This window comes from Muscardinus avellanarius, assembly GCF_963383645.1.
Source record: "Muscardinus avellanarius genome assembly, chromosome: 18".
NCBI classification, from domain to species: Eukaryota; Metazoa; Chordata; class Mammalia; order Rodentia; family Gliridae; genus Muscardinus; species Muscardinus avellanarius.
The window spans coordinates 6,087,486-6,156,723 of record NC_137804.1 but is presented as its reverse complement, the minus strand read 5'-3'; the positions used below and the strand labels follow the sequence as shown (position 1 = coordinate 6,156,723).

The 69,238-nt window shown below is 55.6% G+C and overlaps 3 protein-coding genes across 3 annotated transcripts; 2 read left to right on the top strand and 1 right to left on the bottom strand.

Annotated features, from left to right (window-relative positions):
• Positions 1 to 9,554: 9,554 nt before the first annotated feature.
• CCDC13 (coiled-coil domain containing 13) lies at positions 9,555 to 43,161 on the top strand (the record flags this gene model as incomplete). The annotated part of the gene is made up of 15 exons (XM_080715222.1): positions 9,555 to 9,787; positions 10,644 to 10,792; positions 13,341 to 13,483; positions 15,055 to 15,144; positions 15,862 to 15,978; positions 17,026 to 17,130; positions 23,898 to 24,059; positions 26,115 to 26,291; positions 27,760 to 27,966; positions 30,357 to 30,496; positions 31,275 to 31,358; positions 33,896 to 34,018; positions 40,857 to 41,011; positions 42,325 to 42,439; positions 43,002 to 43,161. The coding sequence occupies 15 exons, from the start codon at positions 9,555 to 9,557 to the stop codon at positions 43,159 to 43,161; spliced, it is 2,160 nt and encodes a 719-aa protein (XP_080571348.1).
• A 5,840-nt stretch (positions 43,162 to 49,001) lies between these two features.
• Positions 49,002 to 54,968, top strand: HHATL (hedgehog acyltransferase like; the record flags this gene model as incomplete). Its single annotated transcript, XM_080715003.1, has 11 exons — positions 49,002 to 49,107; positions 49,514 to 49,581; positions 49,994 to 50,107; positions 50,182 to 50,376; positions 50,649 to 50,858; positions 51,205 to 51,376; positions 51,636 to 51,780; positions 51,884 to 51,919; positions 53,985 to 54,186; positions 54,526 to 54,667; positions 54,844 to 54,968. 11 exons carry the CDS (start codon positions 49,002 to 49,004, stop codon positions 54,966 to 54,968), a joined length of 1,515 nt encoding a protein of 504 aa, XP_080571129.1.
• A 669-nt stretch (positions 54,969 to 55,637) lies between these two features.
• KLHL40 (kelch like family member 40) lies at positions 55,638 to 61,232 on the bottom strand (the record flags this gene model as incomplete). Its single annotated transcript, XM_080714913.1, has 6 exons — positions 55,638 to 55,749; positions 57,100 to 57,246; positions 58,021 to 58,206; positions 58,314 to 58,421; positions 58,542 to 58,702; positions 60,093 to 61,232. The coding sequence occupies 6 exons, from the start codon at positions 61,230 to 61,232 to the stop codon at positions 55,638 to 55,640; spliced, it is 1,854 nt and encodes a 617-aa protein (XP_080571039.1).
• Between the last annotated feature and the right edge of the window lie 8,006 nt (positions 61,233 to 69,238).

Sequence of the window (69,238 nt, the reverse complement as noted above, 5' to 3'; positions counted from 1 at the left end):
ATTTCATTATGTGCAATATTTAAAACCAGCATATTTCCTCTTTTCTTTTTTTTTTTTTTTTTTGGTGGTACTGGGGTTCCTGGAAACCCTTCTACCTCCGGGCTACACTCCCACGGGCTACACTCCCAGACACCTATTTTTTAACTTTTTTATGTGGAAACGGTCTCCTAAGCCAGCACGATCCTCCTGACTCTGCCTCCCAAGTGTGGGGATTAAAAGCGTGTACCACCACGCCCAGCGAGCATATTTCCTCTTTCTGCCTTCTAGAATCCAATCACTAATATTAAGAATTTCTTGCGGGGCGTGGTGGCGCACACTTGTAATCCCCACACTTGGGAGGCAGAGACAGGAGGATTGCGTAGGTTCAAAGCCAGCCTTGCTGGCTTAAGACCCTGTTTCCAAATAAAAATATAAAGTAGGTCTGGGAGAGTAGCCTGGAGGTAGAAGGGTTCCATTCCCAGTACCACCAAAACACCAAAAACAAACAAAAAAAGGAATTTCTTATACTGTTTGAAATACGCTTCTGACTTTTCAGTGTTGACTGACGGACTTTGACCACCAACTGTAAATGCTCTGTGACCAGTGACTGACTCTGCCTCCCGCCTTTCGTCAGTGTTTGCTATACCATTTCTACATTGTGAGCCTATGTGACGCTTATACTCTGTTCCCCCACATACATACTTCTGCACTGTAAATATATTGAGAATGCTCTTTGTTAGCAGCCATGAATGGTTTAATCTTTCCCTCAAGAAAGACTTAAGGAACAATTCCTCTAAATTTTTGCATGTGTATCTGTAGCCTTTATACAGTTGAAACCATTTATATGTAGAATTCTTAGTTTACAGTTTCCTTGGAGTGCTGAAAATACTGCTGTAGAGAACAAGTCATGATTTTCCCCCTAAAGAAGTGACTTTATTTCTTGGTTGCTCAAGAAATTAAATCCACAAACGTCAACGATGTTACCCTTTGTGTTGATCTGAGTTAATGTTTTCTGTGTTTTCAGACAGAAAAAAAGTCATTTTAGGTTGGCCCCACGGGCATTCTGTCTCCAAGCTATACCCCAGCCCTTTTTGGTTTTCATTCTGAACCGGCCTCAGCAGCTTGTGGTAAGTGATCACCATTCCTGAGACTAGCCTCAAGCCTGCGCTTTTCCTGTTTCAGCCAAGTGCTGGGTGGGATTCCAGGCACACGCCTGACTAGAAATATTGTCATTTAATAGATGAGTACACTCTTTTACTAATTTGAGAGCCTTTGATCCAGACGTTTGGTAGAGAAAAGTTTAAGTAAACAGAGAAGAGCGAATCTGTGTTAAGATGGAAAGGAGCGCTGTGTGGACAAGAGGAGACCCTGGACGAACCTACCTGAAGAGAATGGTAGTGGGGTGGCTGCCGGGGATGGAGGGCAGCAGGCTCGGAGTGCTGGCTGGCCTCCACGTGACCCCTTCATCCCAGAAGCCTGGCTGCGCAGCTCCGCCGCTCCCAGCCATAGCCGTGGTGGTCTCATCTGCAAAATGACAGTATGGGTGGCTTAGGTGTGTTAGGATTACAATTGTGAGCACAGATAGAGGGTGTAATGTAGCATAGCGATGCACTGATAAACTCCATAGGTGGATCTATTACCATGGTTACCGGGTGGAGCTTAGGAAGGCTCAGCACTGAGTCAGTGATCACAAAGCATCCTGGAGGAGGCGACAGCGACCTGGGGCTGGGAACACCCTGGGTTGGGCTGAGAAGGCCCCCCAAGGAAGCAAGTTCTACTCTAAGGAGACGGGCTGTTGATTTTCACAGTTAAGTTTCCTGCCTTAACGTTGGCCGGTATTGGAGTGCTGGCGTGCATGACTGCTCCGGGCTTCCCACCCCCAGCTGCCTGAGACCCTGGTGGTCTTTTTGTTTTTTTGTGTATGGTACTAGGGATGGAACCCAGAGGAATTCTTCCTTCAAGCTACACCTCCAGCCTGATTTTACTTATTTGGAAACAGGGTCTCACTAGGTTGATTGTAATGCACTCACAATTCTACACACACACACACACACACAATCGTGTTTGTACCAAACACTATATACTTTGTGTGTGTGAGTGTGGTCCTGGGGATTGAACCCAGGGGCTTCCTACCTCTGAGCTACTCCCTCAGCTCTTTTTAAAACTTTTACTAAGTTATGGAGGAGCTCACTGAGTAGCTAAGGCTGGCTGCAAACTCCCAGCCTCCCAAGTACTCGAATTACAAGCATGCGCCACTGAGCCCGGCTATACTTTTTCTTGTCATCCCTAAATATAGCAGTTATTTACATAGCGTTTACATTGTATTATGTATTATAAGTAATCTAGAGATGGCTTGAAATGCATGGGAGGGCACGCATAGGCTATGTGCAGATACGCCATCTTACATAAGAGACAAGCATCCGAGGACTTTGGTGCCCCCTGGTGGGTCCCGGGACCGCTGCTGCAGTCACCCAGGGGTGACTGGATTTCTAGTTCCTGGTCAACAGTGACATCTGGTGGTGAGGGCAGGAATTTGTTCCACGTTCATAACCACCTTAAGTACAGTTTCTCTATAGCAGAGCTTCCCAGGCTGCTGGGTGAGGACTGAGGTGGGCCAGACCACCTGCCTCGCAGACGGGAAGTTGCTCCGTGGTTTCAGGGCCTTGAAATTTAGGCTGATGCCCTCCCATCATTGCTGTGAGGCCGTCAGGGGTCAGCACCCTGGTCCCGTGGAGAGTCCTGAGGAGTTCCCCACTTTGAGAAAGGCAAACTCAGCCAACACGGCTTTTATGGAGAAAATAATTCCAGCACACGCCAGTGAGAGATAAAGGCAGGGGCTTATTAAGAAAAGTTGAGGAGCCGGGTGTGGCGGCGCACACTTGTTTTGTAATCCCAGCATTTGGGAGGCTGGGACAGGATTGTGGACAGCCTCAGCTATTTAGGCCCTTCACAACTCAGTGAGGCCCTATTTCAAAATAAAGAATAAAAAATAGAGTGAGGGTGTAGCTTGGGGATAGAATGCCCCTGGGTTCCATCCCCAGTACCAAAACAAAAAACAAAAACCAGGATATACATTCAAGGGAGAGCGCAGGCCAGCTCAGATAGACTACTGGTTAAGCAGGATGGGAGATGATGAATCTTTAAAAACTGCTCTATGTTCAAAAACTCCAGTGTCTTATTTTCCAAGCACTCCACTGCGTCCCTCTGGTGCAGTGCGTTATCATTCTATCCCTTCTCTCTACCTTTGTAATAATTAAAATTGCTTAAGTTTACAGCTGTATAGTTCTGGCTATTTTTTCTAAAGTAGCTAAGAACAAAAACCCACGTCGACATCTCACACCGTTAAGGATTTTGCGCCCAACATGGGGCTCCATTACAGAGGGGCCATTGTGACTAAGGGGGTTGGCTCACAGAGGCTTCCGACTGAACAGACCCTACAGAGTGGAGTTAGAGATTATGAACTTTTCCGGATTGTGAAACTATATTTTTCTCTTCTTCCCAATTCATCTCCTTTCTACCTATTATTTCATTTCTTCTATCCTACCTCAAGGCTAGGATACGGCTGAGTGAACATCTGGAATTTTAAAGTTAGTGTCAAATAGTGGGACTGCCGGTAATTATCGACATGCTCATTCTTTTTGGAAGCTCTTCAAGTTGGAGAGAGGGTAGAGAATGTGCACCAGCCTTGACTGGACCACCGCTTTGCCAGCCCAGCCAGCGCTTTACCCGCTTCCGCCATGAAGAGCCGCCCTGCTCCAGGAGTTCCATTCTTAGCTAGAGGCTCACTTCCCTTCTGCCAGGGAACTGAATGTGCTTTCAGAAGACCCCCGGATGGCCCTGAATAGAGCAGTATCTTAAACTAGGAAGTGCCTTTTTTACAAAACATACAAGTGTTTCCCTCTGTGAAGATAAACCGTGTTCATTATTTTCAAAACCCTCTGAAGTGTGGAAACAAATGCACTGCGATGCCACCACACAAATATAACTGCTTTAATTAGCCCTGTTTCAGTCTTGGTTTTGTGTGTAGTTGGGGAAAAAAGCAACTTTATTTAGCACGACTGTTTTGCCTTCTTTTTTTTCTCTTTTCTATCACAACTCACCTTGTTTTACGTTTTTCAAAGATATTTTGAGTAGCTACTGAGGTAGAAAGAAGAAACAAAATATTGGGCAGAAAGGGGATGGGTTGAGAAGGAAAGGCAAATACAGTTTTAAAGTCTGGAAAGGTCATAGTCTATATTAGGCATTAGTCTCCCTGAGCCCACACCCTTAATCACAGGGCCTGTAAACAAAGGATCCAGGAGAAGGGACAAGGTCAGGCGCCACCCAGCCAGCACCCGGATCGATCAATTCTGGGAGGCAAAAGTCCAGATCTCCTCCCCAGGCTGTGCCCTGGGCACACCCCACACACAGACGCAGGACCTATAAAGGACGATCCCAGAGACCCCGGGGCCTCGCTCTCTCCAGCTGGCCCGCACCCTCCTTTGAGCATGTATCTTCACTTTTTCTGAATATACCTCCCCCTTTGTCTGACTGGTGCGTGCTGAAATTCTTTTCCTCACAAAAGCCAAGGACCCCTCGGGGCCTGGGCCTTTTCCCAAGCCAGGGAAACTCTCCAGGACTCTCCACAGGATCACCGTGTTGGCCTGTGACAGCGACATTTTAAAAAGCCACTTTCCAATCCCTCGGTGGACAGCAGGATGCACCTCTGTGCCGAACGTCTTATCCAGAAACCTGTGTCTTTTTTATTTACTTATTTGGGTACTAGGAAGCGAACCCGACTACATTCTACCTCTGAGGTACGCCCCCAGTCATTTGTTGTTTTGACACTATCTAAATTGCTAAGAATCTCCCTACATGGCTGAGGACCATCAAACCTGCCATCCTCCTGTCTCAGCCTCCCAAGTACTGGGATGACAAGCGTGTGCCACCAATCCTGGCAGAAACCTCTTTTTTTTTTTTTTTTTTTTTTACCCTCAGCTTCACGCAGACCCAAAGTATCAACACTCACTAGGTGCAGAAACCTTTTTAAAAGCACACTTCAGAACCTGTCTCCGGGCCCGCCGCCTCCACCTGGGCTCGCAGCGCCTGGGTCGCGTTGGGAGCTTTCTGACCTCCCTCGGCCCCCGTAGAGACGGGATGATGACAAGGCGTCGTTGCCGGTTTCCCTAGCGACGGTTGCCGGGCAGCGCTGGCGGCGTCCGGAAGAGGTGACAGGCGCCGGCGGCGCGGGCCAAGGGAACCCGGCCTGCAGTGAGTGCGGAGGCGCGGCAGGGGGAGGGGGGGGGTCGCGCAGCCCCTCCCTCGAGCTCCGCGGGCTAGCGGGGCGCAGAGGGGTCGCCGCCACAGTCACGGAGCAGGTGGAGGGGAGGATGCCGACTCGGGGCGCTGCCACGCGGGCCGGGGAGGGAACCCGCGACATGTCCACCCCTGGCCCTTCCCGAGCGGGGTCCAGCCCGCCCGCTCCCACGGGCACCACGGGGCCTCGCCCGGTCTCCCCTGCGACCTCGGGCTGCTGCCGGGAATTTCAAAGAGAACCCCATCTTCCAAAGAACAAAAGATCCCGGCGTGCCGGCCCTCGCCTGTAATCTAAGTAATCTCAGGAGGCTGAGATCAAAAGATGGCCGGTTCGAGGCAAACCTCAGCAATGTAGAAATAAAACTAAAATAGGGCTGTGGGTGTAGCTAGAGGTAAAATGCTCCTGAGCTCAACCCGCAGTACAGAAGAGGTAGAAAAAGAGAGGGAAAGGGAGGGAGGAGGGAGAGCAGCACATGCCTGCCAGAAACCCCTGCACGCCCTGCGCTCAACAACCCCTGGGACCCTGCGTCTCCACCCTCCAAGACCCCCCACACACACACACACACACACACGCACGCACGCACGCAAGCGCTTAAGAGGCTGAGACAGGAGGGTCACAGGTTCATGGCCAGCCCCAGCTACTTAGTGAGACCCTGTTTCAAAATAAAGAATAGGACAAAGGGCTGAGGGTGTAGCATGCCCCTGGGTTCAATCCCCAGGACCGGAAAAAAAATCGATTTTATATCTGAAAGCAGTTTACAGTTACAAAAAATATTGAGCAGAAAATGTAGTTTTCATGTATGTTCCCGGCCCTATTTCTTTTCTTGGTAACAACCCCTTGTATTGGCGTGGTATGTTTGTTAATCCTGCATTGATAATCCTGTATTGACATTACTAACTAGCGTGTTAGGGTTCTCTCTCTATGCTGTGCAGGTCTGTGGGTTTTGGTAAGTACATATCACCGTGTACCCGCCATTAAAGTGTTATGCAAAGTACTTTCGCTGCCCTAGAATCTCTTGAGCCTCACTGTCCACTCCTCCTCCCACTCCAGCCCTGGCCGTGGCGACCACTGATCTCTATTTCTCTAGAATTTGGCCTTTTCTGGAGTGTCATACAGTTTAAACTCATAGCACATGGACTTCTCAGACTGGCTTCTTGGCCTCGCAGTATGCATTTAAATCCCCTTCATGTCTTGCCATGACTTGGGAGCTCGTGTTATCACTGAGTAAATATTCCTTTGTGGGAGTGGGTCCATTTACACATATTTAAGTACATTTTGGCTCTTTCTTCTTTCCTTCCTTCCTTTCTTTCATTCTTTGCAGTGCTGGAGCGGAACCCAGGAGCATTCTACTTCCGAGCTATACCCCCAGCCCTATTTTTTATTCTTTATTTTGAAAGAGGGTCTCACTAGGTTGTGGAGGGCCTCACTCAGTAGCTGAGGCTGGTGCTGAACCTGCGATCCTCCTGTCTCAGCCTCCTAAGTGCTGGGATTACAAGCGGGAGCCACCACGCCAAACTCCTTTGTAGTTTCTGATTTTTGGTAATGATGACTAAAGCCATATACATCTCATGTGCAGGGGTTTGTGTGGACATAGTATTCTTTGGGGTAAATATCATATGGTAGGTCTGTGTTTTGCTTTAGCTAGAACTTCCAGTATGCTGTTGAAAAGAGTGGAGAGGAGGGGACATCTTTGTCTTGTTTCTGATGTTAAGGCGAAGTATCTAGTTTCTCATCATTACATATCATTTTTTATATAATTTTTGTGTGTGTATTACTGGGGATGGAGCCCAGGGGCATTCTGCCTCCAAGATACGCACGCCCCCAGCCCAATATTTTATTCCTTATTTTGAAACAAAGTCTAACTGAGTTGCAAAGGGCCTCACTAAGTAGCTGAGGCTGTCCCCGAAACACTATCCTTCTGTCTCAGCCTCCTGAATGCTGGGATTATAAGTGTGCTCCACCACGCCCAGTTCAGGTTTTTTTTTTTTTTTTAATCAAATTGAAAAGTTCTTGTCTTAGTTTTCTTTGAGTTTTTATCATAAACAGGTACTGGATTTTTGCCATATACCTTTAAACATCTATGAATATGATTGTGTGGTTTTTCTTCTAAACCTGTTGATATGATGACTTATAATAATTGATTTTATAATGTTAAACCAGCCTTGCAAACCTAGAATAACTCCTACTTTGTCACAATGTATAATTCTTTTTATATCTTTTTTTTTTTTGCATTACTGGGGGTTGAATTCAGGGCCATTCTACCTCCAAGCTATACCCCCAGCTTTATTTTTTATTCTTTCTTTTGAAACAGGATCTCACTAAATTGCAGAGGGCCTAAGTAGCTGAGGCTGGCCATGAACTCACAATCTTCCTGTCTCATTCAAGTACTGGGATTACAAGCATGCACACCATGCCTGGCTTCTTTTTATAGCTCATTGTACTCAACTTGCTAACATTTTATCAAAGGCTTTTGCATCCATATTCATGAGAGCTATTGGTTTATAGTTCTTTTTTTTTTAATAATGTCTTTGTTTGGGTATTAAGCTAATGTGACCTCACAGAATAAATAAGAAAATATTCCCTCTGCTTCTATTTTCTGGAACAGGTTGTACAGAATTGGTATCATTTGTTCCTGAGATGTTTTAGTAGAATTTGCCAGTGAAACCATCTCTGCTGGTTTCCCCAGTGCTTTTGCTGCCACCTTCCCACAAGAGCCCCGCACAGTCCCCAGAGTTCCCTTGTACCCCGGCCGGCCAGGCCATGGGCTCTCATATCTGACTTTGGTTTTGATGCTTTTTGTCTCTTTAGACCATTTGCGTTTTAGCATGTTTTGACTTTTTTTGTGTGTGTGCGGTACTGGGGAGGGAACCCAGGGGCATTCCCATGGCGATAGCCAGGGAGGTGCAGGTGTGTGGGTCTCTTCTGGTCCTTCTCCATCTTGTAAAGCCACTGGGATTTATTTATTTATTTTGTTTGTTTGTTTATTTATTTATTTATTTATTTTGTGGGTCTGGGGATGGAACCCAGGAGCATTCAACCTCCAGGTGGCACCTCCTGTCCTATTTTTTATTCTTTATTTTTATTTTATTATTATTATTATTATTATTATTATTATTATTATTGGTGGTGGTACTGGGGTTCCTGGAAGCCCATCTACTTCCGGGCTACACTCCCAGGCCTATTTTATAGGTTTTATTTGGAAACAGGGTCTCTTAAGCCAGAGCAGCTGGCTTTCGAACCTGCGCGATCCTCCTGTCTCTGCTTCCCAAGCGCGGGGATTACAAGCGTGCGCCACCACGCCCGGCTTATTCTTTATTTTGAAACAGGGTCTCACTGAGTTGCAGAGGGCCTCACTAAGTAGCTGAGGCTGGCCGCGAACCGCAATCCTCTGGTCTCAGCCTCCCGAATGCTGGGATTACAAGCGTGCGCCACCATGCCCGGCTAAGCCACTGGGATTTAAGCATGGGGCCTCCGCTCTGACCAATCTCCAAAGGTTCTGCCTCTGTATACCACATTCATATTACGTTTCCAACCTCCTGGTACTTCACAAAAGATAAAACTTCAGCAAGAGTTTCAAGGGAACTCGCCATATCTGAACCACAGCAGGTGGACAATATGGCTTGAGACGAAGTGCTTAACACTGGCTACGCATTAAGTAACAGAGTGGCATGGAGAAGTTCTAAGGGTTGTGCACGTCCGTCCATGGGAGACTCAGACAGAACACCAGGGATGTATGAGGAGCTCTGACCAGTGCAGTTTTAAAATGAGCGTGAAAAGTGAATAGACACTGCACACAAGAAGTAAACAGATGCAATCCCACAATTTGAGAAGCTGAGACAGGAGGCTCGCGGTTCACAGACAGCCTCAGCTACTTAGTGAGGCCCTGTGTAACTCAGTGAGACCCTGCTTCAAGATAAAGAATAAAGACTGGGGCTGGGGAGAGTAGAATGCCCCTGGGCTACATCCCTACTACCACACGGAGAAAGTAAACAGATGAAAAGATGTTGAAGCTGGCTGGTCATCAAAGAGACACAAACCTAAGTCACAGCAAGGCGTCCTCATACAGCGGGAAAGGCTGAAGTCTAGGCTGACCACACTCAATGTTGAGAGAAGGCAGAGCTGCTGGGACCCGCATGCTCTGCAGGAAGGAAGCAGAAGGGCAGACCCCCGTGCAGGCGGGCGTATCCTGATGCCACGCGCACTCTGGTGGCGTGCTCGGGCGGGAGGGGCCGCGGGCAGGGCTGCCTGAGTCAGCCTTCTGACCTGGCTCCTAGGCACCATGGCAGCCGACGAGGGCTCGCAGGACACGCTGCGCCTCCAGTTCCAGGCGATGCAGGAGCTGCAGCACCGAAGGCTGCAGCAGCAGATGGAGAAGCGGAGGCAAAAGGAGCTGAGCCTCAAAAACGAGGCCGAGGAGCAGAAGGAGCCCCCGGAAATCCCCCTGGAGATCCCCGACGGCCTCGCCTTCCTGCAGACAGACCAGCAGAACCTGAGGAACATCTTTGAGCAGCGGTAAATGCAAGTGGGACCTCTGCAGGGGGCCGAGGAGAGAGTGCAGACAGGTACAGGGTCGCCGCCACGCACGGTGCACACCCAGCTTGAGAGGCTGAGACAGCAGGTTGCAGGCTGGAGAGGGGACTGGGCAATTAGCAAGACCCTGGTTCAAACCAAAAAAATGAAAGGGGCTGGGAGTGTGGCTTGCAGGTAAAACATCAAAATTAAGTAAGTAACAGTCACTCTTGGTCACTCAGATCTGAGAGTTGTGTTAAAGTCCGCTCATCTAAGCTGGGCGTGGTGGCCACACTTGCAATCCCAGGATGATCGCAGGTTCCTGGCCAGCCTCAGCTACTTAGGGAGGCCCTCTGCAACTTAGTGAGACTCTATTTCAAAATAAAGAATAAGCCGGGCGTGGTGGCGCACACTTGTGATCTCAGCATTCAGGAGGCTGAAACCTGAGGATCGCGGTTCGCGGACAGCCTCGGCTACTTAGTGAGGCCCTCTGCAACTCAGTGAGACCCGGTTTCAAAATAAAGAATAAAAAGTAGGGCAGAGGGTATATCTTGGAGGTCGAATGCCCCTGGGTTCCATCCCCAGACCTGCAAAATAAATAAATAAGAAAGAAAGAAAGAAAGAAAGAAGAAAGAAAGAAAACAAAATCGGGCTGGGGTATTGCTCAGAGGTGTAGAATGCTTCTAGGTTCCATCCTCAGTACTGAAAAAAAAAAGTCTGTTCTTTAACATCCGCTTCCTATTTGCTAAAATCTAGTTCTTATTGCCACCTAGTGCCCCATCCAGGAGCTACAAGCGGGGACCAGGGAGGGACCCGGCTCCCGGCCCCTGAGGAGTGGTAACTCTCCCTTGCCTCGCAGGGTGCTTGAGGACGAGATCCAGCAGCTTCGGGACGAGCTCAGGGAGACGGCCGACGAGAACGGGCGCCTGTACAAGCTGCTGAAGGAAAGGGACTTTGAAATCAAGCACCTCAGGAAGAAAATAGAAGACGACAGGCTTGCCTTCACAGGTAGCCCTCTCCTCCGCAGTGCCCGTCCCCAAGGCCCGCGGTGTGGCTGGCCGCAGACCGGTCAGTCGGTTAAAGAGCAAGAGGGTCCGGGCGCGGTGGCGCACGCTTGTCATCCCAGCACTCGGGAGGCTGAGACAGGAGGATCGTGGTTCACAGCCAGCCTCAGCTGCTGAGTGAGGCCCTTCGCAACTCAGTGAGACCCTGTTTCAAAATAAAGAATAAAAAAATAGGGCTGGGGGGTGTTGCTCGGAGAGAGAATGCCCCTGCGCTCCATCCCCAGTACCACAAATAAATAAATAAATATTTAAAAATCAAGAAGAGCATGGTGTCCTAAAGGCCCTTGCTAGCCTGGTGCACCTCCCTCTGTTCTTCAAGCCTCTCTCTCTCTCTGAAGACAGGCTGTGTGTGCTGAGGGCAGACACAGGAGTCAGGCCCTAATGGCAGCCTGCACTTTTGCAGCACTGTAGAGAAGCAGATGGGCTCCAGGGGGCGCAGGAGACCCACCTGCATCCTATGGCCCGAGAGGTGGGACCTGCCTGCCCCCAGTGCGCCCTCTGCCACACAGGCCAGTTCTGAGATTACAAACCTGTTCTGGCCTCCTCTGATGGCAGCCAGGCGCCTCCTGAAGACCACGTGAATCCAGCCTAGTCCTCGGAAGTCACCGTTGCTGACGTCCAGCCTCAGGTTTGGGGGAGAAAAGCCCAGCCGGCTAGCGGTGTTCATGTTTTTAACCAAGCCACAAACCGCAGGCTGCTGACAGCTGTTTTCCTTGGCCTGGATTTTTAGGGATCGCTTTAGTGGTTACAGAATACATACTCACCTCTTTACAGTCTACTTGCAATTCATGTTTTACCACTTCCAGGGGAAGGTAGAAAGTTCACCCACTGTATAGGTCCCTCTCCCCTCCCTGCTTACATATCGCAGCTTTTGCCCGTGTTATCTCTCTTTTTACTGGAAATCCCATCAATGTTACAGTTTTTGTTTGCAACCATCATACATATTTTAAAGAACTTAAGGAGACAGGAGGAGCCTCCTCCTAATAGACATTAGCATTCGCGAGTTTGCCCGATTATCAGGAGGGCACAGCTCCGAGAGGAGGACTGGCGTGGAGACGGGAGCGGGAGGCAGTAGTGAGAGGAGGATTCCCCTTCCTGGGCCCTCCCTCCTGCTCTTGGGGCTAACGGGGGCTCCCCCGGCCTCTTTCTAAGGGCTACTTCCCAGGACTTGTGCTGCTTCTGAGCCTGGGCAGGACACTCACCCTGGGTCATGTGCACTTCTAGACCTGGCTTCCCCGCCCTGTGCTTGCTGCCTGGAACTTGCAGGGCCTCGGGCAGCTGCTGCACACATTCTGTAGGGTTCTTGGTTGTGCTCAGTGAGGAGGTGGAGAAGAGCGTGCGTGCCCATCTTAATGAGAACCAGACCCTCTTTAACTGCGCGTCTGGACGACACTCTCCTTCCCAGTGAGCTTCGCCTTCTCTTTCTTCTTTTCTTCTTCTTTTCCTCCTTCTCCTCCCCCTCCTCCCCCCCTCCTCTTCCTCTTCCTCCTCCTCCTCCTCCTCTTCCTCCTCCTCCTCTTCCTCCTCTTCCTCTTCTTCCTCCTCTTCCTCCTCCTCTTCCTCTTCCTCCTCATCCTCCTCCTCTTCCTCCTCCTCCTCCTCCTCTTCCTCTTCTTCCTCCTCCTCCTCTTCCTCTTCTTCCTCCTCCTCCTCTTCCTCCTCCTCCTCCTCCTCCTCCTCCTCCTCCTCCTCCTCCTTCTATACTGGGAATTGATCCCAGGGGCATTCTACATCTCTATAATTGAGCTATATCCCCAGCCTTTTATTATTTTTTATAATTTTTATAATATTTTTTGGTGAGACAGGGTCTTACCAAATTTCCAAGGCTATCCTCAAATTTGCACTCCTACCTTAGTCTGCCATACTGCTGGAATTACAGGCATAGGTACCACGCCTGGCCCGGTGATCTTTCAGTACCCCTCCCTCTGTTGTTACCTGCTAAAATAGCCAGGAGCCACGCGTGCCCGATGCTGGGTGGTGCGAGTCTCCCTCCAGACACTCCCGGGCCCCCAGGCTGTGCCAACTCTTCTCTGGATGGTCCTTGCCGCCTTCGGTCAGTGTAAGGCTCTGAGGGCAGCTCCTCAGGATTCCCTGCTCACAGCCCCCGCCCAGGCCTGCACTGCTGGCTGGGTGAAGGTGACCTCCAGGCTATACTCCTAGACCTATTTTATATTTTATTTGGAAACAGGGTCTAAGTAAGTAACAGCCTAAGTAGCTGAGGCTGGCATTGAACCTGTACGATCCTCCTGTCTCACCCTCCGAAGCGCTGGGATTACAAGTGTGCACCAAAATGCCCAGCTGTTATTGTTTTGTTTTGTTTTTTTAAACAGGGTCTCGCTGAGTTGCAAAGGGCCTCACTAAGTAGCTGAGGCTGTCTGCCAACCGCGATCCTCCGGTCTCAGCCTCCCAAATGCTGGGATTACAAGTGTGCACCTCCACGCCCGGCTCTAGACCCATGTTTCCAATTGATCTCACAGTTTCTTTCATTTTAGGGACTTCTGGTGTGGCTGGAGATGTGGTCGCCACCAAAATCGTCGAGCTGTCCAAAAAGAACCGGGTGCTGATGGCTGAGTCAGAGGGTGCAAAAACCAGGGCGAAGCAGCTGACCAATCGCGTCCAGGAGCTGGAGCGGGAGGTGAGGCCCTCCATGCTTCTTCTTGTGTGGGAGGGGAACGGGGGTCTTCTAGCACCCAGGCCATTCCTCCAGAGAGGGTGCATTGGGTTCCCTGGAGATCGTGTGGGCCAGTGTTTGCAATGAGTTCTGCAGTCTGTCATATCCAGAGAAGGCAAAGGGCGCAGGTCGCCACAAGGCAGCCTGGCAGGGGCCTGAGGGAACAGACCTGCATGGAGGCCGATGCTTAGAATAGGGCCCAGCATGGCCGGGCATGGTGACGCACACTTGTAATCCCCGCGCTTAGGAGGCGGAGACAGGAGGATTGCACAGGATCGAAGCCAGTCTCGCTGGCTTAAGAGACCCTGTTTCCAAATAAAAAAGTATAAAATAGGTCTGGGAGTGTAACCCGGAGGTAGAAGGGTTTCCAGGAGCCCCAGTACCACTGAAAAAAAAAAAATAGGGCCTGCCTTGTAGTAAACATAAGGTAAACATTTGTTAAAGACAGGCACAAAGGCCCTCGCTGCATCCTGTTGAAGGCGCAGTCCAAGGGCCTGGTCCCCTGGGGGTTAGAATGGCTCCGTGGGCTGTGAGGAAGCTTCGCAGCTTTTCCCAAGGCTGTGAGAGGCTGAGAGGCCTTCTCAGGTCCTGGCCTACAGGATGGTGCTGCGCTGCGTCCGGTTCCACGGCCCTCGGGGATCCAGTGGTCACTGTGCTTGGCCTGGAATGCAAGCTTCTATATTCTATAACTTGTTCTTTTGAGGACCTTTGGGGGTTCTTTGCCAGGCCCTGGGGGAGCAGGTAGGGAGCAGCCTCGGCAGGCGTGGCCACTGGCCTGGGGGCAGCCCAGGTGTGCACCATGACAGAGGGCAGGAGGGCGGCACCTGCCAGGGAGCACTGGGGGTAAGGGGGTGTGTCTCAAGCACCCAGGGAGGGAGAGGAGGGATGGACTGGGGTGGGGGGAGCAGCCCCCACGCAGAGGGGTCAGCTCAGAAGAGAGGCGCAGGGCGGGCCCCACACTGTCAGACAGGGCACGCCTTTGCGTGAAGAACCAGCAAGGAATCGTGCAGGGGTCAGTCGCCCGGCTCTCTGCAGGAGTGGCAGGCATCTCTGCGTCTCTGCCCTGTGGCCTCCCTGGAGACCTGACCGCCACGGTTCCTCATCCCTACCTCCTCCCGGCCAGGACGGCAGGAGACAGGCAAGGGCGGTGGCGTTATTATTTATTAAGCCATCAGTGAATCACTGGGCTGCGCTTGCCGAGTGATGGGGAGTGGGCAATCAGTTGACCTTTTGCTACGCGGGACGTCTAAAGGAGCGATTCTTGCATCAAAGGTCCTAAAGTGGGGTCGGGCGTGGTAGCACACACTTGTAATCCCAGCATTCAGGAGGCTGAGACAGGAGGATTGTGGCTCACAAACGGCCTCAGCTACTTAGCGAGGCCCTCTGCAACTTAGTGAGACCCTGTTTCAAAATAAAGAATATAAAATAGGGCTGGGGTGTAGCTCAGAGGTAGAATGCCCCTGGGTTCTGTCCCCCCCCAAAAAAGATCCTAAAGTGGGCTGAAAGAAATATTAAGTGTGAGGTTTGCATTTCAGCTGCAGACGGCCCTGGCCAGGCTGCCAGCCAGGGGGATCGCCGACACCGGAGCCAAGCCATCCAGGGTCCATTCGGGGGACAGATCCGCGGTATGAATTCTCTTCTGGGCCAGGTTAGAGTTAGGGCTAGCCATCAGCACCACGTTCCAGTGCCCACCATAGCAGCCTCCTTGGAGCAGCTGCCGGGCAGTGCCCAGCTGTGGCCTGAGGCCAGGGCATCTCCACAGAGGACTGGCGGCTCAATCGCTGATTCACTTCCCAGAGAGGGAGGAGGAGGAGGGGCTGGGGCTGCGGAGCCCTGGAGCCCCAGGACCAGCAGGGAAGGCCTGGTCCCAGGACAGGGAGCCCAGCACTGCCCAGCGAGCCCTGTCACCCAGGGGTGGTTCAGACTGTGAGGGGAGCCCCAGACCCTCAGAGTCCAAGTGCTTTAGAGGTGGCCCAGACTGCAGACTGAGCCACAGGCCCTGGAGTGCCACCGACACAGAAACATGGGGGCTGGGGAGCAGCGGGGCTACGCCTCGCTGGGATGGGGATAGGAGCTTGTGTACCAAGCCAGTGCACAAACCATCAGTGCACAAAGACAGGAGGAATGCAGGTTCAAGGCCAGCCTCAGCAACTCAGTGAGGCCCTCAGCAACTTGGGGAGACCCTGTTTCAAAATAAAAAATTTAAAGGGCTAGGGGTATAGGTAGAATGTCCCTGGGCTCAATCCCCAGTACCAAAAAGGAAAAAGAAAAAACCAACAGGCTCTCTGAATATTCTTAGCATCCAGGCCATGTGGTTGCTTCTCCCTGCCCTTCCCCTCCAGCTGGAGAGCCCAGAGGTGAAGGGCCTGAAGGACAGGCTGGCAGCCGCCGGCCTGAGGATGAGCGAGCTGCGTAACCAGGCCCAGGCCGTGAAGCAGGAGCTCCGGATGGCCCAGAAGGTCTTGCTGCGCATGGGCGGGGCCTCTCGCGGGCTGGGCTGAGCTGTGGTGGGTTCTGTTCTGGGCTCGGGCTTGCTCTGGGGTGAGCACTACTGTTCGGCACTGTCCCTTCGGGCAGGTGGGTCCCGGGCTCCCCTGAGCCCTGGACTGAGGCTGACAGCCCCATCCACACAGGGAGCATCTTGAAGGCCTCCCCTGTTCCCTGTACCCTGGGCTGCCACTGAGTAAGCCCCCTCTGCCTCCGAAGCCCGCCAAGACCTGCCGCCTGCACTCTCTGTCGACTAGAAAATGTGCAGGTGGTTTGTGCATTAAATTCCCCCTTTCAAAGGAGAATGCTCGGGCAGGAGGCACAGGCCCAGCGGCCCAGCTGGTTAGGTATTTGTTTTTATTTACATAGTGAACTCTCTGGCATTTGTCTTCCCGGCTGGAACCACTGGGGCCAGCCAAGATTTCCCAAACAACCCTATTGTGAAAACAAGCGACAGAGACCTGGATGGAGTTTCCTGCCGGGGCTTCGGAGGCTGGGGCTCCCAGGCTGCAGCCTGCAGGGAGGCCTGGGCGCGGCGCTGCAGGAGCCTCAGAGTGGACCCTGCTCGAAGCCCAGCATCCTCACGAGCCACGCCGTACCCTCCTCCTGGCGGCGCTCAGATGGCCACTTGGCAGCCATGGGCAGAGGACCGGGCCCTGGGCAGAGTGCTTACCTAGCCATCCAGGCCTCCCCATTCTAACAGAGGGCGAAGGGGGTAAGGACGCAGGTGCTGGTCACCTCGGTGGCCCATTTCCTGCCAAGTGTGTCGAGAGCAAGGAGGCCTCTCTAGCCCCTGCCAGCTCCCTGGCTGCTCTAAGCGTCACCAAGAAATGTTGGCAATGACTGCTCTCCCAGGAGGAGCTGAATTTAGAGGAGGCCCGTGCACCTTGGAGGCTCTGCTCTGGGTGTGAGGGAGGGCCCCTGGAGCCCCGCACGCCCAACATAGCCCCGCCTATGCAGCAGCCCCAAGCCCACAGCGCCAGGCACCCGGTCATGCTGAACACCCGGCCTCGTTTCAGGTCTTGGCCAGTGAGGTCGGGGAAGACGTGAACATTCAGCAGCTCCTGTCCTGTCCGGGCACCTGGAGAGGGAGAGCTCAACAGATCCTTGTTCTGCAGAGCAAGGTGAGTGTGGGGCAGGGTGAGCACGCAGCGCCCCCAAGGCCTGCGCGCCTGCCGCAGAGCGCTGTGCCGGGCGGCCGTGCAGGACCGAGGCGGCGGCCGACTTGGGTTTGCTATTTAACCAACGAGCACTCCTGCCGTGCCAGGCGCGGGCGCTGACAAATGCCTTCGTTTTGAGGATCCCGTCTCCCGGCATGTTTTGCCGGGTGCGTGCAAGGCGGCGTGGCTATTGTCAGCATAGGCCTTTTCAAGTTCCGCGCAGATGCTTGCTGACATTTTAAAGTTTTCATTACCCAATTAAAAATTTAAAAAAAAAACTTTGCTCTGGCAGCTCCCTCTTTGTTTCCAAATGTTTGGGAACAGACCAAAAGAGGCCGGCCCAGACCAGGGCTCCAGAGCCTGGCTGCTGGACTCAGGGCCCATGCGCCCGGTCCTCCTTCCCGGGCCTCGGACCTCCTCTGTGTAAGGCGAGCTGCAGCGGCACCCACCCTGCAGGGCTCCAGGATATGGGCTGGGTCAGAGTGTGCAGCGCTCAGCAGGGCGGCCAGAGAGCTGCGCCAGGGCATCTGGGCTTCTCTCTCCTTTTTGCCTTGAGACCCAAAAGCTCCCAAGAAGGTGTGGGGTTTCCTGTTTGCCAAGCACAAAGCTTACAGGGTCACAGTTGGTGGCTTTTACTTATTTTCAAGGTCTCCTCTGAGATCCTTGAAGCTCACAGGAAGGGGAAAAAAATCTCCCCCTCAAAAAAAAAAAAAAGCTGTATCTGATAGGCAGGCATGGTGGCACATGCCTGTAATTTTAGTACTTGGGAGGCTGAGATAGGAGGGTCCAGGTTTGATGACAGCCTCAGCAACTTAGTGAAACTCTCAGCAAACTAGCAAGACCCTGTTTCAAACACAAAACTAATAAAAAGGGCGGGGGGTTTGCTTGAAGGTAAATGCCCTTGTTGAGTTTAATCCCCAGTGCTAAACAAACACACAACACCTGAAAACTGTGGCTGGTGATGCAGGCGTGGCTCTGGGATCCCAGAACCCCGAGTGTGAGTCTGGCCTCTGTCACTGTCCCCCCCGGGGTGTTGCCCTGGGCAAATCACTTCATTCCTGAGCCTTGTTCTCTATAAAGTGGAGCTGAGGGCTGGCGGTGGTAGCACACTCCTGTGATCCCAGTACTTGGGAGGCTGAGACAAGAGGATGCCAGGTTCCAGGCCAGCCTCAGCAACTTAGTGAGACCTGGTTTCAAAATAAGAAATAAAATAGAGCCGGGCATGGTAGCGCACGCTTGTAATCCCCGTGCTTGGGAGGCAGAGACAGGAGGATCGCGCAGGTTTGAAGCCAGCCGCGCTGGCTTAAGAGACCCTGTTTGCAAATAAAATAGTATAAAATAGGTCTGGGAGTGTAGCCCGGAGGTAGAAGGGTTTCCAGGAACCCCAGTACCACCAAAAAATAAAAATAAAATAAAAAATAAAATAGAGATGATAATGAAGGGTAGGAGACTAGCCCCTCAACCCAAATAACGAAGGACTCAAAGAGATGTAAAATCAAGCAGGGTTTATTGTGCTGCAGCTCTTTCCCGGCAAGCCAGGGGTCAAAACCCAGACATCACTCACCAGTCACCTCACAGGGGATTATAGGCTACCAGAGAGTGGCCCTGGCCAAGCCGCAGCCCCTTTAGTAGGCGAGGGAGTTCGGTAGAGGGTTGACCCCGAGCTCCCTGAGGGCTCTGAATTTATAGCCAGTGTAGGAGGTGGTTGCATCAGAATGGGGGGTGGCTACATACGTCAGAGCCCGCCAAGAATAGGCTACATCCAATTAGAAAACTTTGTAAACAGGTACAGCCAATAATTTTTTATTTATTTATTTTTTTATTTTTGGTGGTACTGGGGTTCCTGGAAGCCCTTCTACCTCCGGGCTACACTCCCAGACCTATTTTTACATTTTTATTTGGAAACAGGGTCTCCTAAGCCTGCGCGCGCGCCTGGCTTCGAACCCGCGCGATCCTCCTGTCTCTGCCTCCCAAGCGCGGGGATCACAAGCGTGCGCCACCACGCCTGGCTCAGCCAATAATTTTAAAAACAAGCACACACACACTAGAATCACAGCAAATGGTTTTACAGGACAGCCTTTCTACATCACCGCCCACCAAGGCATGTCTCTCTCTCTTAGGCTCGGTTACTGTGGTAACCTTTAGCTTGACCCATGAACGCCAGGTGTTTTCTTAAAGATAAGACTGTAGCGGGCTTCGAACTCACTTCCAAGAAGAGTAGCTTTACTCTCTAAACCACTCTATAATATTTTTAAAATATTTCAAACTTTAAAGAAACATCAAAACAAGAATCTCAAAAGACAAATCTAACCTTACGATAATTTCTAACAGCAAACCAGGTTTTTAGATTAAAACAACTTTTAGCATTAAAGCTTTTAGCATTAAAGCAAATGGGGCCTAAGCAGGATTACAGAAGCAAGGACCTGAGCAAGCAGTTACGAAAGCAGGAACTCACACATTTTTACCTGGACCTAATTCTATATTCGCAAGCAGGTTTACAGAAGCCAAAAGCAAGCAGATCACTTAGTAAGATAGGAACTTGTCAGTCAACTCAAATCCTGCCAGTCACTTCCTTCTATATGTAATTACCATCACTCTCAGCCTTATTCTGTCTTAAGTATAACTCTTTATGCTATCACCTTATTTTATGTCCTTAGCTCTGTGTCCTAATCTCTATGTCTTAATTCTAAGTCCTATTAGACCCTATGTTCTACTTTCTTATTCCTAATAGGGGAAAGGGCTTCCTTAGCTAAAACCTCATGCTGAGGGGGAAACTCTATTCATCGCCCCCCCTACAATAATACTCTCCTCATATGGTTGTTATGCCATTAGTTGAAATACTGTTTGTAAGACGCCCAGCACAATGCCTGACCCTAATATGCACTCCACATGTGAACTATTACTATTGTCATCTAGTCGTACCTTAGATTATTTATTTATTTATTTATTTATTTATTGAGGTACTGGGGATGGAACCCAGGAGCATTCTACCTCCAAGTTACATCCCCCAGCCCTATTTTTATTCTTTATTTTGAAGCAGGGTCTCACTGAGTTGCAGAGGGCCTAAGTGGCTGAGGCTGGCCACGAACCTGCGATCCGCCTGTCTCGACCTCCCAAGTACTGGGATTACAAGCATGCTTCACCACGCCCGGCTGTATGTTAGGTATTATAAAGCAACACTGCTCTTTGATGCTTAAATGGGGTTGCCAAGGAGCGCCACACGAGGGCAGTGATCTGGGCTTTGGAGGCCTCTGCCCTTGGCCAGCCACCCTGGGAAACCCCACCTCCTTCCCAGCTCTGGTTCACCCGCTCCCTTCCATAGACTGGCGTGTAAACGTGGGAACCAATTTTATTTTTATTGGTGCACTGTATTCATACATCGTAATGGGGTAAAAAACTTGTGTAGACATACATGCACAAATCGCCCAGTTAGCCCCTCCCCAATCTCCACCCCATTGCCTCCCCCTCCCTCCTTCCCATGCTTGGCTTAGTGGTTGACATCTAATATCATAGCAGTTTATCCAAAATTAACAATGATAATCTCACATAACAGATTCCTTTGTCTGATATCAAGCTTTTGATCACTTAGAGATAACATTTCAATATTTCTTTTTGTTTTCTTTCTTACCAGAGGATATTTTTTTCCTTTTTTTAAGGTGAAACTAACATACATTTATTTATTTATTTATTTTTCAGAAAAAATCTATCCTAACATGAAATATGAACTCTAAATACCCAAAACAATCTCAAAAAAGAACAAAGCTAGAAGATGTACATTTTCTGATTTCAAACCTTATAAAGCTACAATAATTGAAACAGTATAGTACTGCTATAAAGGCAGATATATAAACCAGTGGAGTAAAATAAAAAGCCTAGAAATAAATTCTTCCATATATGGTCAAGTTATTTTTGACAAGGTTTCCAAGAACATTTGGTGAAGGAAATAATAATCTTTTCACTAAATATTGTTGAAAAATAATAATTACATGAAAAAGAATAAAATTGGACCCTTACCTAACACCATATACAAATATTAACTCAAAATAGATAAAAGACTTAAATGTAAATCTTAAGACTATAAACTTTTAGAAGAAAACCAGGGTCATAAAACTTCACAACACTGAAACTGACAGTGATTTCTTGGATATGATTTCAAAGGCACAGGCAACAAAAGAATAAATAAACTTAATTAAAAAATTAAAAAATATTATACATCCAAAGACAATGTAAACAGAGTTAAAAGTTATAGAATGGGATAAAATATTTCCAAATGCTATATCTGAAGGTATATTAATATTCCAAATAGAAATCCTAAAAATTAGCAACAATAAAAGCAAACAATACAATTTAGAAATAGGTAAGAGACTAAAATAAATAATGAATCTCCACAGATAATCAATCTTAGTTGTCTGCTGGATGGAAAATCTTGTTTCTCTGGTTCTCATGTGTGTTACCTATTTCTTCTTTGTAGTTAATCTCTTTGAGTATTTTCTCTAGCGCTGGTTTTGAAGACATAAATTCCGTCAGTTTCTGTTTGTCGTGGAAGCTTCTTATTTTCCCATCTACTTTGGTAGATAGTTTTGCTGGGTAGGAAATTTTTGGCTGGAAGTTGTTTTCTTTCAGAGTTTGGAATATGTTACTCCAAGCCCTTCTGGCTCTCATGACTTGGTTTGGGAAGTCTGGAGTGATTCTAATTGGTTTGCCTCTGAATGTCACTTGGCCCTTTGCTTTTGTTGCATTTAAGATTCTCTGCTTGGCTTCCACATTGGTCATTTTGATAATTATGTGGCGTGGGGATCCTCTTTTCAAATCCTGTCTAAAGGGAGTTCTATAAGTTTCCTGGACCTGTGTATCGACCTCTTGTTCTATGTATGGAAATTTTTCTGCTATTACTTCCTTGAAGAGATTATTGATCCCTTTGGTTTCACCTTCTTTTCCCCCCTCTATTCCAATTATTCTTAGGTTAACTCTCTTAAAATGGGCCCATATTTCTTCAATGTCAGATTCCTGCTGTCTGATTTTTTTTTCTAAGTTATAAATTATGCATTCATTTTTGGAGTGATCATCTTCTAGGACCGAGATTCTATTCTCCATGTAGTCTAATCGATTGTTTATACTTGAGTTGATGCCTTTACCTCAATGATTGCTTCCTTTATTTCTTTTAGACTCTCTAAATTCTTTTCGAAGTTTCTGTATTATTTCTACAGTTATATTCCTGATTTGATCTTCTGGAGATCTCTGAATTTCTGTGTTATCAGGTTCTGATATTATGGGTTTGTGGGCATTCATTGCTCTATTGTTGTTCCTTTTCCCATGATTTCAGAATTTTGTGCCTTCCCTGGGTCACTCCGACTTCACTTAGGGTGCTCTATATCTTGACTCTGTGGTAATCTCAGCCACCACTATCTCCAAGGAGATTATCAAAGCTGCACAAGTCCCTGGGAGTGCAGTACAGGGATTTCTCCTTTAGGGGCTGCAATTTTACTCATGGTTATTGTGCGGGCTGATCAGGAGCTGTCACGGGTTACAGTGAACTCGCTGTCACTGCTGGCAATATGGCGCCGCTGCCACGCCCTCGGCCATGAAGCTGGCGCTGCTGGCAATATGGCACCGCTGCCACACCCTCGGCCATGAGGCTGGCATATTTCTTTTCTGGTTTTGAGCTCCATTCTGAGTCTCTGGGAGGCATGATGAGCTTGGCCACTGGGAATTTTAGATGTTCTTTGCGCTGAAAGAACTGCTGAATTACATCCGAATGATCTGCAGCTGCTCACTTCATCTCCTTGTTTACCTTTCCTCTCTGGAGCCTGGTCTGTGAGGGAAGAGGTGCCAGTGCGGCTCCGCCGCTGCATTACAGGCTTGATTTCTTTTCTGGTCTCTGGTTGTTCTTCTAGTCTTTTTTTTCTCTGTCCATTGTGTTTACATTTTTTATTTCTCCGTTGCTAGTGTTTTCTGGCTATGGAAAGCACTGATTTTGTGGCAATAGAGATTGAGTTTTAGCAGGACTCGTAAACGCTGCTTTTCTCGGTCGCCATCTTCCCGGAAGTTCGGGAACCAGTTTTAAAAGGACCCTGGGTGCTGCCTGCTTGGACCCTGGGTGACAAGGGCATACATCGACCTGCCTCTGCTAAGAGCCCTGTGTGCCAGGCGCTGAACCATCTCCAGTTTCTCAAAGTGGCCTAATCCTAAAACTCAGCCGTAGAATTGGTTAAATGCAGATTCCCGGGCTCCCTGCAGCTCTGACTTGGTCTGCACTAGGTCCCAAGGTTGGTCATTCCAAGAGGGCTCAGGGAGGCTAACCAGGCTCCTCGGCAACAGGATACAGAGTATAGCCATGGGCGCCTTTTTCAGACAGGGAACTGGACTGCAGAGACGTTAAGTGACCTCTCTCCGCCCCCAAGTCCTGCCTCCGCCTCCCCAGGAGCCCACCTGCCTTCCGTGGTCCGGGTGTCTGCCTCTTCTCCCAGCTTGCTAGGGCCACACGCACCTCTGCTCCTCCGCCTCCAGCAGCCCCTGGAGGGCGGTGACTTTCCTCACCTGAAAGTGTGCCTCTTCTGAGCATCCCTCTGTTTTGCTCGAGGTACCAACTCACATCATCCCACCCCGGCCGCTCCTCTGGGTCTCCGACAACCATGTGGTTCCATCTTCAGCCTCGCGGGGTCTCCCCCTAGCCTCGGAGCGCTGGGATGGAGACTACAGAGGAGCTAGAGCACGGGGTTTTACACCCTCAGGTCCGAGAGCTCGAGAAGCAGTTGGGACAGGCCCAGAGCAGGCCTGCGGGCCCCGCCAGTGATGAGCTGTCTGTCCACCCAGACTCCAGGAAGCTGTCGGCGCAGGAGAGGAACCTGCTGAGGATCCGCAACCTGGAAAAGGAGAAGCAGGAGGGTTGGGAGGTGAGCATGCGCAGAGGACACCCACCCCACCCCACCCCCACCGCCGGGCGGTGGGCGGCACCTGCAGGACTTGCGCTTGCGCGCTGAGCCCTGGCTCCCCTCCGTGCGCGGTTCTCAACTCCCCAGCGCCAGCTGCCTGGCTGGGGCCTCACCCAGGGCCCATTTACCAAAACTCGGGCAGCCCCAGCCCAGCCATTTCGGAGGTCCTGTTCCTGAAGCTTTATTGCGGGAGGGCCACGGTTCCAAAGGGGGGTAAGGTTAGATGGAGGTCCAGGCTGAAGAGAGCGAGGCGCAGGCCCGCATCCCTGCTGCCTCCCACGGCTGGGCCCGGCGCTGGGACGCCAGCTCTGCCAGGTCAAGGCCAGAGGCAGCTCATGGCCCGTGTAAGCCAAGAGGCCAGAAGTGGCTCCCCTCAGGCACAGCGGGTCCAGGACTCCGGGGCCGCCTTCCCCAGGGTTGGCTTTACTCTGTTCCGAGGGACTCCCTGATGGCCCCAGACAAAGGGCTGAGCTTTCCTGTCGCTCCTATAGAGTCCCAGAGCTGAGCGTCCCGGCCCAGCGTGGGTCAGGTGACCATTCCTGAGCCATCACTGCAGCTGGGGATGCAAGGCGCTTTACTGGCTGAGCTTCAGATACCAGCTCCAGGGCTGGGCAAGGAGCTGGTCTCCCCACATGTGGGCGGAGGGTAGTGAGTAGTAGGGACTCTTCAAAAAGAGTAGCCAAGGAAGTAGAGGAGGTGGTGGCAGTCCCTCCAGTGGCCCCCATAACCCCCACAGCGTCTGTCCTGAGCCGGAGGTCTTTTTGGGGGGCTTGCATTGAACACCATGGCTCTCTCCACGCTCTAGACCATCATGGGTGCGGAGGGGACTGGAGAGGGGGCGGGGTGGGGTGGGGCCTATGCCAGCCAGTGGCTTTGCCTTCCATCCTAAAGGCAGTGGAGAATCACCAAAGGTTTGGGGTTGGGAAGGCACATGATCAGCCCTGCATTTTTTAAAGGTCTTAGGTTGGGAGTAGGTGGGCTGGAGCAGGTGTTGGGGGTGCAACAACAGCCTGCTTGGCCGTGACCAAGGACCGGCGCCGGGAAAGTAAGGGGAAGGGCTGGAGGCCTGGGCGCGCAGGGTGGCTTCTAGTGCTCTTTGAGTGGCAGCCTGGGGAGGAGTAGGAAGAGCTGAGAAGGAATCCAGCAGTATAGCCGGGGGCCTGGAGACTGGAGAAGTTCTCCGGCCTCTCCAGCCCTCCTCCCTCCACGAGCGTTCAGGACAACACCCCCAGACTGCACCTGGCCTTGTTAGCTACAGACAGAACTCTCCTTCTGCGCAGCAGTCCTTGGCCCCTCTGGTTCCTTCATGCCTAAGTGTGCCCTGAGGCTCCTGTCGGGTCTGCATTGTTGTAGGTGCTGGGGTTACAGAGAACCAAGCCGGCCCCCGGGAGCTGGCGTCCCAGAAAGAAAGGTGGACATTGTCAAGAAGTGACAAGTGGGGGCAGGGAGCTGGACGCGGATCCGGGAAGCCTCCAGGAAGGAGACAGTGGAGAGGAGGGGAGAGCCAGGTCTGGGGCCGCCAGAGCTGCAGGGCTGAGCTCTCTCCATACAGAAGAGCTGAAACTAAAGTTCTTTAGCTGGGCGTGGTGGCGCACGCTTGTCATCCCAGCATTCGGGAGGCTGAGACAGGAGGATCGTGGTTCGCAGACAGCCTCAGCTACTTAGTGAGGCCCTCTGCAACTCAGTGAGACCCTGTTTCCAAATAAAGAAAAAAAATTAGGGCTGGGGATGTAGCCCAGAGGTAGAATGCCCCTGGGTTCGATCCCCAGTACAGCAAAAAAAAAAAAAAAAAAAAAAAAGTTCTTCTCTGTTCAGCTGGGGCGCGGCATCTCTCTAGGGGGTCTCCTTCCCCAGGCCTTAGAGCCGGTGTTTCCGGGCAGAGGAGGTCGTGCCATCTTCCACGCACGCCACCAGGCAGCCTGACATCCCCAGCCTTCAGCCAGCGCCTCCTTCACCTGCGGCCTCCCAGGAAGGCCCGCCAGGCACCACTGCCCTGCCCTGGCTTTCTAATCACAGAAGCTGATGGGCGAGCGGGACGCCCTCCGGAGAGAACTGGAGGAGCTGAGAAAGAAGTCTGAGGGCGTCAGGGCTCGGAACAAGGTGCTGTCAAGCGAGGTGAAGACCCTCAGGGACCAGATCGGGACCCTGGCGGAGAAGGGCAGGCATGACGACGAGCTCATCGACGCCCTCATGGTACGCCCCAGCTGCCTCCCAGAGCCTGGAGCCCAGAGCCCTGCCACACAGGAGGCCAGGTCACCTCCCCTCGATGGCCCCAGAGCTCCTCAGAGGGGCCGCCGCGGGCACACAGAGGGCAGGAGGCTGGCAGTGTCATCAGGCCCCGAAGGAGAAGGGAGCAGAGGGAGGAAGAATGGCTCACGCCCTGGGACGGATGGGGCAGCTGGGACAGGGCTGGTGTGGGGCCTCGCCTGCAGGACACTAGGTCTCAGGCACACATCACAGCCCCTTGCCACAGATGGCAAGCCAGGACCCTTCCACCGGGCTCCTCTGACTGTAAAACTGTCCATGGTGGGCAAGACCACTTTCCTGACCCCACAGCCTGGGCTTCTCTCTCTGGGCGCTGAGGTGCCCTAGGGTTTGGGGCTAGATGTCATCACTGCCTGGGCAGAGGTTATGCCTGGCTGGACTGGGGGGCTTGGGGCGGCTGGGCTGGTCCACAGGCAGGCATCACACGGGGCTTGAGCAGGGCACAGAAAGTGGAGACAAGGGCTGCCACACCCACATCCCACCTCACTGTGTGCCCCTGGGCCTGCTGCATCCCGTCCCTGAGCCTCAGCAGCCAGTTTTTGAAATAAGGAACGGGCAGGACATCCTGTGAGGCCCTGCGTGGCCCTGTCCTTTATCACTGAAGACAGCATCCGGAGGCCGCAGCTGGGCACTGTCCGTCCACCAGCAGCGTGCCCTTGGGTCCCCTGGGCCTCCGTTTTCTCCTCTGCAAGGCGAGGATGACAGCCCACACCTGTTCCAAATCACTGATGTCCTTCCTGTCCCTGCAGACAGGAAGCTTCTGCCTCCGTCCCCGGTCTCTGGGGGGAGGGGGCTTTTCAGGGCTGCAGCCCCAGCCAGGTGCAGCCTACAGACGTGTTCTCTGATTCTGATGGGGCTAGGCTTTCTTTCATTTTTTCTCAGTACTGGAGATGGAAGCCAGGCGCATTCTACCTGCGAGCTAACCCCAGCGCTATTTTTAATTAATTAATTAATTTATTTATTTATTTATTGAAACAGGGTCTCACTGAGTTGCAAAGGGCCTCACTAAATAGCAGCTGAGGTTGTCTGGGAACCACCATCCTCCTGTCTCAGCCTCCCAGATGCTGGGATTACCAGCATGCGCCACCACGCCCAGCTTCAGGCTTTCTTTTTACCCCAGTATTTGCCCCACTGGCGGAGAAGCCACACTGGAGCTGCTGTTAGAGAAGGAATTTGAGGATGGAGAAGGGCGTGCTCCCGCCTGCCTGGTTCACTGAGGACCAGCAGAGGATGCGATCCTTCTTCTCACCAGCTGTCCCGCTCTTAGGTTCTTTGTGGCTCGGGGAATGAGGGGGTCCCCAGGTAGAGAAGCAGTCTCCAGGCCCTTCCCTGCCCAGAGAAGCCCAGCTGAGCCTCCCCTAACCACCCCTCCCACACGCCACACGCCCCCCGCCAGGTCCAGCTCAAGCAGCTACAGGAGATTCTGGGCAACCTGAATCTACAGGAGGAGAAGATGCGCGTGTCCCAGCACCACCTGGACCAGAAGCTCAACAGCGAGGCCCAGCGCAGCAGCAGCCTGGTGGCCCAGCTGCAGGCCATGGTGGCTGAGCGGGAGGCCAAGGTGCGGCAGCTGGAACTGGAGCTCGGGCAGCTCAGCGTGCAGGTGAGCGGGCTCCGGCCCGGCGGGTCCGTCCATCTAGATAAACCTCGGCCCTTTCTGCTGCTTTCCCCTGGCCCAGCTCAGGCCGCCGTGGCCTCCAGGCTTTGCTTGGCCACCTGCTTCCACCTGGGTCCCTGTCTTATTCCATACACACACGCTGTCCTCTCTAAAACACACACCCAGTTGTGTCCTTGTTCTGCATAAAAGCTGTCCACAGCTTCCTGTGGCCCTCAAGGACCCAGGCTCCTCCTATCTGCTCACCCTCTTCCATCCCATGTGGCCCTCAGCCTCATGATCCCTGATGGCGGCTGCAATCCCAGCCATGATGTGCTCATTCCTGTCTGCGGGCTGGTGGACGGAAGCCACGTCTCTTCATCTAGACTCCAGGGCACCTGTGGCCTGCCCCCCACACATGCCGCCTGCCATCTCTTACCCGTTCCCCTACATTCCACCGCACAGATACTGCTTAGCTCCTTTCACTCGGCTGGTTTTGTTACTGTGACCCACGTACCTGACAAGCACAACTCAGAGAAGGAAAGATGTACTGGTACCTCCGGGTTCAGGAGTTTCAGAGGTCATTGCTTGACGGCTGACTCCCAAGTGGGCACCAGGGTGACAGAGCTTCAGGGGACAGTGGCAAAAAGCAGAGACAGAGACAGCCCATCCAGGAAAGACTGTCCCGGCCCTGGCCCCAGGGATTCGGCCCTCCAGCCAAGCCCATCTCAACTGTGGCTTCCCTGTCTAACTCAGGAGGTTCTGGGGGACATTATTTTTTGTGGTACTGGGGATGAACCCTGGGGCATTCTACCTCCAAGGTACACCCCTGGCCTTATTTTTTATTTTTTATTTTTTATTTTAAAACAGAGTCTCACTGAGTTGGAAAGGGCCTCATTAAAGAGTTGATCTGTCCACAAACCGGGATCCTCCTGTCTCAGCCTCCCAAATGCTGGGATGACAAGTGTGCGCTACCACGCCTGGCTTGGTGGATATTTTAAGCACACACCACCACCACTGCTGGCACTGGCCAGCTTTCTGCCTACTCCGGGGCTGCGCTGTACTGGGCATGCACCTTCCTCTTCCTCCTAGCTGCCTCTGCCCTCGGGCTTCCCTTCCAGAATCTCCTGTCCTGAGCTCCTCTGGGAAGCCCGGGTGCTCCGGGCACTCACCTAGCTCCATGCAGCCCACTGACTCTTTCTCACGCAGGGTTTGGGGTTCTAGCCTCATCTGTGGGTTAATCCATTGGTGGGTTAATAATTTGAATGGAGTGCTGGGTGTGGTGGTGCACTCTTTGTAATCCCAGCATTCGGGAGGCTGAGACAGGAGAATTATGGTTCGGGGACGGCCTAAGCTACTTAATGAGGCCCTTTGCAACTCAATGAGACCCTGTTTCAAAATTAAGAATATAGCTGGGTGTGGTGGCGCACGCTTGTAATCCCAGCACTTGGGAGGCTAAGACAGGAGGATCACGCAGGTTCAAAGCCAGCCTCAGCTACTTAGTGAGGCTCTCAGCAATTTAGTGAGACCCTGTTTCCAAACAAAATATAAAATAGGTCTGGGAGTGTAGCTTGGAGGTAGAAAGCCCCTGGGTTCCATCACCAGTAACACACACACACACACAGAGAATAAAAATAGGGCTGGGTGTATAACTCACAGGTAGAATGTCCCTGGGTTATATCCCCAGTACTGCAAAAAAACAAAAAAACAAACAACAACAACAAAAATAGAGGACAGACTCTACCTGAGAGGCCGCCAGCCGGCTGGGGGCCAAGCATGACCCACCAGATGAATTGTCACATGTGTCTGGGGCTAAGATCCTGCCAAATTATTAGGAGTTTCTCCCAATCAAGCCGTCCACTCCTTGGCAGTGGCCGACCTGCTGAGGACCTGCTGGTGCTCCTGCTTCCCCCAGACCCCACTGGGTGTCAGGGAGAAGACAGGGTAGGTGAGGGGAGGGGCTAGGGATCCCAGCCTCCTCCAGCCCACCAGCCCTGGCCATGGCCCTTCCAGCCTCCCTGGCTCCCGGAATCTGGTAGGTTCAGGTTCAGCTGACGGAGGCCGTGGGCTCGGTTCCAGGTGGCACCTGTCCAGGTGTGGGCGGGGCTGCTGGGAGGAGTGTGCCGATTGGCAGGTGCCAGTCTCCAGCCCCCAAACGCGCGCCACGTAGCTTCCTTTGGGCAGCCCCCGGCCCAGTCGCTGTCCACACACCATGTGGCTCTGTCCTGAAGAGAAGTATTATTAGACATCATTGTCATGCGGCCAGTGTCCACCCAGCAGGCTCGTTGCGCTCCTGAAAAGAAGCTCTTTCATGTCCCTGGAAGCCCGAGTCGCCCCGCGCTCCCCTCCAGGCCTCTGCGCCAGAGCCCCTGAGCAGCGCACCCACCTCTGCCCTACAGTACCTTCAAAATAAAGGAGTGGACGAGGAGGCCCGTGAGCCCGAGGCCAGCCCCGCCCACACCAGGTTCCTGCAGGACCAGGGCCAGGCCAGGTCTCCAGCCTCCGCCGGCGACCACATTGGCAGGCTTGGCTCTTCTCGGTAAGAAGCGGACCTGACGGAGGGGTTGGCGAGCAAGGGACTAGGTTTTCAGAAGCTCAGTTGCTTCCTGCTGGGGAGCCACGGGCGCCATTTGAAGATGGCTGGGCTGCTGTCCTTTCACCGCAAAGGCCTCTCCTGTGCTTCGCTCTGTGTGTGCAGGTAGGAGCCAGCGAGGCCCCAGCCTTGTTCCTGCAAAAGCACACTGGCCGCAGCTCCCCGTAACACCTGCCTGAGCTGGCCTCAGAGCACATCTGCTCCCAGGACTCAGACCCATTGGTCGGACTGTTCAAGGCCATGGTGTCTCCTGATGCCATTCCATTTTGAACAAGCAAGAATTGTGCAGAGGCCAGGCGTGGTGGCACACACTTGTAATCCCAACATTTGGGGGCTGAGACAGGATCATGGTTCACGGACAGCCTCAGCTACTACTTAGTGAGGCCTTTTGCAACTTAATAAGACCCTGTTTCAAAATAAAGAATGAAAAAAATAGGGCTGGGGTGTAGCTTGGGGGTAGACAGCCCCTGGGTTTCATTCCCAGTACTAAAAAAAAACCAAAAGAATAAAAAATGGGGCTGGGGTGTAGCTTGGAGGTAGACTGCCCCTGGGTTCCACCCCAGTACCAAATATATATGTATGTAGTGGAAAGAGGGGCAGCAAGTCCACGGGCTGGCAGGCCAGCACTGGTCAGCTCAGTAGGCTGCGGGGATCCCTCTGGCCCTACTCTCCATCATGGGTGGGAGGCCCAGCCCCGCATTGATGGCCTCCTCTGCCTTGGCAGCTCTGTGACCAGCCTGGGCCACACACTGGTGGAATCTGCTCTCACGAGGCCCTCCCTGCCCAGTCCCCACGGAACCTCACCCAGGTAGGAGCCCAGGGCCCGAACCAGGGCCTTCCCATTCCCCACTGCTCAGTCGGCATTCTCACTCCCTTAAAAGGAAGAGACACAGCCGGGCATGGTGGCGCATGTGTGTAATCCCAGCATTCTGGAGGCTGTAACAGGAGGATCATGGTTCACGGACAGCCTAAGCTACTTAGGCCCTTTGCAACTCAGTGAGACCCTGTTTCAAAATACAGAATAAAAAAGGGCTGAGGGTGTAGCTTGGAGGTAGAGTGCCCCTGGGTTCCATCCCCAGTACCAAAAAAAAAAAAAAAAAAAAGAGCCAGGCAAAGTCCAGGGAGTCCTCTAAGGTCACAGAAGGACAAGGATGCACAGTATCAGGAAGTCCGGGTCTGGAGGCAGCTCAGAACCCAAGGAGCCCCCGGCCCTGCACACACGCCTTCCAGCCACCAGGGGGTTAGCACGAGCCACCTTCCCCTTCCGGGCCTTCTGCTCCCTGAGCAAAGTCTCTAGGGGAGAATCTCACCTCCTTTGAGTTCCCACTTCAGTCCCCTCTGTTCCTGGCCCTATCTTTGTTGATAGATCAACCCTGAGGACTTAAATGGGCCCTTTGTTCTTGGTGCCAGCGCATAGACAGAGGATGGCTTTGTCCTGTCTCTGAGCCCTGCCCCCGCCCACCAGAGCCGTGCTCCTGCTGTGGCACAGCCCACCCCTCTGAGCCCTGCCCCCACCCACCAGAGCCGTGCTCCTGCTGTGGCACAGCCCACCCCTCTGCAGGTCAGTTCAGGATCCGGGCAAAACAGAGTGGGCTCGAGCCGGGCGGTAGGCGCACGCTTATAATCCCAGCATTCAGGAGGCTGAGACAGAAGGATCGCGGTTCACAGCTAGCCTCGGCTCCTTAGTGAGGCCCTTTGCAACTCAGTGAGACCCTGTTTCAAAATGAAGAAAAAATAGGGCTGGGGGTGTAGCTCGGAGGTAGAATGCCCCTGGGTTCCATTCCCAGTACTGAAAAAAAAAAAAAAAAAAACCACAAACCCTGAGAACCTGAGTGGGCTCAGTCTACTTCTCTGTGTGGCTCTGACAAGCTGGTCTTCTCTCTCGTGCCTGGGACACTTCCCGCCTGACACTTGCCAGCACAGAGACCAGAGGCCAGTCCAGCCCCACAGAGGCCCCGCCCCGAGGGCTGGGGTCTCCAGAGCACCAGGGGCAGGACTGATGGTGACCCGCAGAGTAGAGGGCTTCCTACAGGCAGGCACTGCCCCTCACGTCCAGGCACATGGCAGGAGCCAGGGGATGGACCCAGTGGTCCCTCAGAGTCCCCTCCGCACCTCTGGCTGGGCCGCTGCACTGGGCAGGGACACGGGAGCCATGTGCTCCTTGGTGGTCCAGTGCTGATTGTCCCACCCCGTTCCTCCATGACACACAGCCATGCGTGTGCCCTGCCCTCACGGAGCTGATGGTCCATCCTGTGTGAAAGGGCAGGAGGTCACAGGGCAGGAGCGATCCTGAGAGCGTGCTGATAGGGCCGGCCGGGGAGGGGACCCTGTGGGGCGCTGGGGAGAGGGCAGAGCGAGGGGTCAGCCTGCCTTCCCCCGCCTCCTGCTCACATTCAGAAGTCACAGAGGTGACCAGAGGACTTCCTAAACCATGGCGCACACATGGGGTCCTGCAGGGTGAACACAGCTTCTGTGTTTCTAACTAGCTGCCAGGTCACGCCGGGGCCACCGATCCAGAGATTGACCAGGCCTCGAGCGCAGGCCTGAGAGTGTTTTCCGGAGTCAATGCACAAGGGCCCGGGGTCCTCAGAGCCATCTCGGCCAGCCCCTCAGTGCTCAGAGAAAGGGCGAGCGGCCTGCCCAGAACCACAGAGCGGGTCAGCTTCCAGATTCACGTGCCTGGTCAGCCTCGGTGCCGCCCACCTCCGCCGCCCTCCCGAGCCAGCATTGCCTGGGGGAGCAGACCCAGGGCCACCCAGGGTCACACTGGGAAAGAGGGCCCAGTAGAGAGCGGCGTGGGTTCACCTCGGGCCTGGCACAGCCAATAGGTCAGGTGGGCAGGCAGGCCCAGCAGAGGGCAGCATGGACTCACCTTGGGCCTGGCATGGCCGACAGGTTGGACAGGCAGGCGGGCCCAGCGATAAGGGGCTAAGCAGCAAAGGCCCGAGGATGCTCACCGAGGCACGAAGCCAAGTGTCCAGGCCCCAGGAAAGTGGGCTGGGCTCGGGGCCGAGCCAGGAGACGCAGACGGGCCGGCAGGGCCAGAGAGATTGGGGCTGCCTGACATGGGCCAGACCCAGAGGCTGCACAGGTACCCTGCCCCCCCCCAGGCCCCCAAGAGCCAGCTTCCACAGCAGCCAGACTGATCCCAGACCCCACAGGGATTGTGTGGACAAAGTCCTAGCTGTGAGGTGAGGCCCAGACTTCAGCAGGACCAGGAGCCCTGCAGCGGCCCCTGCTCTCCACGGATTCCGGGGATCGCTTGGTGCCTCCAGTCCCCCTCAGCACAGGCTAAGAGTATGGCTTCAGACTTCAGATGACCTCTGCCCTCACCCCTGGTCCCAGGTTCGCGGACTCCCCAGAACAAAAAAGCTGGCAGGCACAGGTGGCGGAGGTCAAGGCCCTCTGGCAGGCCGCGGAGGTGGAGCGTGACCGGCTCGCCGAGTTTGTCAACGTCCTGCAGAAACGGTAACACCCCGGCACCCAGGCACGCGCTCTTGGTCCCACATGGGGTGGGGCCTGGGCCCACCTCCCTGAGAGCTCGGCTCCCATAGGGCTGGACCAGGGCATCCCCAGCCACAACTCGCATGCCCACCCAAGTGCCCCGTGGCCTGGGGGCCGTTTGCCCACAACCCTGCCCCACATGCACACAGCAGGGCTGGCTCATGGCAGGTGGACGCGAGGTTGGGAATCTTGGGACAGACACTCTGGAGCAGTCAAACTGGCCAAATCAATTCAGCAGTCATTAAAACCTAAGAAAGACAGGCCTGGCTTCGGACCTGGTGCTGTTGGAGGCTGGGTGGGAAGAAGCCGCAGGCTAAGCTGGGCGTGGTGGCACATGCTGTGATCCCAGCACTTGGAGGCTGAGGCAGGAGGATTGTGATTCAAGGCCAGCCTCAGCTACTTAGGCCCTCCGCAACTCAGTGTGACCCTGTTTCAAAATAAAGAATAAAGCCGGGCGTGGTGGCCCACGCTTGTAATCCCCACACTTGGGAGGCGGAGACAGGAGGATCGCGCAGGTTCGAAGCCAGCCTCAGCTGGCTTAGGAGACCCCGTTTCCAAATAAAAAAAAGTATAAAAATGGGTCTGGGAGTGTAGCCTGGAGGCAGAAGGGCTTCCAGGAACCCCAGTACCAACAACAAAATAAAGAAAGAAAGAATAACAAAATAGGGCCAGGGGTGTAGCTTGGAGGTAGAATGCCCCTGAGTTCTATCCCAAGCACCTCAAAAAAAAAAAAAAAAAAAAAAAGAAAAGAAAAGAAAAGAAAACTAGAAGACGCCGGCTAGAGAGACAGGTGCGTCTGGAATTACAGAGCTGGAGAGCACCGCTCACAGGGGGAGCTGAGGCTTCTCTGGGGAGCAACAGACCCAGCAGCACAGTTTCCCCCAGAGGGTTGTTGACAGACTTCCACTCAAACAAATCAGTGTTTCTTGTTCGAGTGACCCTTTTGGCAAGAACTGCAGGTGCTCAGGCCAGCGGCCCGGCCATGTGACCTCCACGCTGAAGAGGATAAAGGACGCCATTGAGCCTCTGTCCTTGCAGGCCTATCGTGTATCAGTCCAGGCTCTTTGATGACAGATAATAGAAGCCAGTTCTGGCTGAGAGACGTTTTCAGAAGGTACTGGAAAACTCCAAGGTGCAGGGCCGGAGCCCAGGGAGACGTAGCAAGCAGCTTCGGAGAGGCCTCTGCCCTGGAATGACGGGTCCCGTGGCTTTGGGTCCTGGCGCGTGTGGTGTGGGGAGAGGTCTGGCTGGCTGTGCAGCTCTCTGTCCACCCCACAGGGGGCCTCAATCTCTCCAGCACCCGGTCTACCATGAAACCTATGTTAAAGGGTGTGTGTGTGTGTGTGTGTGTGTGTGTGTGCGTGTGTGTAAAACCTGTTCTCTAGCTTGTAGTATTTGTTGTTTCATTAAAATGCCTTAGGCCGGGCATGGTGGCACACATTTGTAATCCAGTACTTGGGAGGCTGACACAGGAAGATTGCAGGTTCGAAGCCAGCCTCAGCTACTTAGTGAGGCTCTCAGCAACTTAGACCCTGTTCCCAAATAAAAATATAAAATAAGTCTGGAAGTGTAGGCAGGGGGTTCCATCCGTAGGTTCCATCCCCAGTACACACCCGCCCCAAAAAGATTTCTTGTTTCTCTGAGGCTGGGGAGGAGCTCAGTGGTAGAGCGCTTGTCTGGCAGTATGCAAGGCCCTGGGTTCACCCCCAGCACTGCCCACAAACAAGCAAAGGAAACTGCTTCTCACTCCCCTGCAGCTTGGTCTTTTAGCCTTGTCCCAGTGCCTCAATTTCTCCCGATGTCTGTTGGCTGACTCGCGCGCGGCTTGCATTCCTGCCTCCATGAGAACTTGTCTCCGGTGGGGCTTTTTCTTGCGGAAGTTCTTGGGTTATGAAACGAGCCTGCCGTGGTTGCCCCGTAGAGCGCTTAGGGTTTCGGTGGTTTCTGATCGCAACTTTATGCTAATTTATCGGCTTGGGATTTCCTGTGGCCGGAGCCTGCGCTGGTGTCTCCCCTTCTGTGACTGATGTACCCGTCCAGCATTCCTCAGCACGGGGAGATGGATGGTACCTTAGTCCTCTGGCCACAAACAAGGGGCTCTCTTGAGGCTTCTGCAGTTACGTAGGGAACTCACTTGCAACTTGTACCTTACAGAAACCCAAGTTTAGCCAGCCTTGGCGGCTCATGGTCAACTGTAATCCCCGTACTTAGGAGACTGAGGCAGGAGGATCACAGGTTCAAGGCCAGCTTCAGCAATGCAGCCACACTCTCAGCAAGACCCTGTTTCAAATCAGAAAAAGGTTGGGGGGTATACCTCAGAGGTGGAATACCCTTGGATTTAATCCCCCCATATCACACACACACACACACACTAGAAATTCACTTTCTGTGTTAGCATGAAACCCCTGCCCTGTGCCTCTGAAAGTTTTACTAGTTTTCCTATTATGATGTACGCTTGGAGTCAGGGTAAGGGCCCATGCCTGTAATCCCAGTACTTACGTGGCTGGGACAGGAGGGTCACAACTTGAGACCAGCTTCAGTAATTTAGCCAGAACCTATTTAAAATAAAAAAAAGGCTAGAGGTGTAGCTTGGAGGTAGAATGTCCGTGGATTCAATCCCTAGTACCAAAAATATTTAAGTAAGTAAATAAATATATAGTTATTGCAGAAAGTCTGTATCTCCAACCCCAACACCCCAACCCTCATAGGTAAGAAATGTTAAAACCACTCTAAATTTTTAATTTCCACATCTAATAATACATATATGCATAAATATATGTATATGTATATATCCTTATGCACAACACAGGTACTGCAGACATTATTAAAAAGTGGACTCATGCCGGGCGTGGTGGCGCACGCTTGTAATCCCCACGCTTGGGAGGCAGAGACAGGAGGATCGCGCAGGTTCGAAGCCAGCCGCGCGCGCTGGCTTAGGAGACCCTGTTTCCAAATAAAAAAGTATAAAAAATAGGTCTGGGAGTGTAGCCCGGAGGTAGAAGGGCTTCCAGGAACCCCAGTACCACCAAAAAAAAAAAAAAAAAAAGTGGACTCATACTAAACACATCTTTACACTGTAAGAGTAACTCTTGCTTTATACTATGAGACTCTGTATCACAGATTCCTATAAGTGGAATGGCTGAATCAAAGAATGTGCCCATTTTAAATGTTCACAAATGACAGAAAATTGCCCTCTGAAAATGAATCAGGAAGCTGGGGGCGTGGTGGCGCACATTTGTCATCCCAGCACTTGGGAGGCTGAGACGGGAGGATAGCGGTTCACAGACAGCCTCAGCTACCTGGTGAGGCCCTTTGCAGCTCAAGGAGACCCGGTTTCAAAATAAAGGAAAAAAATCCGGCTGGGAGTGTAGCTTGGAGGTAGAATGCTCCTGGGTTCCATCCCCAGCACCACAAAATAAATAAATAAAATGAATCCAACTTACATTCCTACTAGTAATGTGAACCCTTGTCCCTTTCCCCAGAGCTTCATGATCCCGTTATCGGTCTCTCGCATTTTCCCCAAACTCATGAAGGAGCACTGGTGATCTCACTGCTGTGCGTATTAGCATTGCTGTGACCCAGAGTGGAGACATAGTCTTCACACCCTTGTTGTCTTTTAGCTACCTGTGTTGCCAATGCAGTTTTTAAATCGGTTCTTTATTTCTAGAAGAGTCACTTATATATTCCAGGCATAGCATTATGTATATAACATTATACTGTGCCTTTTCATAAAGATCTTGTATCATTTATGCTAATTTAATTATCAAGTAGGGGGGTACTCCTGAGTATTGTTTAGCAACACCCTCACAGTTACAGTCCCTGTGACAGCAAAACTTTTTTTTTTTTTTTTGGTGGTACTGGGGTTCCTGGAAGCCCTTCTACCTCTGGGCTACACTCCCAGACCTATTTTATATTTTTGAAACAGGGTCTCTTACACCAGCGCGGCTGGCTTCGTGCGCGATCCTCCTGTCTCCGCCTCCCAAGTGCGGGGATTACAAGCGTGCGCCACCACGCCCGGCCACGGCAAAACTTTTAACCTCAAGACATTAATAGTTTGGTCAGAGTCTGGAAACGCAACACAGATTAGCAAGCACAGCAGCAGCCCTCCGGCGCATTTGAATCTCGCAAGGCTGACACTCTCTATGTGGGGGGCTGCTGGGACGCACACACAGGGCCCAGACCACAGCGGATCCGGCTGACTGAGGCGGGGTAACAACCGGAGGAGAGAAAGTGGGTGAAGACAGGGACCGGCCAAAAGACAGCCGCTGGCGTGCTCGAGGGCAAGGCCGCCAGGCGAGGGGCAGGGAGGAGCTGGCTTCTGCGTGTTTGCAGGAAAAGCTGGGAGCTCCGGACTGGAAGTCAAAGTGAGGGAGGAAGGGAAGGGGAGGGAGACCCCAGGCTGGGGCTGACAGCGAGGGTGAGGGGCCATCTGGGGGGCGTCCGGAGGGCGGTCATTACTAAATTTTGCAGAAACTCATGATATGCTTCACCATTTCAACATGGCGTCTGCGGTTGGTTCATTACCCCCTTCAGTATAAACAGGAAACAGTGTTCAACAAAATGGCACCGTGCCTGCAGCTCGTCACAGAAGCATCACAGCCTCCGCCTCTTCCTCTTCTTTAGCTCAGCTGCTGAGATATTTCAGCCTTAGATTGGTTTGCTTTTCCATTTTTTAATTTGTTATAAAATTTTAAATTAGGTCATGTATTATGCATGATCTGCTGCTGCATGTTTCACTTAGTAATACATTGCAGACCTCTTCAGGGCTATTCTTTTTTATTTGTGCGTGTGTGTGTGTGTGTGTGTGTGTGTGTGTGTGTGTTGCTGGGGACTGAACCCAGGGGCGTTCTATCTCTAAGCTATATCCTCGGCCCCATTTAATTTTTGTATTTTGAAACAGGGTCTTGCTATTTGCTGAGGCCATCACTAAATCACTGAGGCTGGCCATAAACTCGCAATCCTTTTGTCTCAGTACTGGGATTCCAGGTGCGTCGACCACAACTGGCTCCGTCCTAGTCTTTCTATGGTTACAGCGTATTTTATTGTGTGAAGTCCACTGGTTTATTTGCCATTCCTCTCTCAGTGAGTTGTTGGTTTCTAACTATTAAATGCTCTATTGTGTTCTGTTCTCATTTTATCTTGAGGGTTTTGTTGTTTGTTTGTTTGTTTGTAGTACTGGGGATTGAACCCATGGCCTTGTGCATGTTAGGCAAGCACTCTACCACTGAGCTACATCCCCAGCCACCTCGAGCTTTTAAAATCAGAAATAGCTAACCCTTTGCTTGGGTCACATCTCAGATACCACAGACATCTGCAGCACCCTAGATAGCCACAGGAAGAACCTGTGAGATTAAATCAATGTTTTATGTGAAATCACCACATAACAAGGTCTTCGAGGCCCATGAACGTATGGCAGGCCTATAAAGAACAAAACAGTAAACTTTAGGCAAACACTAACTCCAGGAAAAGCAAACAACTGAGAAAGGAAGCATGGTCATCAGTGTGGTGCTTGCGTCCGTTTGGGACTTGGGGCCGTGTTCTTTGCTGCCCGTGGTTGCCCCTGTGAAGCCCAGATGGTACATGGCAAAGGTTTGCTGATGTCATGATCATCATGGTCCTGCAATAGGAAGATTATCCCGGATTATCAGGTGGGCCCAGTCTAATCACTTGAGCCCAGAAAAGCAGGCATTTTTTCTCTCTGGGGCCACTCAGGAGAGATGCTCCTGGAAGCATCCGGTCCAGGACTGGCTTTGAAGATGGAGTGGGCAGTGTGCCCCTTAGAAAGGGAAAATGACCCCTAGCCAGCAGCCAGGCGCCTTTCAGCTGCCTACAGCCGGCCAACACCCCGAATGGTTTTGGAAGCAGATTCTCCCCCAGGAACCTCCAGATAACATCCCAGGTCAGCTGACACTTTGATTTTGGCTTGTGGTGCCCGGAGCAGAAAACGCAGCTGAACCTCTGGGCCTTCTGGCTTGCAGAGTGGGGGAGACAATGAGTTTGCGTTGTGGCAAGATGCTGATTTTGTTCTGGCAGCAACTGAAAACCAGTACACGACCTGATATCTATTCAGCCGAAACGACTGATTTCGTTTGGTAGGGAGAGAGAGTTTAGAAAGGAAACTAAATTCCCATTCTGTACGAGATGGAAGTCCGATTCTATTTAAACCTCTAGAAATCAGCAGCACAGCCGGGCGTGGTGGCGCACGCTTGTAATCCCCGCGCTGGGGAGGCTGAGACAGGAGGATCGCACGGGTTCGAAGCCAGCCTCAGCTACTTAGTGAGGCTCTCAGCAACTTAGTGAGACCCTGTTTCCAAATAAAATATAAAATAGGTCTGGGAGTGTAGCCCAGAGATAGAAGGCCCCTGGGTTCCACCCCCAATACCACCAAAAAAAATTAATTAAATAAAGAATAAAAAATAGTACTGAGAGTGTAGCTCGGACGTAGAGTGCCCCTGGGCTCCATCCCCAGGACCACCAAAAAAAAAAAAAAAAAAAAAAAAAAAAGAAAAGAAAAAAGCAGCACAAACACGTGTAAGAATGTGGCAGTCAACACTCAAAGAACCAGCAGATAGATGCTAGGAAGCCGGAGAAGCATGCAGGGCCGGGGACAGCAGCCCGGGGCGTCACTGGAAGCTGTGCCGAGCACCCTATGGTTTCTAATTGCACGTCCTGTGTTACTACGAGGGAAACCGAGAGCAAGTTTTGCCAGCCCCGTGTAAGACGCGCCGCCTCTGCGGGAGCCCCGGCTGCGGTGGGGCCGCCTCCGGCCGCCAGGGGCCTGCAGCTGCTCTCTGATGACCAGGGTGGAGGAGAGCAACGGCAGGCTCCTGGAGGCGGAGAGGAGGCTGCAGGAGGAGCGGCACCGTACCGTGCTACTGGAACAGAACCTGGAGAAGATGCGCCTGGAGCCGGGCAAGGCGAGCACCCTGCAGAAAGCGCCCCCCAGGAACAAGCCAGGTAGGAACCGGGCCAGGCCCGGGGCGGGGGCTGCTGGGCCAGCAGAGGTGAGGTGACGGCGGGTGAGACATGGAGGCGTCCCTCTCCGCCGTGCACACAGTCAAGCTGGTGTGAGCAGGGCTCGAGTGGCCCGACAGGCTGGGAGCCCCTGGCGCCTCCAGTCCCTTGGCTCTGCCATCTTAACACACAGCTTCCATCTCATGGTCCAAGATGGCTGCCCAGGCTCCTCTCCCGGGACCACCCCACCCACAGGTAGCAGAGGGGGCACAGGACAGCCCGCCTTTAAAGGTTGTGTGTGTCACTGGTGACCAAGGCCAGGCCCTAGACACAGGAGCACCCCCATCTGTGAAGCTGGGGAGGGCTGGTCTGTGGGGAGATAGCAGGTAAAGCTGAGAAGTCACTGGGCCCCAGTGGCCAAAGGTCACTACATCCTGTGCTCACAAGCTCTAGAGGCAAAAGCCTGTCCTCATTTTACACACGAGGAAGCCAGCGCAGAGGGGTTGGCGGCTCACCCAGGGCCACACCGCAGGGCATAACAGCCAGCTCTGCGATGCCAGCTGATTTCCTAGGGCCTTCTCAGCACAGAAGTTTGCTGACGCCATGGTTTGTGCAAGTTCTCCACGAGCTGGGTTCTGTCTTCTTCCTCTGGGCACGATAGCTGTTGACCCAGCCATCCTGGAGCCCCTGCCTCCTAGTTTGAAGCTGCTGGCCCCAGTGGGGACTAGTGGGGTGATCTGGTTGTGTGTAGTCAGCCTAGACTCAGGGCCAAACCCTCAGGCTCAGCTGGCTTCTCTTGTTGCAAACAAATGATCAAAAACCTGGGAAGGAGCCGGGCGTGGAGGTGCATGCTTGTCATCCCAACACTTGGGAAACTGAGGCAGGAGATTGGCCACCAGTTTCAGCTATTGGACGAGGCCCTCTGCAACTTAGACCCTGTTTGAAAATGAATATAAAAAAAAATAGGGCTGGGGTGTAACCCGGAGGTAGAATGTTCCTGGGTTCCATCCTCAGTACTGCGAGAGAAAAAAAGAAAGGGAGGAAGGGAGGCAGGCAGGCGGGAAGAAACTTGGGAAGGCAGAGCTAGAGCGGGAGTGAGAGAGACCACCTGGGTACGAGGCGGGCAGAGTCAGGGCAGCAGCAAAGGCCTAACCAGGGCAGGGGAGGGATCCAAAGTCAGGGGCGCCTCTTGCCCTGTCCCTGGAAGTGATGTCATAGTTTATCAAGTAGAAAAACAGAACGCAGGCAATGGGGGAGGAGAAGGGGGTCGGCCCGGGCCGTGGCCTCATCACAGAGCCGCCACTGCCTGCCCGCAGGTCCTCCGGCCTCCAACACCAGGCACAACCCACCTGGGAGTGAGAAGAAGGACCCGGCCTCCGCCCAGCTCTCCAGTGTGCCCGTGGAATTGCAGATGGAGGAGCTGACTGCCAGGTGCCCCCGCCTGTCTTCCTAAAGGGGTAGAGTTGTCTGGGTGGAGGTGCTTCTGTTAGCAGAAGGACTACGTCCCTCTCCCATGCACCTTTGAACTTCTGTTTGCCTGGAAGGCGGGTCCTGGGGGCCCTGGTTCTGGGCCTGCAATTCAGGGGTTGGTCAGCAGAGGGCAGAAGGTCCCAGCAGCGCCCTGATGACCCCAAAGGGCTTTTATCAGGCTTGGGTTGCTGAACCTGCCCACTCACGGCTCGCTCACTCCGTTGAGCCTTCTAAGATCAGGGGCAACAGGAGAAAAGGGAAGAGAGAGGGCCTCTTGGAATCGGTTCCTTCTTGAGGTGGCCAGTGCTGCCGGAGCATCAAGGCGCCAGGCCCAGGCTGCAGGTGGGCCCAGGGAGGAAGCCCGCCTTTTGTGCCCCAGAGAGGAGGGGGAAGTTCAGAGAGAGCCTGGCTGAACACTCCGTGCCCCTAGCTGAGTGGCTCCGCTGCGGCCTGTCCCAGGACCCAGGCGCCACCCAGCCTGAGGGCCAGCCCGGCCACTCAGCCCTGTCTCCTGGTGGTGCAGGCTGGCCATCCAGGTGGAGGAGAATGAGATGCTGAAGGCCGCCCTGGGTAAGGCGCTGCAGGGCAAGGAGGAGGACTTCCGCCTGTACCACGAGACCCTGGGCCAGGTGAAGGGCGTCTTCCTGCAGGCTCTGAGACAGCAGAAAGCCGACAGGCGCTAGGTGGTGGGCAGCAGCCCTGCAGGGGACCCTCGGCCTGCACAGGAAGAGGCCCGTCTGAGCGCAGCGTTGGCCCGATGACTCAGAGCCCGCACTGAGGCCCGCAGGGCAGGGGAGCCGCTCAGGACACGCAGCCTGCGGCAGCGAAGTAAGCCCAGCAGCCTGGGACGTGGCCCCTCAAGCAGGTGCTTAGTGTCTAGCTGGGGCCCCTGGGTGCCCAAGGGGCTCCAAACACAGGAGAGCGCTGGGTGCCCTGCGCCGGCCCACCCGCCACGCCAGGCACCCCTGGTCCCTGCGGCCACCCTCCCTCCACAGACATGGAGCACTACGCGCTCAGCCTCCGCCAGCCCGCTGCGCAGAGGCTGGGCCTCCAACTTGTAATAATAATGTTATTTTCATAATCACCATTGCCCTGTGCAAGTATGCATCTCCCGTGGAAAATGACCCACCAGTCCTCTAGCAATGTGGGGGATGCCGCCGGCGTGGCAGGCGAAGAAACGACGGCACTGTTTTCCTCCGGGTCCCCAGCTGAGTGGCCCGTCCCACTGGAGACTGCTCCTGCTGGTGGAGGGCAGAGGTGGGCCGGGCCGGGCCCCCTCGCCATGGCGAGCTGGGCGCTCTGCTGTCGGGGACCCCAGGAGTCCCTGCTCTGTGGGCGCTCAGCCTCATTGTGAGCTGCGCTTATAGCCGTGGGGAGGGGCAACCTGTGACCACACCCCCAACGCAGACACACTGGCCACACTCACACCACATGCCAGAGGCAGAGGCGCCCAGCGCCCAGGTCTGAGAGCACGCAGCTGTGCGTGTGCACACAGCTCCAGTTCGCACATGTAGTTGTGGCACAGCGCAGGCGCTGGGGAGCTGACCAGAGGGTGTCGGGAGGCAGCTGCTGTCCTCCGTGGAGTTCCTGAGAGGAGCAGGCATGGGACCAGCTCTCCGCCTCGGCCACCTCAGGGAAGAGCAGGAGTGGCGTGGCCGGGCCCTGGCCACTCCAGGGCGCTTCGGCTGCCCTTCCGGAGGCAGGGCTGAGCTGAGAGAGGATCCGCGGAGCCCGAGCCCCGTGGGTGGCAGGCAGAGCTCTCCCCACTCCCTAGCCCGCTGTGCGGCCTTGGGCAAATTGTGCGACCTCCCTGAGCTGCTGTCCTCACCTCTAGACCGGCCGAGGGGGAACCTCCCGTGGAGGGCAGCTCATGGATGTCCAAGAGCCGCCCAGAGACACTTCGCCAGTTACTACCTCGCTGTTACTTCCGTACAGGGAGTATGTGTATCCATGGAAGCCTTCATCCCTCCACAATAAAAATAGATTTGTGTAAGAGAAGGGGGAGAAAAATCTGCTGCCAGTCGGGCAGCCTCATATGTACATGTTTGGGTAAACTGGTCAGCTGGCCTCTTGTAGGGGTCAGTCTGGGCATTCAGTCCATACTTAGGCTGACTGTGAGCATAAAGATGAGTTTATACGATCTGAAAATTCCACAGGCAACCTTGAGAGGCTCGCTGTGCACCAGGGCCCCTCAAGCCCACGAGCTCGGGCGCCCAGCACCCCCAGCTCCGCTAGAGCAGAGCACCTTTCTCTCCCCACAGCTCTCTCCGGGGCTCACTCAGTTAGGTCCGAGCACCCAGCCAGGTGCCCAGAGCAGCACTGAATAAGTGTTAGCTCTTAATATGCTCGGTCAACAGACCCTTGCTGAGCCTCTGCTCCGCCCCAGGCATGGAGGTCCTGGGACGAGGCAGCGGGGTCCCTGAACCCCTGAGCCCCCAGAGCCCTGGGGAGACAGGCTCCTGCAGGCCACCCCCAAGCCATGAGCACTGGCCGCAGGCGGGTTGTGCAGGCCCTGAGGCTTGCTGCTTGCTCCTAGGAGCTCTGGTGCCAGGGAAAAACAAGAAACAGAAGGCCATGCTGGGCAAGGCGGGGGCAGGACAGCGCAGAGCCCCCTCCTGCCCCTCGTTTCTGGCTGCAGCTCCCAGGGAAGGGGTGGCAGGGCTGGGAGCCGGGAGGATTTTTAAGGGGCCAAAGTGAAGGGAGCCAAGGACTGGGACCCTGAGAGTCTCACCGAGGGGGGCCAGGTGGGGGGCCTCCTGGTCTGCCCAGGTCACTGTGTAGCCTCTCTGGTCAGCATCCTCTGTCCCCAGGACCCCAGGATGATCTTATCCCTCAGGCAGGAACACAGAGCCCCCTGCCCAGGGCCACAAGGCACGGGGAGGGGCTGCCCTGGAGGATGGAGGAGCCAGGGAAGTAGACTGGTAGCAGAAGGCTCCACAGGAGGAGCCCCCCGACCTGGCCACGCCTGGGGCAGTTCTGTATCCGGTGGCCACTGTCCCCTGGAGGCCTCTTAGCAGCTCAGCAAAGGTATTCCATTGCTGCTGGGCCCCTCCCCTGCTCCCAGGGAGCCCAGGGCAGGGCAGCCTCCAACTAGGAACTCCACACACACATCCAGTGGCCCGAGCAGCCTCGCTCCCCCAGCCAGCCCTTAGCAGGAGGTCCCTACCTCCCAGCCCTCTCCAGGTTATCTCCTCTGAGCACAGTGTCTCCTACAGTTCTGAGCCTCCCATGTATAGGACACACATACACACACAAACACGTGTGTTTTTCCCACATTTTTACCTTGGCAGCAAAACAACAAAAGGTTGCAAATTGAAAAGGGACTCGAGCCTGGCATGGCAATCCCAGCACTTGGGAGGCTGAGACAGGAGATTCGCAGGTTCAAGGCCAGCCTCGGCAACTTAATGAGACCCTGTTTCAATATAAAAGAAACTGGGCACCCGGGCATGGTGGCGCACACTTGTAATCCCCGCGCTTGGGAGGCTGAGACAGGAGGATCGCAGTTCACAGACAACCTCAGCTACTTAGGGAGGCCCTGTTTCAAAATTAAGAATAAAAAATTAGGCAGGGGGTGTAGCTCGGAAGTCAAATGCCTCTGGGTTCCATCCCCAGGCCTGCAAAAAACAAAATGAAAAAAGTGAACCCAAGTACAAATCAGCTTTTATGATTACTCTGAATAACTGTTGATGGCCCTAAAAGGCTTAAGGCTTGGTGGGGTGCTCTCCCACTGAGGAGCCTGGAGGGGCACCAGGGGCCGTCCATCTTGACGCTGGCCTCCTCTACAGCCTGTATCCCAAGCCCAGCCCTGGCCCAGCCCCTCACTATAGAAGAGTCACTGCCCATGCCTCTCAGGGCTGGGGACCGGTGGCATCCTTGGGGCTGTGCGCTGGGGTCTCCCAGCTCCCTGTGCGGGCCGCATGGTGGAAAGGAACCTCACAGCCTCAGCATACCTCCCGCTTTCCAGAGGGGCTCAGACCCCAGCCTTCCCGCAGGTGGGAAGCAGCACTCCCTTCTCCTCTGTGAGCCGTGGGAGGGGGTCAGGCGGGAGCTCTCACAAAGCTCCTCCTACCTCCCACCTAGCACCTGCGGGCGCTGGCTCCAGAGACACGACAAACAGACACTGCTGTCCCAGCCTGGGGCCTGTCCCACGGGAGCCTCCAGGAGGTCCTGACCTCCCAGGGGCATCAGGATGTCCCCCCACCAGGCTGCTGGGACTCGGACACTGTCCCTTCCTGGGAGCCCCAGCTACTCGGGACGTTCCTGTCTCCCTATCACCCTACTCTGCCAGCAAGGGGACACTGGCCGTCCAACTGAATGCTCTGTCGAGCCTCCCTGAGTGCGCCACCAGCACGCCACGCAGACAGCTCCCCACGGGCCGGGCTCGGGCAGGGGACCCCTCTCAGCCTCATCCCGTACCTGTTCCCATCCCACCAGGCAAGTCGGTCCTCCCAGGACTCGGCTCCATGAGCATGTGAAGGAATGGGGTGGGGGGTGGGGGGGTCTCCCCTGCTCAGAGGTCACATGCAAGGAAGGGGCCAGAGTCCCCGGAGCTGAGCCGTGGACGCGCACGCGTGTGCCAGATGCATGAGACTCCAAGGTGGGCTTACACGTCTGGCCACCTGGAAGGCTTCCTGAAAGAGGGGGTCCGGTCCAGCCACACGAGAGGCACAGGCCCTCAAGGGGTGAGGGGACTCCGGCCAAGACGAGGCCCAGGTGTCCCTGCCTGCACCCGTGCCTCTGGCCACCCCTTCCTTCCCCGCCCCCTCCATCCTCCCCGCAGCTCCCTGCGGCCAGCAGCTCTGCAGTGCTGGACTCCGCTCCACTCCAGGAAGGCCGCCTCCTCCCTGTCTTCCTCCTCCCCTCTCCTGCCGCCACCACTCACCGCTCACCGCCTGGAGGGGGTGGGGACCCGGGGCTGGACACACCCCACAGTGGCCCCAGAGCTCAGCTGGTGGGACAGACACACAGCCGGACGCAGGACCCCGGAGCCCCGCGGTGGGCAGAGTGCCAGGGTCCCCCGCAGCCTCCACAAGGTCAGTGTCAGCTTGGAGCCGACCATTCTGGGGTCCTTGAAGCCTGGGTGGCCACCCGGGCCCCTCACTCCAGACCGCACAGCCCCAGGGTGGGCTCGATCGCAGGTGCACCCGAGGCAGGTGAGATGAGGGCAAAGGGGGCGCCCTGTGTGCACAGGCCGGCCAGGTGCGGGGGTCTAAGGGAAAGGCCCTGCCGGGGGATGGCTCCTCCCTGGGGCCTCACTGGGGACACTCTGCACCCGACTGGCCATGGGGAGCTAAAATTGGAAAGTGGAGAGTAGGAGGCAGCTGACAAAGCTATTTCGCAGGCTCCTCACTGCGCTCCGGTTTCAGGCTCCTGCTCCATTAACCTGATCCCCGGGGCCTCCCTACCCCGCCCTGCAGAGGAGGCCGAGCCTCAGCCCGCCACCGCAGTGCAGAAGTCGGCCGTGCCCCCTGCCCCCAGCCTGGGCAGGGCCAGCAGCGGCCTCATCTGAGACCCCAGAGGGCTTCCTGAGCTTCTAGGGGAGACAGAAAGGTGACCCTGGTCTTGCTGCATGGCTTGAGTGGGTCCCTGCCCTGTTCTGGCCCGAGACCCCTCCGGGTGTGTAATGGGGAGCAGATCAGCTGTGGGGGTTCAGGAGAACTGTCTGCAAGGCTGGCGAGGGCTGGTCTGTGACTTGGGGGACCACCTAAGGGGGTATAGGGCCATACCAGCCATCTCGACCCAGCTCAGGCCAGGAGAGTGCCTCCACAGGCACCCATGGAGGTCTTAGGAAGACCCTGAGTAGGGGGAGGGGCATAGGTGCTTACTGAGGCCCCCGGGTGGCCCAGTGTCGCTCCTGGGCACAAGCCGGCCCTGGCAGGAGAGTGGTTGGACTCACCCGGCCCAAAACCGGTCAGCACCCTGGACAGCAGCCAGTGCCCTCCCAGTGCCCGCCTGGCCCTGCCTCCCCCACACCCCCTTCTCCAAGGCAGCTCCTCAAATAGCAGAACTTCCAGGCCGTGCCAGGGCCGAGTCCACGGCGCGGAGGGTGGGACAGCTTGCAGACCCAGGCAGGGGCCCTGGCGAGGCAGGCTGGCCACCGCAGCTGGCGGGGTCAGGGAGAGCCTGGAGGCTGCACGAGGTGGGGAGGCAGGACCTGGGGAGGTCACAGGCTCTCAGGGACCGAAAGGCAACTCGTGGTGGGGACGGGCTCAGGAGTAGGGTCCTGAAGCAGGGTGGGGACCAGACACCTGGAAGAGGCGCTAGAGATAGGGTTTCTGTAGGGGCCTGGGTAGGAGCGGGTTTGGCCAAAGGTGGGACCAGCCCACTGTCAGTGGAGGCCAGGAGGCCGGGCTGAATAGAGGCCAAACTTGCAATAACCTCCAGCACAGGGTGGGACCTAGGAGAGGGGTGGAGAGACTGGCGCAGGACCCCAGGGCCTGGTGGAGCAGTGTCCCTTCCCACGGGGTACAGAAGGTGGGCTGCGGGGCCCTCACTGACCTGTTCCCCCAGCCCTGTCCAGGTGATGGGCATTAAGACAGCACTGCCCGCGGCGGAGCTGGGCCTCTACTCCCTGGTGCTGAGTGGGGCCCTGGCCTACGCCGGCAGGGGCCTCCTGGAGGCGTCACAAGGTAAGAGAGGGACCCTAGGGCAGGGATGGGACCTTTTTTCTCCTGGGAGCCCTTAGGGCTTTAATCAACAGGGCCAGAAATGTAGTTTCTAGACCTGGGGTACTCCCTAGGTCCTGGGGTTTGCACTGAGCCAGGGGTAGTGCTCAAGATTCAAAAGTGCAGAGATACTGAGAGACACGTGGACAAGAGCCACTCCACACAAGCGTGCGCGCGCACACACACACACACACACACACTCTCACACAGCCACACAGAGAGCTGGACCCAGACACACAAAGACCCAGAGAGGCTCCCCTGAGCCTCTGAGCCCAGCAGGGAGCTCCTTGCCTGGCAGACCTGGCCCCCGCGCCCGGGTGGCCTTGTCCCAGGGAGAGGCCCTCTCCCTGAAGCCACACTCTGTTCTCAGATGGGGCCCACAGAAAGGCTTTCCGGGAGTCCGTGCGGCCCGGCTGGGAATACATTGGCCGGAAGATGGTAGGTCTCCTGCACGGGAGGGTCCCGGCCTGGCCCGACTCCTGGCACATCTCCCTGTCCCACACTCTTCCCTGCTCCCCACCAGCCAAGATATTCTCACAGGGAGGTGCCCTCTAGAGAGCGGGGGCTCCCCAGCTGATCCCCTTCGGCTCTCCACAGTCCCTCCCAGGCCCTGCCCACCTAGGAGATGGGTGCCTTAAGTCAAGGTGGCTTCAGAGAGGAGGTATCCATGGAGGGACCTCAGGAAGCCCTGGGGGCAGGCCCTCATTCCTCTCCTCCCTCTGCCTGGGGATGCCCTCTGAGGGGGGGGGGGCGCTGTTCTCTTGTAATACTGCTGGGCAGCAGGTGCAGCCCCTGCCCCTGCCCGGACCCTGACCTCCCTCCCCTCCTCCTCCCCTGCCGGCCGCCCCAGGATGTGTCTGACTTCGAGTGGGTGATGTGGTTCACCTCCTTCCGCAACGTCATCATCTTCGCCCTCTCGGGACACGTGCTGTTTGCTAAACTCTGCACCATGGTCGCCCCCCAGGTGAGCTGAATCCGGCCTGCCTGCCCGCTCACCATGTGTGCAGAGAGGTAAACCGAGGCCCTGCCTGTCCACAGCTCCGCTCCTGGATGTACGCTGTGTACGGCGTCCTGGCCGTGCTGGGCACCATGGGCCCCTGGTACCTGCTGCTGCTGCTTGGCCACTGCGTGGGCCTCTACGTGGTCTCCCTCTTGGGGCAGCCCTGGCTCTGTCTCGGCCTCGGCCTGGCCAGCCTGGCGTCCTTCAAGACGGACCCCCTCATCTCGTGGCAGGTACACACTTGGGGGGGGATCGCAGGGGTGGAGGGATTAGATCCCACACCTCCCAGCTCACTCACAGCCCCCTGAGCAACCCCAGCCTTCCTCCTTTGAGCCTTCGCACATGGCTGCCACAAGGTGGCCACTTACACTGCGGCAGGGGTGTCCAACGGGCTCTGGAGGAGAGCAAGGGGCAAGACCTGGCCGGCCCCCAGGGGAAGCTGGGAGGGGTTTTCCCCGGAGCCGGGAGGCCCCCGGTGAGCTGGCGGCCTCTTCTCTCCCTCCAGAGCGGGTTTGTAACGGGCACTTTTGATCTTCAAGAGGTGCTGTTCCAGGGGGGCAGCGGCTTCACCGTGCTGCGATGCACCAGCTTTGCGCTGGAGAGCTGCGCCCACCCCGACCGCCGCTATTCCCTGGCCGATCTGCTCAAGTACAACTTCTACCTGCCCTTCTTCTTCTTCGGACCCATCATGACCTTCGATCGCTTCCACGCCCAGGTGAGGGGACACCCGGCTCAACAGAGCTCCCCAGAGGGCCGTACGCCATCCTGGGGCAGGAGTCCGGGAGACTGCGCATTGCCCTCCCTCCTCAGCCCACGATAGGCCCGTGTCCACCTGGGACAGGGGTCACAGGGTGGATCCCAAGGGTTGTGGAGAGACGATGCTCCCTTCCCTCTCAAGTGGGCCCCCTAAGACAGCGCGGGTCCTCCCTGGTGCACAGAGCCTCCCGGCCTTCAGGGTGGTCTCCGCAGGTCTCCCACCCTGTCCCCTCCCACACCTGGCGGTTGGTGACCCCTACTCAGAGGTTCCTTGAGCAGGCACCCCTCTGACACTCGCCCCCCAGGTGAGCCAGGTGGAGCCCGTGAGGCCCGAGGGCGAGCTGTGGCAGATCCGAGCGCAGGCGGGCCTCAGCGTGGCCGCCATCATGGCTGTGGATATCTTCTTCCATTTCTTCTACATCCTCACCATCCCCGGTGACCTCAAGTTCGCCAGCCGCCTCCCAGACAGTGCCCTCGGTGGGTCCCCGCAGCAGGGCTGGGATGGGCCGCCCCGCCCAGGGAAACACTCAGACTCCCAGGCCTCAGGAGGCACCCAGACGGGGTGGGGGGCACTTATCCCTTGAAAGGATTGGGCTTGGGCTTAGCTTTGGGTGAGGTCTTCCTGCCAGCGTGGGAAGCAAGGACACCCCCAGAGGGGCCCGGGGGGGCCCGGGCTCCTCACGCCGTCGGGAGGATGAAGCCCGAAGTCCAGGCGGTGACAGGGCCTGGTCCCCAGCTGGCCTGGCCTATTCGAACCTGGTGTACGACTGGGTGAAGGCGGCCGTCCTCTTCGGCGTGGTCAACACCGTGGCGCGCCTTGACCACCTGGACCCACCTCAGCCACCCAAGTGCATCACGGCGCTCTACGTCTTCGGGGAAACGTGAGCATGGGGGGAGTGAGCCCCGGGACCCCGCTCTCCCTCGGCCTCTCCTCCGCGCTGGGCACGCTGGGCCCAGGCTCACGCGCTCTCCCCCACCCCACAGGCACTTCGACCGGGGAATCAACGACTGGCTGTGCAAGTGAGTCCGGGAGGGACGCGGCCATTCTGCCCATGCCAGATCGTCCAGGGCTTTAGAGATCACCCCGGAAGAGGGCAAGGGGCCCCGAGGGGGGATCCTCAGGGAAGACACAGGGTTGGGATGCACTGAGGACCGGGAGGGGAGAAGAGCTCGGCCGGGCCTGTCCAGGACCAACCCTGCAGCAGGGGCCTCCTGAAGAAGGGCATGCCTCCCCGTTCCTATCTTCAGCCTGGGAGGAGGGGGGCGGTTTCCAGAGAGGGGTTCCGTCTGAGCGAGGGCTGGTTGGAGTCTGCAGCCTCCCTGTGGAGGGTCAGGACGGTGCTTGGGTCTGGGGTCAGGGAACAGAAAAATCTGAAGGACTGATGGGCTGTGGGTGTAACCGTGGGGGTGGGCTCTAGGCCGTGGGAGGGCATAGCCCCAAGCAGAGGGGAGTTGGTGGCAGCCGAGACTGGGCCTGCAACGACGAGCCAGAGAGAGGGAGAGCCAGCAGAAAGGACTGAAAGGAGTGGTCAGAGGAGCAGGACAGTCAGGGCCACGGACTCTGGAAACTAGTGCCCCTGGGGGACAGCTGCCAAGGCTCAGGGGGCTGGAGGCCGAGGACGGGGCTGGTGACTGGGAGGCTTCCAGCCTCCACTGGGCAGGGAAAAGAAACTGGGGCACTAGAGGGAGCATGCCCAAGAGGCTGAGACTACAGGGGAGACAGGCAGAGCCCAAGGGAGAGCTGGTGGTGCAGGAGAGAGGGCCAGCTGATGGAGGGGGTCCCCGAGGAGGTGATGGCATCCGCTGCCAGGCAGATGCCTGCCTGAAGGAGGAGGAAGAGGAAGAGGAGTGGAAGGAGAAGGAAAATGAGGAAGAGGAGGAGGAAGAGGAGGAGGGGAAGGAGAAGGAAGAGGAGGAAGAGGAGGAGGAAGAAGAGATAAAGAAGGAGGAAGAGGAGGAGGAAGAGAAAGAGGAGGAGGAGGAGGGGAAGGAGAAGGAAGAGGAAGAAGAGAAAGAGACAAACGAGGAGGAGAAAGAAGAGGAGGAGGAAGAGGAGGAGGAGTGCCTACTAGGCACTGTGCTAGGCACGGTGATACAACCATGAACACCACAAAGACCCTGAACTCAAGGACAGTTTACTGGGGAGAAAACAGACCATAACAGTTAAACACACATAAATCAGATACTCCCGAGAGGGCGGTGAGCGTAAAGGGACAGCAGGTGGCCACAGGGCAGAAAGGCCTTCACCGGGGGTCAGGCAACCTTTTCCGGGGGGACATTTCAACTGTGAGTTGAGTGATAAGGAGACCTGAGAGAGGGAATTCTGGGAAGAGGGAGGGACTCAGTGCAAATGCTTCGAGGGGTGAACCACTATCGTGGATGAGGAGGAACTGTGGGCTGTGGGAAGCAGAGCGCCAGCTACATGGAAACTTCACCCTAGTGAGGACCAGGTCATCATAGCAGTGGTGCAGCCCAAGCTGTAGCGCAGGCTGCCTGTGGAGAGGCCTGCGGGGGCAAAGGCAGAAGCAGGGTGCCCATCCAGAGGCCCCTGCAGGGAGACGGCCACCTGGACCAGGGCCGGGAGTCTGGAAGTGGTGAGCAGTGCTCAGGACTGAGCGCAGCCAACAGGATTCCCTGGATTCCGTGTGGGTAATGAGAGATGTAGAGAATCCAAGATGGTGCCAAGGCTCATAGCCTGAACAGCTGGATTGTGGTGCAATTCACTGAAGAGAGGATGGGGCTGGCTTGGGCAGGGATGGGGGAATCAGACATTGAGCGAGATACCTAGTAGCGACTGGATATACAAATCAGGAGAGAGACCAGGCTAACACAGATTTGGATATCATCAGCGTAGAGACAGTGTTCAAAGTCTCGGCTCTGGATGTATCCTTTTGGGGAGTGGATGGGCAAGGCAAGACCTCCAAGTCTGAGCCCTCCTCACCTGGGAGCCGGATAGAAGAGGGGCAGCCCCCGAGTCCAGAGTGCTGACTGCCCTGGGTGATGGCGGTGAAGACTGCCCCCACTGGGGGCCTCGCACCAGCCTGTCTCCTGCGCCCATCGGGCCCTTTCTCTCTTCCTTCTTAAGGTACGTGTATGACCACATTGGTGGGGAGCACTCTGCAGTGATCCCGGAGCTGGTGGCCTCAGTGGCCACATTTGCCGTCACTACTCTGTGGCTCGGGCCTTGTGACATTGTGTACCTGTGGTCAGTCCTCAACTGCTTTGGCCTCAACTTTGAGCTCTGGGTACAGAAGCTGGCAGAGCAAGGCCCTCTAGCACACATGGAGGTGAGCCGGGGAGGTCAGGAGCTGGGCTGGGACTGATGAGGCTAATGGTCTCCAGTCTAGAACTTTCTCGCTACCATCCTCCTGGTCGTCAGGGCATTGATTTATCCCACGGGAATCTGGCCCTCCCTTCCTTCTTTAGATCAGGGCCAACACATCTGTATTTTCTCTCCAGGGATCAGTTTCCCCATTTTAACGATGAGGGAGAGGTGGCTGAGGATTGCCAGAGACCCAGGCATAGCCCCAGGACCTGAGTGACCCTATAGGCTAAGTCAGTGATCACCCATGTGCTCTCTCCCTCGGGCTCCTGTCTTGCTGCCAACACTTTCCTGGACCGGGTAGGCCCGTCTGTCGGAGCAGATGTCTCGTAGAGTCCGGGCCCTCTTTGGAGCCATAAACTACTGGGCCCTCATCATGTACAACCTGGTGAGCCTGAACAGCCTGGAGTTCACAGAGCTGGTCGCCCGGCGCCTGCTACTCACAGGTGAGAGACGGGTGTGGGGCAGAGACCGTGCCAGGAATCTGCCTCAAGAACTTCCGTGACAGCCCATCCCCACCCTGACAACCCAGGGCTCAGCAAGGAGGGCGGCTGAATGGGGCGGGAAGGGAAGAGTTACCGAGGACCACGCACCATGAGCATCAATGCCCCTTCCCCAACAGGGTTCCCCCAGACCACGCTGGCCATCCTGTTTGTCACCTACTGCGGAGTCCAGCTGGTGAAGGAGCGTGAGCGGACCCTGGCGCTGGAGGAGGAACAGATGCAGGACAAGGAGAAGCCGGAGTAGGTGGGGGCGGGGCAGAGGGCCAGGCCTGCTCAGCCAGTCCTCACTGGCAGAATAAAAGACTTTTCTACCACTGCGCGGTGGTTGCTGCCTGCCCTTCCCCGGCAGTCTCCGGCTCCGTAACCATGCTGACTGAGGAGCGGGGGTCCCAGGGCTTAGACAGGGGTCACGCAGGGTGTGGAAGGGACACACTTGGAGGGCAGAACACTGAGTCTTTGAACCCCCGTCATTGGCTTTTGGGGTCCCTGGTTCCAGACCCTGCGACCCCAGCCACCTGTTCACAGGCGTTTTATTCTTAATGAAGGAGACTCACCATGCTGCCAGGTCACTTGGTGGGATACTCCCATCAGATGGACTGAGGCCCGTGGGGACCTTTACTGGCACACGCGCAGGCTGGGGCGGGGCTGGGACGGGCATGGGACGTCTCCCCGAGTTCTGGCTCGGGACCCAGGGGAGGTATGGTGGCCCTAGAGGGACCTTAAATTCCTCACCCCTGCCCCAGAGGCCAGGCCTGGGGCAACATCCCTTCTCCAGATGAAGCAAATCCTCGGGTTCTACAAGGGGATCCAGGTGGGCCTCGTCTCGTCCAGCCTCCTTCCTGGAGGCCCACAAGGCCAGGCCTGTGAAGGCTGCCGGGCAGGAGGGGCGCTGGGTCAGGGTTCCCCAGACACATCACATCTTGGTCAGACGGAGCACATTGAGCCGCACAGGGAGGAAGGTGGCGCCGGCCGCGTAGGCGATCTCCCGCAGGACGCCCTCCCACTTCTTCTCCTCCTCGTTGTATCTGGGGTGGAGGAGAGTGGGGATGAGGATGAGGAGCTTGGCCAGCTGAGCCCAGAGTGGGGCCCAGCAGGGAGGACTGGCTGGGCACACTACGTCCACCTCCAGGAAGTGCCGCCCAGCCCCAGGCCCACCTCCAGGTATATCTGCCCTGAGAAAACTCCCATGTTCTTGAGAGGGGTCCCTCCAAGAGCCCCCCGAGAATCCACCCTCCCCAGGAAAGGCCACCTCTCAAGGGTTCCACATCCTCAAAGCCACGCCCTCCAGGAAGATCTATAAGCTACACACACACATACGGCAATTCCTTTGTGTGTGTGTGTGTGTGTGTGTGTGTGTGTGCATGCGTGCCTATGTGTATGCACACACGTTTGCTGGAGATTGAGCCCAAGGGAATTCTACCTCTGAGCCACACTCCCAGCACTTTTTACTCTGTGTATGTGTGTGTGTGTGTGTGTGTGTGTGTGTGCGCATGTGCTACTGGGGCTGGAATCCAGGGGCACTCTACCTCGGAGCTACATCCCCAGCTCTGTTTTTTGTTTATTCTTCATTTTGAAACAGGGTGTCACTGAGTTGCAAAGGGCCTAAGTAGTAGCTGAGGCTGTCTGCAAACCACGATCCTCCTGTCTCAGCCTTCCAAATGCTGGGATTACAAGCGTGCACAACCATCCTGGTTTACCTTTTACTTTTTATTTTGCGCAACCATCCTGATTTACCTTTTACTTTTTATTTTAAAACAAATTCTCGCTAAGTTGCTAAGGGCCTCCCGAAATTGCTGAAGCTAGCCTTGAATGGGTGATCCTCCTGTCTCCACCTCCCAAGTACTGGAATTACAGGTGTGTGCTGATTTCTTCTTGAGGATGTCCATACTCAGCATCCAGGAAGTCCCCATACCCCCTGCTCCTGGAGGGTTGTCCCCAGCGCTGGGGAAGACTGACGTTTCAGTGTGTGCCAGGAGGCCGACACCTGTTGAACCTCCCCTGGGAAGGAGCAGCTGTGGAAAGCAATGGCTCCGAGAAGCGGGGGTCCACCTGCTGCCAGCCCTGGCCTCGCTGTCCCTCCAGATGAAGCACCCAGGAGACAGCAGGGGGAGGACCGGCCTGGTGCTACCTAGGCTCTGTGTCCCTGGGTCTGTACCCTGAGCTTGGCATCTGTGACACTGTCTACCGTCCACACCAGGGTGTAGTGCTGTGTGTGCAAACCCAGGCCTTCCCACACAAGCGTGAGACATGCCGGGTAGGCTGTCTGATGTTCTCCCAGGACTCCCTGGGAGGGGCATCAGCTTTGCCCCCAGTGGAGCCTGCAGGCAGGGGCAGGGCAGCCTTGCTCAGCCACCCCCCCACCCTGCCCAGCTTACCTCCAGATGTCATTGAGCTCTGTGGGGACCAGCTCTCCAGACTCGGTCTCCAGCGTGGCAAAGCCACCAACTGCATACAGGACACCCGCCAGGCTGACCAGGCTGAGCGAGCTGCGCTCCTGTGGGAAGGCTTCAAAGGGGGCCCACCTGGGGAAGGGGCCAAGAGGCACATCACCCATCAGCCAGCCCTGCACCCAGAGCCTTTGCTGCACCCTGGGTCAGGTGCCCCTGCTGGGGCCTGTGCTGGGGCCTCAGACATCCCAACCCTGTTCTCTTTCCCTCTGGTCCTAGTCCTTCCCTATCCCCACCCCTGCACCCCAGCTGCAGGCTTCCACGCCTCTGGCCACAGCTGCGCCCCGTGCCCTCTCCACCATTCCGCCTCCTAGAAAACCCCTAACCTGCCATCCATGCCAGCTGCACCGGCGCCTTAGTGCACCCCACATAGGGGCCGAAAGCCCATCTGAGCTATTTCATGGCCTCAGAATAAAGTCCCTCAGCCCTGCGGTCACCTCTCCAGCCCACGTCCTTTTCCCCACCCTCTCTCTGACTCTGCCCCGCCGCTCCTCGCCCACCACCTCCCTCAGCCCCAGGCCTGGGGCCTCCTTTTTGGCCCCTCACCCCGTGGCTGGCTGCGGCCTGCTGGGAGGCCAGCTCCACTTTCTCCTTCCTGATGTCCCAGGCAGGACAGCTGTTGTCCTCCCCGCTCTTACTGCCTGCCAGGGGTCCCTGAATACGGACCGGCCTCCCTGCCCCCACCCGGGAGCTCCCTGCCCCCACCTCCTGCAGCCGGGCTGCCCACCTCTGCGGAAGCCCCGCCCCGCCCCACCTCGCTATCCTTTAAAGCAGAGGAGCTGCGCGCTGATGTCCAGAACCCAGGACAGGGCGCGACTCCGCAGCGCAGACCGGGTGGGCGGCGCCTACTTGTTATCGGCGATGCTGTACACCTCCGCGGAGCTGGTCAGCCCGGTGTCTGTGACCCCTGCTGCCACAAGGATGTGGCCGTCGTGGATGGTGGCGCCGAAGAGCGAGCGGGCTGTCTGCATGGGCGCCAGCTCCTTCCACTCAAACTTCTTGGGGTCATAGGCGCACATCTTGTTCAGGCACTTCCTGCGGGGCGGGGTGGGGGCGGAGAGCGGTGGGTTCCCCTCCGACCTTCAGCCTGGCTGCCGCAGGGCCCCTCAGGCCTCCCCGCCCCACCTCAGCCCGAGCCTCACTTGTTGCTGCCTTTGCCGCCGATGACATACACCAGGTCCATATGGGACAGCACCGCGTGGCCGTACACTTCGTATGGCAGCGGGTCCGACTCGCCCCATTTGAATGACCTGGAGGGCGCAGGAGTGCAGGTGAGCCTGGGGCCGGCTCTGTGTGGACGCCCCACCCGCACCCCGCACCCGTCCTTGCTCCCCTCAGCCCGCTGTGACCCGCCCCAGGCCCGCGCTCACAGCCGGTCGTAACACAGGACAGAGTCCAGGCTGCGCTCCCCGTCCTTGAGCTCCCGGCCGCCGACCACGTAGATGGAGTTGAGAGCCTCTCCCAGGCCGAAGAGACAGCGCGGCGAGGGCAGCGGCGGCATGCCCAGCCACTCCGAGTCCAGGTGGTCAAACTGTGGGCAGGGCGGCCGTCAGCCAGTGCCCGGACCCCTGCCCACCCGCCTGCCTGCCGGCCTTGGTGGTGGTGGGAGCCAGGCCTCCAGGAAGGGCCACCAGTGCAGAACCGAGGAGGAAGCTCTGAGAGGGAGGTCCAGCTGGCCTTGGCCCTTCAGTGCCACCCCGTGGGGCCTGTCCGTCTTCTCCTCCCCACCCTTCCCACCCTACCCCACTGAAACTCTCAAGCACAGTCCCACCACTCCTCACCCTGACCGCCTCCATAGCTTGCAAGAAAGATACTAGTGACTCCTGTTTTCCTTTCTCTTTTTTCTTTTTTTCTTTTTTTTTTTTTTCAATACTGGAGATGAAACCAGGGGCATTCCATCTCCAAGCTACACCCCCAGCCCTATTTTTTATTTTGAAACAGGGTCTCATTGAGTTGCAAAGGGCCTCACTAAGTAGCCGAGGCTGTCCATGAACCCCGATCCTCCCATCTCAGCCTCCCAGATGCTGGGATTACAAGCGTGTGCCACCACGCCTGGCTTCCAGTGGCTCCTCTTATTGGAAAGTTTTCTGAGCTGAGCACTGTGCTGTGGAACTCTTTAGAAGCTCCCCTTAACCTTCAAACGACTTTACCAAGCATGTAGAATGATTTCGCCTTCACAGACCACACCCCAGTGAATAAATTCCCTCTCTGCGGGCCTGGCGGCCGGAGCTGCCTCAGCCCGGTCCACGCTTAACCTTGGCGCAAGCTGCCCTGGCTCTGGCCAGGACCCACAGTGAACACGCTCACAGGCTTCTCCTCCTCTCTCGGCTCAGTTGACATTTCATAGCTAGGAATCATGCCCCCCCCCCATCTCTCAATCCACCTAACTGACGAGCCTCAGACCTAGGTGGACAGTCTCCAGGAAATCCCCTGTGCCCTCTGAGACCCCACAGGCATGCCCACCATCTGGACTGGGCATCCCGCTCTCCTGGTCCTCCTCGAGCCTGTTTCCTCTGGATTCAGAGGACCAGGTGAGATGGCTTCCATCCAGCACTCTGAGATGGTTTCCACCTGGGGCGCGCCTGTGTTCCAGACCCCAGCTCTGCCCTTCATGCAAAGCCCTGCCCTGAACCCCCACACTGACCGTGCTCCTCCGGCTTATTTTGTGTGTGATCCCAACCCCCGAGCAGGGCTGGGGCCCCCAACCTGGAATGAACACGCCTGAACCCAGACACCAAGCTATGCAGCTCTCTGGCAGCTGCCCAAAACTGTCCTCCACCTTTGGGCCAATGGCCGTCAGTCCACATCCCTGGTTTACTATCTACTCTAGACCCAGACACATTCCCCAAGTAGACGCAGACCCCTCCTGGGCCCCAAGGCTGTCCTCCCCGTGCAGCGCCGCCCTCCCAGACCGCGGGCACCTGCAGGAAGTAGGCGCTCATGGGGTCCTCCTTGTTGTCCTCGTTGTAGAAGAGACCCCCGGCCACGAAGACCTGGTTCTCCTTGGTGACCAGGCTGACGTGGTTCTTGGGGATCTGGGTGGACAGCGAAGCGCAGTAGCATTCGTTGGCCGCCGGGTCGTAGGCCACGGCGCCCTCCTCGCTGATCATGAAGATGAGGTCCTGCAGGAACATGCCGAAACGCAGGGTGTCGTTGAGGATCCCGGGCAGCACGCGCTCGGCCTCCTCGGCCTCCTCGGCCTGGGCCTCCCCCGGGGCCCCGGCGGCCTCTGGGGCCTTGTCCTTCTTCTTCCTGCGCAGCGTGGTGATGCGGCCCTCGTGAGCATCCTTCACCATCTGCAGCTTGCGCAGCAGCTCAGGCTGGGCGCGCACCAGCGGGTGGCGTTCCACGCGGCTCTCCAGGAAGGCCCGGGGCAGCAGGCGGCAGCGCACGCTCTCGAAGACGGTGGGCAGCGCGCGCTGGCGCTCGGCCTGCGCCTCGGCCTCGCCGGCCGCGGCCCAGCGCATCACCGCCTCGAACACCTCCTCCTCCTTCTCCACGTTGAGGCCGTCGCTGGAGATGACCGCGATGAGCTCGTCGGCCGACAGCCCCAGGAAGTCGGCGTCGCGGGCCACCAGGGCGAAGCGTGCGCAGATGAAGTCGCGGGCCGCCACGGCCAGGCGCGCGCAGTCCAGCAGGAGGCCCAGGCGGAAGACGGCCAGGCAGTTGGCCAGGCACAGGCGCTTCTGCAGGAAGGACACACAGATGGTGAAGATGGACGGGATCTGGAAGCGGTGCGCCGCGGCGAACAGGTCCTGCACGCTGGCCTCATCCAGCGCGATCTCCGACGTGTACAGGTAATGAAGCACCTGGGCCACCACGTCGGGGGACACGTCCTCCAGCCGCAGCTCGCCCGCGCCCTCGGGCTCGGCCAGGAAGCGCGCCCGGAAGTAGGGGCTGCAGGCGGCCAGCACCAGGCGGTGGCATGGGAACTCGCGCTCGCCTGCCCGCACCACGCAGTCCAGGAACTTGCCGTGGTCCAGCATGTCCTTGAGCCCGTCCTGCAGGAGCGTCTGCTGGTACAGCCGCTGCTCCTCCGCCTGCTCCAAGCCCAGCGTCATGGTGGCTACCCCGGGTGCGGCCACGGTGCTGAGGGCTCCTCGACACCCCTGCTTCCTCGCCGGGCCTCCCTCAGACTGTGCAGCTGTCTGCGCGTGGCTATATATAGAGGGTGCCCTGGCCCTGTAAGACGAGCCTCTGGCCTCCTGCGCTGACGCACGGGGCACAGCTGAGCAGGGCCCCCACAGCAGCCTTGACTCAGCCCCGGGGGTCCTGGGGCGAGGCTGGGGTGTCTGGGCCATCTGAGAAAGATGAAGGCCTCCCCTTCTCATGTCCAAAGGAGCCCAGGGAGACCTTGACCCTGGATGCCTCTGGGGAGCTGACCCTGGAGGACAGGGTGGCCCATGCTCTAAGCTCTAACTTGGTTCCCTGCAGGAGCCCCAGAGCCCCTCTTCCAGGACCTCCTTCCTCCCTCTGGGCCTCTGCTCTGGCACCTCTACTGCGCTCCCTGGAGCATCTGGCCACGCCTGGATCCAGGGTGCTCGGGTCCCTGCTCAGTGACCTTGGCCATGACACCCACTCTTCAGGGGATGTTGTCCCTCCTGCTAAAAGGGACAATCTAGTCCTCTTTCAGCCCCAGCTCTGAGATCCTCCTCCTTTCATGGAAGCCCTTAGGCCAAGTTTCTCTGATGAGCCACAGTTTCCCCTTCCACACCTCAAGGAAGTGGATTAGGGGGCCCTGGCTCAGCTCTGCCAAGGCCCAGGAGCACTGCAGCACCGGGCTCCTGGGAGCACGCAGAAGGTTAGAACATTCCAAGATGTCCGACGTGCTAGGAAATTCATTTCCTAGGATTCTACTAGTCAAGGTATTTAGACCCCAGGGTTCAAGCATTCTAGGGAAGTGACGTTCTGAATCCTAGTGTCCAGGGCTTTACTATCCCAGGTCTTAGCCAACTGTGCTCTGTGTCCATGGTCCACACTAGGCTTGGCCGCTCACTGGCCTCAGTGTCCCTCATAGGTCTAAGGCATGGGGGTGGAGGCCCAGGACGCCAGCCTGCCCCAGTGCCCATCCTGCCCAGCATTCCTCCCTGCCCCACCCCGCTCCACCCCACCACATACACACTTTAGCCACCAAGATTAACTTGTTCCCAAAGTGCCAGAGGCTGCAGCTGTGGGTTAAATTTAGCCCCCGGGACACTGGTGAGGACTGCTGGGGCAGCCCCCCCCAGTGTACCTCTGAGTCACTTGTTTTTAGCATTGGGGGGGAGTAGGAGAGAAGACCTCAGACTGGGCCAGGTCTGAGTCACCTCCCTTTTGTGACCAACCCCAGAAATGTCACTTGCCTGGCCCTCCTGAGCAGAGTGCGTGAGTGCCACCCACTCGCCCACCAGCAGGTCCCAGAGGGACACACACCTGCGCAGCCTGAGGTGGTCCTGCCCACCTGGCTGAAAGTGTAAGCGCTCATGCAGGGAGGGGGAGTGTGGGCTTCCAGAAGGGACGGGGCTCTGAGAGGCCCAGGACTTCAGTCAAGTCACACGGTCAGACCCGCCCACCTTGAAGGTGGTAGGAACCCCTCCCTCCCTCGCGACTTCCCAGGATTCACAAAGCAGTCCAGAAGTCACGGTCTCCTTTCCCACAGACCAGGACAGAAGGTACTGACTAAACAATCAATTTAAATTTATCAAATGACTTAATGAGACACTTTTAGACCATGATGGGTCCCATAGTGCTCAGCCCCTGCCAGGAGTTCCACCCGAGTGTTTATATGTGGCTCTGGGGCTTACCCAGGACCTGCTGGGCACTGTTCTAGAGGCCAAGGACCCAGCAGTGAATAAATCAGGCAACAATTCCTGTCTTTGTGGAGACGGGAGTTCCGAGCACGAGCACCCGGGTGTGGAGCACAGGCTTGTCATCCCAGCATTCCGGAGGCTGAGACAGGAGGACCGTGGTTCACAGACAGCCTCAGCTACTTAGTGAGGACTTCCCTGACTTAGTGAGACCCTGTTCCAAAAATAAAGAATAAAAATAGGGCTGGGGGTGTAGCTTGGAGGTAAAATTCCCCTGGGTTCCATCCCTAGTAACACACACACACACACACACACACACACACACACACACACACACTCACACGAGGGATTGAATAATGAGACGGTCTCACCTGGGTGAGGATGCAGGGAAATTGAGTTGCTCACACTTTGCAAGTGGGAATATAAAATGGTACAGCCACGCTAGAAAACATTCTGGTGGTTTCTTATAAAACCAAACGTGCAACTACTATACAGCCTAGCAATTGCCCTCTTAGGAATTTATCCCAGACAAGTGAAAATTTATGTGCTCACAAAACCTATACACGAAGCTGGGTGTGGTGGCGCACGCTTGTAATCCCAGCATTCGGGAGGCTGAGGCTGGAGGATCGCTGTTCGCAGACAGCCTCAGCTACTTAGTGAGGCCCTCCGCAACTCAGTGAGACCCTGTTTCAAAATAAAAAATAAAAAATAGGGCAGTGGGTGTAGCTTAGAGGTTGAATGCCCCTGGGTGTAGCTCAGAGGTTGAATGCCCCTGGGTTCAATTCCCAGACCAGCAAAAAAACAAAAACAAAAACCTATACATGAATATTCATAGCAGCTATACTCGTAAGAGAGAGAGAGAAAAAAAGGAAACAGCTATTACATCATTGTTCTTCTTCAACAGGTGAATGGTTAAGCAAACTCTGGTACACACACTGTGAAATGCTACACAACAGAGAAAACAAAGGGGCTATTGGCATACACGATAACTTGGATCAATATTCAGAGAATTAGATCAAGTTAAAAAAAGCTCATTTCCCCCAAAGATCACAAACTATATGACTTCACTAATAGGACATTCTTGAAATGACAAGATTGTTTCAATGGAGAACAGAATGATGGTTGCCAGTGCTTAGGGGCAGAGCAGGTGGTAAGAGGAAGGAGTTGTGTAGAGTGATAAAAGGAAAGCAAGCCGGGCGTGGTGGGCACGCTTGTAATCCCAGCACTTGGGAGGCCGAGATGGGAGGATCCAGGTTTGGGGACAGACTCAGCTACTTAGTGAGGCCCTCCGCAACTTAGTGAGACCCTGTTTCAAAATAAAGAATAAAAATTCAGGCTGGGGGTGTAGCTAGGAGGTAGAGTGCCGCTGTGTTCCATCCCCAGTACTGCAAAAAAAAAAAATAATAATAATAATAACAACAATTGCTTCATTGTGCTCAGCTGCTCAGGCACTCAGAGCCCACTACAGCCCTGGTCCAGAAGGGCCAGCTGCTTCTGAAGCTGGTAGTAGACTTGGTCATCATCCGTGTGGTGCTGGTTGTGTAGGAATTCGAGATGTTGGCGTTAAGGTGTCATGCAAGCTTGTGAGGAAGGCCTAGGAGGCCAGGCATCATGCAGCAGAGCTGTAATCCCCGTGGGCAGGCCCCGAGGGGGCATTTGTGAAGCTGTGAGAGAGAAACTAAAGCTGTAATAGAAACCTCAGGAATTAAGAGAAGCCAGGAACATGGAATGTCTGCCCGGGAAGGCTGCAAACTGCAGCGGAGCCCGGGGTAAGAATGCGGCCGTGCCAGCCGCAGCGGCGAGCCGGGGCGCGGCGTGCGGCTCTTGGGAGGGCATCCCAAGATGCCCTGGATTCCAGCTGCGGAGCGGCTGGGCTTCGTGTCTTCCCTGCTGCGTTTTCTCTTTCTATACTTCTGTCTCTCCCCTTTGGAAATACGAATGTCTTCTCTGTGTCCCTGTGTGCTGGAATTGTGTAACTTGCTTTTTCTTTTTACAAGGGCTCACGGCCAAGGGTTTACGTTGCGTCTCAGAGGAGACTGGACTTTTGAGCAATTTTGCAACTGTGAAGACTCTTGGAGATGAGCTGACGCCTTCTGTGTTGTGGGGGCAAGGGCTGGAGTGTCATGGTTTAGACAGAGAATGCTCCCCCAGATAACTGGGCGTGGTGGCGCACACTTGTACTCCCAGCATTTGGGAGGCTGAGACAAGGATCGCAGGTCATGGACAGCCTCAGCTACTTAGTGAGGACCTTTGCAACTCAGTGAGACCCTGTTTCACAAATTAAAAAACTAAAAAATAGCCAGGCATGGAGGCGCACGCTTGTAATCCCCGCACTTGGGAGGCGGAGACAGGAGGATCGCGGAGGTTTGAAGCCAGCCTTGCTGGTTTAAGAGACCCTGTTTCCAAATTAAATACAAAATAGGTCCGGGAGTGTAGTCCGGAGGTAGAAGGGTTCCATCCCTAGTGCCACCAAAAACAAACAAAAAAACAAACAAAAAAAAAACCCTAAAAAATAGGGCTGGAAGTGTAGCTCGGAGGTAGAATGCCCCTGGGTTTCATCCCCAGTAATGCAAAAAATAAAAAAGTTTCCTCAGAAAAGCTTGTACTAGTACGTTAGTTAATGCAGCCAGGTTGCAGGTGGAGCATGTCTGAGGAGAGGAGTCCTCGGGGTGTGGCCTTGAGGACTCTGTCTGCCCCAGTCGCTTCTAGGCTCTCTGCTTCCCGGCTGTCGTGAGCTGAGAGTGGATTTTTCCTCCTCCACCATGCCTCAGTTGCTGCCACAGTAAACCTGTTGGCTATGGGCTGACCTCTGAAAACTCCAAACTGTGAGCCAGGTAAACCTTAGCTGTCTGGGCCTTCCTCGGCTTAGTCAAGTTGACACCCAAAACTAACAATTATGCTAGGTAAGATGTAAGTATATATTTTAGTTTTCTTTCCCCCTTCCTTTTTCCTTCTGTTTTATAAAAAGTCTGGTTGGTGGTGGTCACATTTAAATAAAGTCCACACATTTTAAAACATCAAAATGGGATCACAGACGAGCCAGAAGAAGAGCTGCTATCACCAGCAGATTCTGGGTTTGGAGATAGATACAGTCAGCAATGAAAAAATTACAGCGTCTCCTTTTGGGAAGAAGATGCATATATTCATCTTTCTCTCCCCAGGCTCCCAGGCGTCATCTGTGGCCCACCACCTCCAGACAGCCAGAGCTTTGGGAGGATATCCTTCCATTTTATTTATTTACTTACTTATTTATTCTTTATTGTGGTTCTAGGGGTTGAATCCAAGCTAACACCCCCAGACTGATTGTGTGTGTGTGTGTGTGTGTGTGTGTGTGTGTGTGTGTGTGTGTGCGCGGTACTGGGGATGGAACCCAGGGTCATTCTACCTCCAACCTACAATCCCCAGCCCTATTTTTTTTTTATTATTTTGAAACAGGGTCTCACAGAGTTGCAAGGGGCCTCATGACGTAGCTGAGGCTGTCTGTGAACCGTAATCCCTGTCTCAGCCTTCCAAGTGCTGGGATTACAAGTGTGCCCCACCACACCCGGCTCCCCAGATTGATTTTTAATTTTTTATTCATAAACAGGGTCTCACTAAGTTGCCAAGAGCCTTACTAAATTGTTAAAGCTGCCTTTGAACTTGCACCTTGCTCCTGTTTCAGCCGTCCAAGTGCCAGGATCACGGAGTTGTGCTACCACAACCGGCATCTGTTGTATTTCTGACCCTCCAGTTACTTGAGACACCAGCCCCCAGGCCGGGCGCCTGGCAGCCTGGCCACCGCCAGGGCCTTCTCTTTTCAGCCGCGTGGTAGGGGTGCATCTCCACACTACAGCAGGTGGGTGGAGCTCTGGATAATGACATCAAAGCGGGAGTGTTATGTCTCCTGTGCACAGCACAGCATCCCCACTGTCCCTCTTCCCTGGTGCTGGTCTCTCTGGAGGCCCAGGTTAACACGGCAGTCTCACAAAGCCAGGACAGTCTGAGCTCCTGGGCACCTCCCAGGGAGCCCACCCTGGACCCTCAGCAGGAGCCAGGGGCGTTGAGCTTCTGGGGAGCAGAGGCGGTTTGTCTCTCGGCAAACCCGGCCCGACCTCTTCACAGCCATGGCTCTGAAAGTCACTCCATGGATTGGGGTGGAGGCCCCCGGGCACCTCTCCCACCCTCCAGAGGGAGGGTGGCCAGGCCGTTCCCAGCGCCATGCCTGCTCTCACACGCCAGGGTCCCCAAGAGCAGAACTTGGGAGGGCAAGTTGCTTGGGAGATGCCAGCACTGTGCCCACAGCCACCCAGCAGCCTCTGCCCGGGCCCGGCTTGAGAGTGCCCAGGCTGCATGGAGTGCCAAGCTGGAGGAGTCCTGAAAAGGGCGTGGGGCAGGTGGGCTGGAGGATTGGAGGTGCGTGGGGGAGGGGAAGAGTAAAGACAGAAGCAGCATCCTCTCTATCCCAGGCCTGAGGGTGCTGCTGCAGCTAGTGAGGAGGACTGTGCAGCACCCGCCTCCCAGGAACCTCCTCTGCCAGGCCTGGCACCCCCTAAGCCTCCTCTCCCAGCCCCCAGTCCTGTGAGGTCCCGTTTGAGCCCCCCATATGTACCCTGGGCTAGGTGTCCCCAAAGCAGAAGCACCGTCCACAAGTTCTAGAATTCCACCCAGCGTGAGCGCACGCCCCGCGCCTTAGCTGCACGGTACGATGATCCTCAGAGGTCCCTGGGGACAGAAGGGGCTGCAGGGAAGGGCCCGGCCACACTGCCCGTCACATATGCCCAGGCCCAGCATGCAAACAGGAGAGCTGCGCCCCTGAGCTCCTGTGGCTGCCCGCCCGGGGCTCTGGGAAACCCACCCAGGATGTTGCCTCCTAATTATGGGCCCTCGGTGTCTGACTCGGCCCAGGCCTGGGGTCTCCCCCTGCTCCGGGCTGAGGCCACCTTCCCCAAGGGAACAAGGGTCCTTGCGGGCTCTGGCGCACAGGGCATGTGTGACCAGCCAGAGTCCTTGCTGCTCTTGTTCAGGGGGCAAGGGGTAAAGAAGAGGCCGAGGGTCTGAGTTGCACTGCTTTATTCCGCTTTGCTATTCTCGGCAGGGCGCCTGACCGCTGTCCCCTGCACGCTCTGGGGCTGCGGGGTACCATGCACGCTGGACATCAAGAGTCTGCGCGCCTGGACATGGCTTTTCTACCCCAAGTACCTGTGGAGGCTGCGCTGGCATCAGCCAGGGCTCTGGCCCTAGCTCGGTGCCCAGAACTGCAGTCAAGGGTGTGGAGCCTGCACCAGCACTCTGGCCCTCCCCCAGCCGCCCCAAGACCATAGCGTGCAGGAGCCACGGAGGGGGCAGCCCAGGCTCTGGGTTGCAGGTCTCTGCATTAGATCCCCCCAAACCCCTGGAAGGGGGTACGAGGCCCCAGCCCCCACTCCAGCATCCCGGTGCTTGTAACTCATTTTAAAAAATAAAAAGCGTAAGGCTGGTAGAGCAAGAACCCCTGCCATACTGGTCCTGCCGAGGGTCTCTTATTGCTTCTGGCCGGGAAGGAGCTCCGGGGTTAAGGGGGCCTTAGCACCAAGGATGTGGGCCTCCGGCTGCTCCAGTGCTGTCCTGACCGCTGCCCGGCCAGCTGTCCAGCCCACTTGCCTTGTCCAGAGGGGACAGCGTCTCACTGCCAGCTCCCACACGTCATCCACCTGCCTCAAGTATGACCTGGCAGGCTAGGGGCCCGGCCTGTCCCCTCTTGCTGCAGGGGCCAGCCAGGTAACAAGGTCACCAGCCCCCATGGGAGACCTGGTGCCAGCTGTGAGCTGGAATGCCTACGGGGCTCCTGCCTGTATCCTGTGCAGGGTAAGCAACTTTTTTGGGCAGGGGGAGGGCAAATGTGAGCCAGCTCTAAAGAGCTGCCAGGCACTGGGACCAGAGGTTAGAAACAGCTGTTGGGAGGAAAGGGGACCCTGAGGATAGCATGGAAGCCCAGAGATCGAGGGGACAAGGGAGGGGGAAAGCTATGTTGAAGGCCCAGCTGACCCTGCAGGATGTCAAACCCCAGCCGCAGGACAGCGGGCTGGGCAGAAAGCCCTGCTTCCCCGCGAGGACCTGCCTTCTCTCCCTGGAGGACCCGGGGCCTGAACCACTCCACAGGGCCTGGCTGGCTTGGCTCCTGCAGCAGCATGTCGGACTCACCAGGCCAAGGCAGGCCCAGCAAGGAAGGCATGGAACTGCCCCTCCCAGCCCAAAACCCACCAGTGTGGTGCGGCTGGGGTTATACACCCTCAAATCACTCGGGCACCTCGGGCGGGCCTGCC